The 72089-nt window shown below is 36.8% G+C and overlaps 3 protein-coding genes across 52 annotated transcripts; all 3 read right to left on the reverse strand.

The window, feature by feature from the left end:
- Positions 1–2460: 2460 nt before the first annotated feature.
- lgals4 (galectin 4) lies at positions 2461–24615 on the reverse strand. 50 transcript variants are annotated; one of them, XM_051135817.1, is made up of 49 exons: positions 24507–24615; positions 24269–24357; positions 23973–24171; positions 23764–23877; positions 21246–21431; positions 20961–21049; positions 20668–20866; positions 20466–20579; positions 20226–20342; positions 19905–19993; positions 19612–19810; positions 19410–19523; positions 19170–19286; positions 18844–18932; positions 18542–18740; positions 18340–18453; positions 18102–18218; positions 17774–17862; positions 17477–17675; positions 17275–17388; positions 17035–17151; positions 16709–16797; positions 16410–16608; positions 16208–16321; positions 15968–16084; positions 15642–15730; positions 15342–15540; positions 15140–15253; positions 14902–15018; positions 12291–12379; positions 11065–11263; positions 10859–10972; positions 10619–10735; positions 10351–10439; positions 9818–10016; positions 9612–9725; positions 9372–9488; positions 9109–9197; positions 7345–7543; positions 7139–7252; positions 6899–7015; positions 6636–6724; positions 4870–5068; positions 4664–4777; positions 4446–4562; positions 4140–4228; positions 3634–3832; positions 3306–3419; positions 2461–3207 (listed from the first exon to the last, which is right to left on the reverse strand). In XM_051135817.1, exons 1-49 carry the CDS (start codon positions 24561–24563, stop codon positions 3199–3201), a joined length of 6246 nt encoding a protein of 2081 aa, XP_050991774.1. In that variant the 5' UTR covers positions 24564–24615; the 3' UTR covers positions 2461–3198. The 50 variants fall into 50 exon arrangements, with proteins under 50 accessions (XP_050991774.1, XP_050991797.1, XP_050991795.1 ...); XM_051135840.1 differs by lacking the exons at positions 15642–15730; positions 15968–16084; positions 16208–16321 and having other exon boundaries at positions 15342–15461; positions 16530–16608; XM_051135838.1 differs by lacking the exons at positions 19905–19993; positions 20226–20342; positions 20466–20579; positions 20668–20866.
- Positions 24616–31383: 6768 nt separating this feature from the next.
- On the reverse strand, positions 31384–40860 carry chrna3 (cholinergic receptor, nicotinic, alpha 3). Its single transcript, XM_051135704.1, has 6 exons — positions 40688–40860; positions 39643–39782; positions 37628–37672; positions 35106–35215; positions 33934–35026; positions 31384–31871 (listed from the first exon to the last, which is right to left on the reverse strand). The coding sequence occupies exons 1-6, from the start codon at positions 40746–40748 to the stop codon at positions 31743–31745; spliced, it is 1578 nt and encodes a 525-aa protein (XP_050991661.1). The 5' UTR covers positions 40749–40860; the 3' UTR covers positions 31384–31742.
- A 428-nt stretch (positions 40861–41288) lies between these two features.
- Positions 41289–53576, reverse strand: chrnb4 (cholinergic receptor, nicotinic, beta 4 (neuronal)). The gene is made up of 6 exons (XM_051135703.1): positions 53323–53576; positions 48878–49023; positions 48024–48068; positions 47689–47798; positions 45340–46399; positions 41289–42912 (listed from the first exon to the last, which is right to left on the reverse strand). The coding sequence occupies exons 1-6, from the start codon at positions 53369–53371 to the stop codon at positions 42739–42741; spliced, it is 1584 nt and encodes a 527-aa protein (XP_050991660.1). The 5' UTR covers positions 53372–53576; the 3' UTR covers positions 41289–42738.
- Between the last annotated feature and the right edge of the window lie 18513 nt (positions 53577–72089).

Consider the following 72089-nt stretch of genomic DNA (forward strand, 5'->3'; position numbering starts at 1 on the left):
TCACTGGTGCCATTGGTTCTTGGTCTTGAAATTGTTTACTAATTTATGTAATGATTTATATATATATATATATATATATATACAATTTCCCCAAATTACAGATATTTTCTATAAATGCATTTACACTGCAAAATAATTTTATGAAAGTAATGTTTTTTTAAACAAATATTTTTTAAAACATACAAATAATAAATGTTCTGAAAAATGCAATGATGCTTTTAAATTCCTCTTCACTCAACTTCCAGGCCAAATAAGGTGTGATAGCCATTCTCTCTCTCTCTCTCTCTCACACACACACACACACAGACACACACACACACACATCAATTTTGATTGTAAAATTATACCAACAACATTAATTTTAGACTAATGCTACAAATCATTAATCTTTACAGTAGTGTTTGTGATAAGACTTCTACAGAAAGAGTAATGTTGGCTTGTGGGAACATTTTTAAGTCGCTTTGTAATGTACACACAAGTGCATGTGTTTGGGTCAGGGACTGGAGGACAGGAAATAGCACTGAAATTGACCGGTCTGTGGAAGGCAACCGAAACATAGACACAGCTGCACAGTGACAGTCAGTTCAATCACACTTTAACTCTAGGATAATAAAGATTTCTTACAGTATGCAAGGCTCAAACCTTGTACTTTGGCCCAACGGTGTTTGCTTTTAGATACTGTTATATTCTGCAGGATACAGAAACAGACTGATGACAGACTGAGAGCGGACATTAACGTGACATTGCTCTACAATAATAGATTTATATGTGTAGTTTATATACACCTTTCTGAATCTCTAAGATATGTTTTGTGCTAGTATGGTCATTAAGACCATCATACTGAGAAAAAAAAGTAATACCTAAATTAACTTGTCAAAAATATTAACATCACTAAACCAAACTTAATACTTTAATTTATATCAGCAAAACATGTTTTTATGTGTAAAATCAGATTGAAATAGCTCATTAAGACAACAATTGCAGAATACCAATTTTACAGTGTAGTTAATGCATTTGATATCATGAACTAAAGATGCATTAAATAATATTAACAGGTACAACTTTTATTTTGAATAATGTATAAGTAAATTGAAATTAACATTAACAAAATGAATAAATGCCAATAAATGAATTATTTTCCACAGTTTATGTTAACTAATGCTAACAAATGGAACCTTATTGTAAAGCGTTACCCTAGGTTAATGTTTGTAAATATAGTATTGTACAATCATAATACTTACTGTTATATAAATATACAATTGTTAAATGACAATTATTTATACAATATAAACATTTACAAATGTAGAGTATACTGTATGTAGAAATTAATATTAATCTAGAATAATAGTGTAAATGTGTTGTTTCAATTACTCATTTATTATTCACATACTATTTTAAATTACCTAATGCCTTAAGGGTAAGTAAATGTTGTAAAGGATAATTTGTTTTTGATGTAAGTGTCATGAGCTTCTTCAGGGGAGTATGAAAGCCAATTTTTATAGTCTTGCAGATTCTCCATGAGGTTGTAAGCTTAAGAGTTGATATGTATCTGGCAATTTACATACACTATAGCAGGGCTGATTTGCATTGCCAAAGATCTGGCGATTTGTGGGCAGGGCAAAGTAAAACAGGTAACTGTAGACGTAATTCTCATTCACAAGGGAATTTCTACACGCAGTATCCTCTGACTGAACTCTGTAAATCAAACTCTTAGTGGTGCTGGATATTCAAAATGGCTCAGGCAGACCTGCAGCTGCTAAACACAATTTTATAGTCTCCAAGTGGGAGGGCAGATATTGAACCACTTAACTTGAATCTAATTTATGAGGTAAAAAGTTTGCAAGGACTCAGGCCATTGAGGACGCAGACATCAGATTTATAATAGGACTAGCACTGGGTCTAGGATTTACTACAGTGTCGTTACATCATCTTCACAGCTACATCTCAGTCGCTGCTACTGTACTGCTTGAGTGGGCTGAATCTGATCAACCCTACCATACAGTAGTGTTTTTCCACTTACTGTAGTCAGTGTACTTTCCCTTTACCCTTTATCTATCCCCTTATCACAGCAGAGCTCTCTGTTCTTAAAGAAACTGATTACTAATGATCCACCCTTCTAGCTGTGCAACACTGATATAATAGTTCTCACAGTGCATAGGCGTTATCACATTAGAGAAAGCCCAAGAAAGAGTGAGAAAATCAGAGCTGCTTAGTGAGAGGTAACGTGGATCGTTGGAGTTTCACTTTACATTGTATTTGTATTTTCAGCCATATCTTATCTCATTTATTTTTTTATAGGAGTAGTGAGCTCATGTGCCCTAATACATTTAACCTCAGATAAATCTGAAGTTTGCTTGTGCCAAATCATACACCAAATGCTGTGAGATAATTTAACTCATTTACCACTCTACAGTACTTAACAATCCAGAGAGAGGAGGAGAGCACATACTCAAACACCAGTCAATTTAGTAATATTTATTTGCACACAATTCTACACTGATATAGTGACATATTTCTAAGACAATCATGAATCAAGCTGTTTTGTAACTTGGTAATGACAGTGGGTAATAATAACAATAAGCATATTGTACTCAGTTCATTATTGCTTTCAGACAAAAGCCTACTGATGACAAGGGAGTACAGTTCACTGGCTGTAAAACTGTAGAAATAGTTCCACCTTGTGGCCATTTATGTAAAAACATTTTTAAAGACATGTTGAATATATGTGAAATCAGTTTCTGAAATGTTAAAAAATAAACTAAAACACTTATGTTTTATTGCTGTATTCTCTGCAAATCTCAAGGTTTATTTTGAGGATGGTTTGCCAAAAAGAGTTACACAATCATTTAGCTTCTCTAAAAATCACATCACATTGCTATTAGACTTCAGATTGCTTATGTTTCAATGAAAAATCCTGTTATGAATATAATGCATTACACATCTATCAATATGGTGACAGAGCCTTTTTAAAATGTGTTTATATTGTTACCCAGAACTTGCAACATAGAGCAGTATGGTTTAAGACAGCTGGTTTTATTTGCTTTCATTGCCATAAAAGCAGTAACCTTGATTCATGGTAAAGGTTAGATTTAAAGCAATTATATACTTGGATGTGTGCATACCAGAATGAGGACATCCATGACTTTCACATTATTCTCTAAGAGTGCTTTAGCGTGGAAGTTATAGAAATGCTTCTATTCACATTCCCTGTGAAAACAAAGAAAAATTATCAACTTGGCATTCTTATATATGTATTTTCAGTGTATTGTATGCATATAAAGAACAAGCAGGCTGGTATTGCTCACCATGACAAAACCAAGGAAACTGATGGAGACATTTCCGTTAATGCTGATAGTAGTTACTTTTTCCAAAGGAATGCGGTGCTTGAACAGGCTGTACTGTTGGCCTTTTATACGTACCTAACCAAACCAAAACCATATTAGAAGTAGCAATTTACCAAATATTGGCTTTAACTTCTTATGGTCACATCACCATTTCACAGTTACACAAATATATTTTATATTCACCAGAGGTGGTAACAAATCACGTCCAAAAAATGTGACAAGAAACTGATTCTTATTTTTTTTTTTTTTTGATTAGAGCGCTGAAAGGGTCATATCTCAAAACACATACCTGATATCCTTCAGATTTGATGATAAAGAACACCTCAAAAGGGTTTCCCTTTTTAAAGGGGTTGTCAGAGACATTTTCCTCAGCTCCCCATTTTCCATTCTTCAAGCTGTTCATGACCACCTTAGAGCCCATTCGGGGGTTAAAGTGGAAAGCAATGTCATGCTTGTCAGTTGGCCCAGTCGTAAAATTTATGGAAAACCTGCATGGAAGTTGAGGTATAAAGTTAAATGATCAGAATCCAAATAATGCCTCATGCAACCTTACGATGATTTGAGATCAGAAAGATTAGTTAATTAAATGAACTAAAACAGATCACATATTATATAATATTTAGTGCAGCCTAAGTCCAGTATTAATATAATATTAATATTGTGATGCATAAGATATTGTTCTTTGACTATATACTGCTATATGTATCTTAAGTGGCATTTGCTGTTACCTAAGCCTAATTTAATGTATATCAGCAGACTGATTTCATACACATGGCCAATGGAACTGTAACTAACCGATCAGCCTTAGTAGGAACGACTCCCTGCACATACAAGGCCATGCCTTCTCTCAGTCCTTCTGGAACTGGGGCCACATAAGGAAGACTCTGTAGTAAAAACAAGAAAATTGGGATTAGTCCAAATCTTATGGCAGGTTTTGAATTCCTTAAAATGGAAAGTTGGAATACAGTTATAGTTAAATATTGTGCGGCTTTAGAATGACAATAGGGATAGTAAATGACAGAATTTTAAAGTGGACCATTTCTTTAAGTGCTAGAAAATTATTGTTCAGTCAGGAGTCACTGGAATGTATCGGTCACTCACAGGATTTTCAATGGGCTGTAGGACCTCTGACTTTATGGTGGAAAATTCCCTATGTGGGCTGCCCAGATGTGCAGTTTTTGACTTGACTGCCGTAACAAATGAGGATTTGCTCCAGTTCTAATTAGGGAACAGAGAGAGTGTATTTAGAAAGTACTTTACATGTCATTCTCAATAGATTCTGCTACAATTCTGCCACATCCTCAGAAAATGTAACGTACTTGTATGAAGCCAAAAAGGTTCATGGCAACATTTCCAATGATATTTAACGTAGTTACTTTTTTCAACGGTATACGGTGCTTGAATGTGTACTGCTCCTCACCATTCACATATACCTAAAGAAACAAAGCAACACAACCTATGTAAGGACAAGATCTTACCTTTCTTTTAGGGGTGTGTTGTGAGCTTTGTGTCTCAAAACACATACCTGATATCCTTCAGATTTGATTACAAAGAACATCTCAAAATCTTTTCCCTTTTTAAAGGGGTTGTCTGAGAAACTTTCCTCAGTTTCCCATTTTCCAGACCTGAAGCTGTTCATGACCACCTTTGAGCCCATTTGGGGTTTGAAGTAGAAAGCAATGTCATCCTTGTCAATTGGCCCAGTCTTGAAATTTATGCTAAACCTGTGTGGAAGTAGAGGCATAAGATTAAATGATCAGAATGAAATTAATGACTCATCCCACCAACCTTATGATGATTTGAGATGGGAAAGATTTGTTGATTGAATGAACTACAACAGATCACATATTATGTAATATTTAGTGCAGGCCTCTCTCTCTTGCATATTTGGTCCAGTATTAGTATAATAACAATATTGTGATGCATTAAGATCAGTGTTGGGCACGTACCTTTAAAAAAGTAATTAGTTATAGTTACTAGTTACTTCTCACAAATAGTAACTGAGTTAGTAACTGAGTTACATCATTATAAAAGTAACAAATTACCAGGCAAAGTAACTATTGCGTTACTTTAAAAAAATCTAATTTAATATAACTATAAAATAAATATAAAACATTGTACACTAATCTACACTATTTTAATGTTGTTGTGGGCAGTGTTGGGAATGTTGCTTTGAAAAGTAATTAGTTATAGTTACTAGTTACTTCTCACAAATACTGAGTTAGTAACAGAGTTACATCATTATAAAAGTAACTAATTACCAGGGAAAGTAACTATTGTGTTGCTTTTTAAAAAAAAAAAATATATATATATATTAAATAACTTGGATGACCCCAATATTAAATATGTTAAATGAATGAAATTTTAATGAAATTAATTACATTTTTAGTTTACTCACCAGACTAATATTTAATATCTGATATAATATTATAATTATAATTAGCATTCAACTTTAGCCATTAGAACTTTAGTAATTAGAATAACCATGTATGAATGCATGTTTGTCATGTTGACTGAACTTAGGGCTGGTGGTGATATTGTTTGTAATTTAGTGTTTCTATGAACGTCTTGTTACTACCACGAATTCTACTATTAAAAACAATATGAAACACACTAAGGTTTAATGAGCTGCTGGGTTCATGAATATTAATCACGTTGTCTGCGTTCGCTCGAACTGATTTGCTGTAATCAAAACAGGGACGATAATAGGTGAGCGCCAGCCAATGAGATTGCTGTTTGCACATTAGTTCCGCCTACTACCGGAGAAACCAGCAGTTCTTAAAAGCTGAAGTATTCCAAAGGAGCTCCGTTGTTTTGAGAGGAAAATACAACAAAGAATATCGTTTACACGTAGCGCGTCAATTCTGCATGGTATAAGACTCTGTCGCTCTGTATCTTTCTTTGGGTGTGTGAGACAAAGTGACGGCTAGTTGTGTGCCTTCACACTAGGGTTTACAGCTCGTCAAATACAGGTACGCTGCGCATCCATTCAGATAAACTGAAAAATCAAATTATAATAATATTATAATAAATTATAGTAACGCCGTATTTTATTGGCATTAATGGTAACGGCGTTATAACGTAGGAAACAGTAATTCATTCGATTACTCGTTACTCAAAAAATAACGCCGTTAGTAACGCGTTATTCCCATCACTGATTAAGATACATTGTTCTGTGACTATTTACTGCTCTATGTTTAATGTCGTGAAGCAGTTGCCATTACTCAAGCCTAATTCAGTGCATATCAGAAGATTGGTTTCTTACACATGGCCAACAGAATTGTAACTTACTGTTCAGCATTAGTAGGAACAACTCCTTTCATGTACAAGGCCATGCCTTCTTTCAGACCTTCTGGAATTGGGGCCACATGAGGAAGAGCCTACAGTAAAAACAAGAAAATAGGGATTAGTCCAAATCTTGTGGCAGGGTTTGAATTCCTTAAAAAGGAAATTTGAAATACAGTGATGGTCAAAGTACTCATCACAATCATAACCATCTCTTTAAGTGCTTGCATATTACTGTTCAGTCAGGAGTCACTGGAAAGGTCACTCACAGGATTTTCAATGGGCTGTAAGAGTTCTGCCTTCATGGTGGAAAGTTGCCCACTTGGGCTGCCCAGATGTATAGTTTTTGACTTAACTGCAGTAACAAATGAGGATTTGCTCCAGTTCTAATGAGGGAACAGAGAGAGTGTATTTAGAAAGCTCTTTACTCTCTATGTTGTTCTCAATAGATTCTGACACAGCATAATTTCTGCTGCAATTCTGCCACATCCTCAGAAAATGTAACTTACTTGTATGAAGCCAAAAAGGTTCATGGCAACATTTCCAATGATATTTAACGTAGTTACTTTTTTCAACGGAATACGGTGCTTGAATGTGTACTGCTCCTCACCATTCACATATACCTAAAGAAACAAAGCAGCACAACCTATGTAAGGACAAGATCTTACCTTTCTTTTAGGGGTGTGCTGTGAGCTTTGTGTCTCAAAACACATACCTGATATCCTTCAGATTTGATTACAAAGAACATCTCAAAATCTTTTCCCTTTTTAAAGGGGTTGTCTGAGAAACTTTCCTCAGTTTCCCATTTTCCAGACCTGAAGCTGTTCATGACCACCTTTGAGCCCATTTGGGGTTTGAAGTAGAAAGCAATGTCATCCTTGTCAATTGGCCCAGTCTTGAAATTTATGCTAAACCTGTGTGGAAGTAGAGGCATAAGATTAAATGATCAGAATGAAATTAATGACTCATCCCACCAACCTTATGATGATTTGAGATGGGAAAGATTTGTTAATTGAATGAACTACAACAGATCACATATTATGTAATATTTAGTGCAGGCCTCTCTCTCTTGCATATTTGGTCCAGTATTAGTATAATAACAATATTGTGATGCATTAAGATCAGTGTTGGGCACGTACCTTTAAAAAAGTAATTAGTTATAGTTACTAGTTACTTCTCACAAATAGTAACTGAGTTAGTAACTGAGTTACATCATTATAAAAGTAACAAATTACCAGGCAAAGTAACTATTGCGTTACTTTAAAAAAATCTAATTTAATATAACTATAAAATAAATATAAAACATTGTACACTAATCTACACTATTTTAATGTTGTTGTGGGCAGTGTTGGGAATGTTGCTTTGAAAAGTAATTAGTTATAGTTACTAGTTACTTCTCACAAATACTGAGTTAGTAACAGAGTTACATCATTATAAAAGTAACTAATTACCAGGGAAAGTAACTATTGTGTTGCTTTTTAAAAAAAAATAAAATAAATATATTAAATAACTTGGATGACCCCAATATTAAATATGTTAAATGAATGAAATTTTAATGAAATTAATTACATTTTTAGTTTACTCACCAGACTAATATTTAATATCTGATATAATATTATAATTATAATTAGCATTCAACTTTAGCCATTAGAACTTTAGTAATTAGAATAACCATGTATGAATGCATGTTTGTCATGTTGACTGAACTTAGGGCTGGTGGTGATATTGTTTGTAATTTAGTGTTTCTATGAACGTCTTGTTACTACCACGAATTCTGCTATTAATAACAATATTAAACACACTAAGGTTTAATGAGCTGCTGGGTTCATGAATATTAATCACGTTGTCTGCGTTCGCTCAAACTGATTTGCTGTAATCAAAACAGGGACGATAATAGGTGAGCGCCAGCCAATGAGATTGCTGTTTGCACATTAGTTCCGCCTACTACCGGAGAAACCAGCAGTTCTTAAAAGCTGAAGTATTCCAAAGGAGCTCCGTTGTTTTGAGAGGAAAATACAACAAAGAATATCGTTTACACGTAGCGCGTCAATTCTGCATGGTATAAGACTCTGTCGCTCTGTATCTTTCTTTGGGTGTGTGAGACAAAGTGACGGCTAGTTGTGTGCCTTCACACTAGGGTTTACAGCTCGTCAAATACAGGTACGCTGCGCATCCATTCAGATAAACTGAAAAATCAAATTATAATAATATTATAATAAATTATAGTAACGCCGTATTTTATTGGCATTAATGGTAACGGCGTTATAACGTAGGAAACAGTAATTCATTTGATTACTCGTTACTCAAAAAATAACGCCGTTAGTAACGCGTTATTCCCATCACTGATTAAGATACATTGTTCTGTGACTATTTACTGCTCTATGTTTAATGTCGTGAAGCAGTTGCCATTACTCAAGCCTAATTCAGTGCATATCAGAAGATTGGTTTCTTACACATGGCCAACAGAATTGTAACTTACTGTTCAGCATTAGTAGGAACAACTCCTTTCATGTACAAGGCCATGCCTTCTTTCAGACCTTCTGGAATTGGGGCCACATGAGGAAGAGCCTACAGTAAAAACAAGAAAATAGGGATTAGTCCAAATCTTGTGGCAGGGTTTGAATTCCTTAAAAAGGAAATTTGAAATACAGTGATGGTCAAAGTACTCATCACAATCATAACCATCTCTTTAAGTGCTTGCATATTACTGTTCAGTCAGGAGTCACTGGAAAGGTCACTCACAGGATTTTCAATGGGCTGTAAGAGTTCTGCCTTCATGGTGGAAAGTTGCCCACTTGGGCTGCCCAGATGTATAGTTTTTGACTTAACTGCAGTAACAAATGAGGATTTGCTCCAGTTCTAATGAGGGAACAGAGAGAGTGTATTTAGAAAGCTCTTTACTCTCTATGTTGTTCTCAATAGATTCTGACACAGCATAATTTCTGCTGCAATTCTGCCACATCCTCAGAAAATGTAACTTACTTGTATGAAGCCAAAAAGGTTCATGGCAACATTTCCAATGATATTTAACGTAGTTACTTTTTTCAACGGAATACGGTGCTTGAATGTGTACTGCTCCTCACCATTCACATATACCTAAAGAAACAAAGCAGCACAACCTATGTAAGGACAAGATCTTACCTTTCTTTTAGGGGTGTGCTGTGAGCTTTGTGTCTCAAAACACATACCTGATATCCTTCAGATTTGATTACAAAGAACATCTCAAAATCTTTTCCCTTTTTAAAGGGGTTGTCTGCGAAACTTTCCTCAGTTCCCCATTTTCCAGACCTGAAGCTGTTCATGACCACCTTTGAGCCCAGTTGGGGTTTGAAGTGGAAAGCAATGTCATCCTTGTCAATTGGCCCAGTCTTGAAATTTATGCTAAACCTGTGTGGCAGTAGAGGCATAAGATTAAATGATCAGAATGAAATTAATGACTCATCCCACCAACCTTATGATGATTTGAGATGGGAAAGATTTGTTAATTGAATGAACTACAACAGATCACATATTATGTAATATTTAGTGCAGGCCTCTCTCTCTTGCATATTTGGTCCAGTATTAGTATAATAACAATAATGTGATGCATTAAGATACATTGTTCTGTGACTATTTACTGCTCTCTGTTTAATGTCGTGAAGCAGTTGCCATTACTCAAGCCTAATTCAGTACATATCAGAGGATTGGTTTCTTACACATGGCCAACAGAATTGTAACTTACTGTTCAGCATTAGTAGGAACAGCTCCTTTCATGTACAAGGCCATGCCTTCTTTCAGACCTTCTGGAATTGGGGCCACATGAGGAAGAGCCTACAGTAAAAACAAGAAAATAGGGATTAGTCCAGATCTTGTGGCAGGGTTTAAATTCCTTAAAAAGGAAATTTGAAATACAGTGATGGTCAAAGTACTCATCACAGTCATAACCATCTCTTTAAGTGCTTGCATATTACTGCTCAGTCAGGAGTCACTGGAAAGGATCGGTCACTCACAGGATTTTCAATGGGCTGTAAGAGTTCTGCCTTCATGGTGGAAAGTTGCCCACTTGGGCTGCCCAGATGTATAGTTTTTGACTTAACTGCAGTAACAAATGAGGATTTGCTCCAGTTCTAATGAGGGAACAGAGAGAGTGTATTTAGAAAGCTCTTTACTCTCTATGTCGTTCTCAATAGATTCTGACACGGCATCATTTCTGCTGCAATTCTGAAACATCCTCAGAAAATGTAACGTACTTGTATGAAGCCAAAAAGGTTCATGGCAACATCTCCAATGATATTTAACGTAGTTACTTTTTCCAGCGGTATACGGTGCTTGAATGTGTACTGCTCCTCACCATTCACATATACCTAAAGAATCAAAGCAACACAACCTATGTAAGGACAAGATCTTACCTTTCTTTTAGGGGTGTGCTGTGAGCTTTGTGTCTCAAAACACATACCTGATATCCTTCAGATTTGATTACAAAGAACATCTCAAAATCTTTTCCCTTTTTAAAGGGGTTGTCTGAGAAACTTTCCTCAGTTTCCCATTTTCCAGACCTGAAGCTGGTCATGACCACCTTTGAGCCCATTTGGGGTTTGAAGTGGAAAGCAATGTCATCCTTGTCAATTGGCCCAGTCTTGAAATTTATGCTAAACCTGTGTGGCAGTAGAGGCATAAGATTAAATGATCAGAATGAAATTAATGACTCATCCCACCAACCTTATGATGATTTGAGATGGGAAAGATTTGTTAATTGAATGAACTACAACAGATCACATATTATGTAATATTTAGTGCAGGCCTCTGTCTCTTGCATATTTGGTCCAGTATTAGTATAATAACAATAATGTGATGCATTAATGCATGCATTCATTGATGCAATCATTGTTCTGTGACTATTTACTGCTCTATGTTTAATGTCGTGAAGCAGTTGCCATTACTCAAGCCTAATTCAGTGCATATCAGAGGATTGGTTTCTTATACATGGCCAACAGAATTGTAACTTAGAGAGTCGGATTCGATGGTTCGGGTTAGGGCTGCACGATTAATCGAACGATGTCGTGAGGCGCGTTTAGTCAATGAAGCCGGTACTTTGATTAGTAGTAAAGCTCCATCACGTGCGTTCAGCTGGAGCGGCAAGTAATACACAGAGCCGTAAAGCACTGACAAGCTATGCCAAATCGCGCGCAAAATCGAATTCGATTTTGAGCGCGATTTTGTCGTAGCTTGTCAGTGCTTTACGGCTCTGTGTATTACTTGCTCTGTGTACTGAACAAACGTGATGGAGCTTTACTACTAATCAAAGTACCGGCTTCATTGACTAAACGCGCCTCACGACATCGTTCGATTAATCGTGCAGCCCTAGTTCGGGTCTCAGGTCCGGCAGGGATTGTAGGTGGGGGGAGTGAATTACCAGCACTCTTTCCACCCTCAGTACCACGACTGAGGTGAGACCCTTGAACAAGACACCAATCCCCCAACTGCTCCCTGGGTGCTGCCTACTGCTCCGGGTGTGTGTTCACGGTGTGTGTGTGTGCGTGTTTGTTCACTACTCACTGGTGTGTGTGTGCACTTGAATGGATTAAATGCAGAGAAAAATTCAGAATATGGGTCACCATACATGTCATGTCCTTTCCTTTAATATTTGGTTGCATAAACAAAGTTAAAACAATACTAACTTACTGGTTAGGATTAGTAGGAACAACTCCATGCAAGTACAAAGCCATGCCTTCTTTTAGTCCTCCTGAAATTGGGCCCACATAAGGAATAACCTGTAGTAAGTACAAGAAAATAGGTTTTAGTCCTACATGAATCAGAATATTGTGGCAGGGGACAAACTTGTTGAAATTTGAAATACTTTGTTGTTCAATGCTGGCATTGCAAACTTGAAGTACAATTGCAGTAAAACAACTGCTTTTAGTTGCAACTGTTTACTTGTATCACCTTTCAATGAGGGTATAGTTCAACCAAATATGAAAGTTCTGTCATCTTATACTCACACTCATGTCATTCTGAACCTGTATGATTTTCTTTTGTGGAAAACAACAGAATATATACTAAATAATGTTTTGACTGTTTTTATCAATAGATTGAAAGTCAAAAGGGTCCAAAACAACATTTACATTAGGCATTGTTTGGAAAGACAAAACAAAAAAGAAAATTATGTTCCACAGATAAAAGATAGTCGTATCAAAAGAAAAAGAAACATAAATTCAAGCTCCTGTGTAGGAGTTCTTAAGCGTTCAATCAGTTTAAACAACACTGGTGACAAGGATGGCTGAGTTTAGCTCACCGCCTCTAGTACCTATTCTTCCTGTGCCTGGTGAACCTCCTATTCCATGGGCGAGTTGGTTTGATGATTTCATAGTATATCTCGAGGCAGTGGACTACAGTGACATTCCCAACCAGAGAATGATCGCCCTGCTTCGCCACTGTGTCAGGGCGGAGGGAAAGAGAATATATATCGCTCTTGGGCATGCAGAAACTTACAAGGAAGTGGTCGCTCTCCTTGCTAACCACTTCATGGGCCATCAACGAGTACTTCTCCATTTATACAAGCTAGACAAATTGCTTCAGCGTCTGGGTGAATTTGTGCAAAATTGTGTAACCAAACTGCGAGACATGGCACACTCATGAAATCATGGGATTCTTCAAGATCAGATCGTTCATGATCAGTTTATTGAAGGGATATTGTGTGACAAGACTCAAAAAAAGCTGTTGATAGAACCTGACTAATTAACACCAGAACAAGGCATGGTAATTGTTGCGCTGCAAATGAACGTAGCCACTGAATGCTCCATGCTTCTCGCTAAAATCACTTTATTAAAGTATGCCGATCAGCCCCTGCTACACATGCATTTCAGAAGCAACACACGCCTGCCTCTAATAACTGCACTGAAATCAGACACATATCGGTGGACCAAACAGCTTTTAAGATGTGCACTGTTCTTCTCTGTGAAGTGACCATTCCACTCTTGATGGATACAAATGCAGCAGCATCTCTGCTCAATGCCAGTAGATACCACAAGTTCTTTTTCCCATCTGCCACTGCAGCAACACTTCACATCCCTCTGTGGTTATGACAGCTCTAAGATCAGCCTTCACCCACAGGTCACTGGTGGATTCAGAAGTGTCGCCAATCATTCAGCCCTTGTACAGGATTCCTCTCGCCTCTCGTAATCTTACACTGAATGCAGAGAAATGCACATTCATTACCTCAACCATTGATTTCGTAGGGTTTCGTCTCACACCCAGAGGCAATGCCCCTCTTCAGTGAAATATCAAGGCTATTTACCAAATCCCATCCTCCACTTCACAGGTAGCCCTATTTCTGGGCATGACAACCTATCTTTGTTTTTGCCTCAGTACTTCCGAACCACAATGCCCCTCCACCAGTTACTAAAGAAAGACGAGACATGGAACTGGACTGCAGAATGCTCTGATGCTGTCTGAATGCTGTAATCCCAGTTTACCACACCACCTATTCTGCTCCATGCACCTTTGCAATCTGCTGCCTTCTTGGAAAAACTGCAGAGGGAATCTGAGAATGATTTCATAGTAACAATTCTCCGTGCCTATATACACTCAGGATGGCCAACACAAACCCCTAAGGAGTGCCATTTGTGACGGAATGAACTGTCATTTTGGGGTGGTGTATATGTTTCCAGGGGTCTCTGTACAGTAGTGCCATGCAGTCTGCATGCATGTATCCTATCAATGGCACATGAGGGCCATTTGGGCATTATAAAATCTAAGCAAAGATGCCAGGATCTGGTATGGTGGCCGGGCATTGATCGGGGTATTGAGGGGCTAATCAGGGACTGTGAATCATGTCTCCTCAGTAGAAAGACTGAACAACCTGGCCCCAACCCCTTGCATTGTTTTAGTCTGAACCTCACCAAGTAATTCGTACGCTACAATCTGACAAATTCCTGTTAAGCAGCGGCTTGTGCTGACATGCTAGTAGATTGTGGAAAGTGCAGATTCCTTTTGGCCCATTGAGGGCTCCATGGGCAAGAAAACCCAATGTAGGAGCAGCATAAGAGTGTCCCCTTGTCCCACAACTGGAACCAGTACAGTACAGATTTTGACAGTACGTTACAAATTGTGTGTACATGTGTGAGAAGTGTGCATGAGACAGAGAAAAATAAAAAGAAGAAGAAGCATCTGTTCAGGTTCCTGTGTAGGACTGAGTTCTTAAGCTTTCAATCAGTTTAAAAAAAAACACTACATCTTTTAAATATTTGCATTTTATTTCTCATTGAGAAATCACTGGCAAGAATTGGTCACTCACAGGATTTTGGACTGGCTGTGAGACTTCTGACTGTATGGTGGAAAGGTCCCAGCGTGAGCTGCCCAGATGTGCAGTTCTTGACTTGACTTTAGTAACAAATGATGATTTGTTCCAGTTCTAAAGAGAGAGATAGAGCAAATTTTTACAAAAGCCTTTGACTTTTCATGTCATTCTCAATAGATTTTGACAGTATCATTCATTCTGCAATATTGTTTCAGCTGAAGAAAAATTAACTTACTTGTATGAAACCAGAAAGGTTCACAGCAACATTTCCACTGATATTGAACGTTGACACTTTATCAAGTGGTATACGGTGCTTGAATGTTTCCAGCTCTTTACCATTCACATAAACCTGATGAATTGAAGCAACACAAGACACATGAATACAAGTTTCTATTTCCTTTTAGGGGTGCAGTGAGTTTCATTCTCAAAACGTGTACCTGATATCCTTCAGATCTGATGACAGTAAACATCTCAAAAGCTTCTCCTTTTTTAAAGGGGTTGTCAGAGACACTTTCCTCTGCCTCCCATCCTCCGTTCCTGAAGCTTTTCATGACCACCTTCTGGTCCATTCGAGGGTTGAAGTGGAAAGCAATGTCATCATTGCTGGACTGCCCAGTCTTGAAATTTACTTCAAACCTGTACAGAAGTTGGATTGTGTTTAAGCACCCAAACCAAAATGTTTATGTCCATTTTCCCAAAACTGTCCAAAAAAATAAATAAATGAATAAAATCCTTACCGGTCAGCATTAGTAGGAATAACTCCCTGTAAGTACAAAGCCATGCCTTCTCTCAGTCCTCCAGAAATTTCGCCCACATAAGGAAGATTCTGCAGTAAACACAAGTAAATAGGCTTCAGCATATATTAACCAGATTCTTATGGCAGGATTTGACCTCAACAAATGGGAATATGGAATTTCAACAATCTTTAAAATGGTTATCACAATCTTGAAACTGTGGTGATACAATTGCTCTTAGGTGAATCAGCTCTCATGCACAGCTTTTTCATTAGATGCTTGCAATTTGTTGTGCTTTGAAAAGTTACTGGAAAAGATTGGTCACTCACAGGGTTTTGGACTGGCTGCGAGATCTCTGATTTTAAGGTGGAAAGTTCCCCATACGAGCTGCCCAGACTGGTGATTTTTGTTGTAACTTTTGTAGGAAGTAAAGATGCACTCCAGTTCTAATGAGGGAACAGAGAAAAAAATGACTTTAGAATCTCTTATCGTCCAAATCATTCTCACTGGATTCCATGGCAGTATCATCTATGCTGCAAAATACTTTCAGCAGTAGAAAAGTAACTAACTTGTATGAAGCCAGAAAGGTTCACAGCAACATCTCCACTGATATTTAACGTTGACACTTTTTCCAGTGGTATACGGTGCTTGAATGTTTCCAGCTCTTTACCATTCACATAAACCTGATGAATTGAAGCAACACAAGACACATGAATACAAGTTTCTATTTCCTTTTAGGGGTGCAGTGAGTCTCATTCTCAAAACTTGTACCTGATATCCTTCAGATCTGATGAGAGTGAACATCTCAAAAGCTTCTCCTTTTTTAAAGGGGTTGTCAGAGACACTTTCTTCTGCCTCCCATCCTCCGTTCCTGAAGCTTTTCATGACCACCTTCTGGTCCATTCGAGGGTTGAAGTGGAAAGCAATGTCGTCATTGCTGGACTGCCCAGTCTTGAAATTTACTTCAAACCTGTACAGAAGTTGGATTGTGTTTAAGCACCCAAACCAAAATGTTTATGTCCATTTTCCCAAAACTGTCCAAAAAAAAAAAAAAAAAAAAAAATCCTTACCGGTCAGCATTAGTAGGAATAACTCCCTGTAAGTACAAGGCCATGCCTTCTCTCAGTCCTCCAGAAATTTCGCCCACATAAGGAAGATTCTGCAGTAAACACAAGTAAATAGGCTTCAGCATATATTAACCAGATTCTTATGGCAGGATTTGACCTCAACAAATGGGAATATGGAATTTCAACAATGTTTAAAATGGTTATCACAATCTTGAAACTGTGGTGATACAATTGCTCTTAGGTGAATCAGCTCTCATGCACAGCTTTTTCATTAGATGCTTGCAATTTGTTGTGCTTTGAAAAGTTACTGGAAAAGATTGGTCACTCACAGGGTTTTGGACTGGCTGCGAGATCTCTGATTTTACGGTGGAAAGTTCCCCATACGAGCTGCCCAGACTGGTGATTTTTGTTGTAACTTTTGTAGGAAATAAAGATGCACTCCAGTTCTAATGAGGGAACAGAGAAAAAAATGACTTTAGAATCTCTTATCGTCCAAATCATTCTCACTGGATTCCATGGCAGTATCATCTATGCTGCAAAATACTTTCAGCAGTAGAAAAGTAACTAACTTGTATGAAGCCAGAAAGGTTCACAGCAACATCTCCACTGATATTTAACGTTGACACTTTTTCCAGTGGTATACGGTGCTTGAATGTTTCCAGCTCTTTACCATTCACATAAACCTGATGAATTGGAGCAACACAAGACACATGAATACAAGTTTCTATTTCCTTTTAGGGGTGCAGTGAGTCTCATTCTCAAAACTTGTACCTGATATCCTTCAGATCTGATGAGAGTGAACATCTCAAAAGCTTCTCCTTTTTTAAAGGGGTTGTCAGAGACACTTTCTTCTGCCTCCCATCCTCCGTTCCTGAAGCTTTTCATGACCACCTTCTGGTCCATTCGAGGGTTGAAGTGGAAAGCAATGTCGTCATTGCTGGACTGCCCAGTCTTGAAATTTACTTCAAACCTGTACAGAAGTTGGATTGTGTTTAAGCACCCAAACCAAAATGTTTATGTCCATTTTCCCAAAACTGTCCAAAAAAAAAAAAAAAAAAAAATCCTTACCGGTCAGCATTAGTAGGAATAACTCCCTGTAAGTACAAGGCCATGCCTTCTCTCAGTCCTCCAGAAATTTCGCCCACATAAGGAAGATTCTGCAGTAAAAACACAAGTAAATAGGCTTCAGCATATATTAACCAGATTCTTATGGCAGGATTTGACCTCAACAAATGGGAATATGGAATTTCAACAATGTTTAAAACGGTTATCACAATCTTGAAACTGTGGTGATACAATTGCTCTTAGGTGAATCAGCTCTCATGCACAGCTTTTTCATTAGATGCTTGCAATTTGTTGTGCTTTGAAAAGTTACTGGAAAAGATTGGTCACTCACAGGGTTTTGGACTGGCTGCGAGATCTCTGATTTTAAGGTGGAAAGTTCCCCATACGAGCTGCCCAGACTGGTGATTTTTGTTGTAACTTTTGTAGGAAATAAAGATGCACTCCAGTTCTAATGAGGGAACAGAAAAAAATGACTTTAGAATCTCTTATCGTCCAAATCATTCTCACTGGATTCCATGGCAGTATCATCTATGCTGCAAAATACTTTCAGCAGTAGAAAAGTAACTAACTTGTATGAAGCCAGAAAGGTTCACAGCAACATCTCCACTGATATTTAACGTTGACACTTTTTCCAGTGGTATACGGTGCTTGAATGTTTCCAGCTCTTTACCATTCACATAAACCTGATGAATTGAAGCAACACAAGACACATGAATACAAGTTTCTATTTCCTTTTAGGGGTGCAGTGAGTCTCATTCTCAAAACTTGTACCTGATATCCTTCAGATCTGATGAGAGTGAACATCTCAAAAGCTTCTCCTTTTTTAAAGGGGTTGTCAGAGACACTTTCTTCTGCCTCCCATCCTCCGTTCCTGAAGCTTTTCATGACCACCTTCTGGTCCATTCGAGGGTTGAAGTGGAAAGCAATGTCGTCATTGCTGGACTGCCCAGTCTTGAAATTTACTTCAAACCTGTACAGAAGTTGGATTGTGTTTAAGCACCCAAACCAAAATGTTTATGTCCATTTTCCCAAAACTGTCCAAAAAAAAAAAAAAAAAAAAAAAAAAAAAATACCGGTCAGCATTAGTAGGAATAACTCCCTGTAAGTACAAGGCCATGCCTTCTCTCAGTCCTCCAGAAATTTCGCCCACATAAGGAAGATTCTGCAGTAAACACAAGTAAATAGGCTTCAGCATATATTAACCAGATTCTTATGGCAGGATTTGACCTCAACAAATGGGAATATGGAATTTCAACAATGTTTAAAACGGTTATCACAATCTTGAAACTGTGGTGATACAATTGCTCTTAGGTGAATCAGCTCTCATGCACAGCTTTTTCATTAGATGCTTGCAATTTGTTGTGCTTTGAAAAGTTACTGGAAAAGATTGGTCACTCACAGGGTTTTGGACTGGCTGCGAGATCTCTGATTTTAAGGTGGAAAGTTCCCCATACGAGCTGCCCAGACTGGTGATTTTTGTTGTAACTTTTGTAGGAAGTAAAGATGCACTCCAGTTCTAATGAGGGAACAGAGAAAAAAATGACTTTAGAATCTCTTATCGTCCAAATCATTCTCACTGGATTCCATGGCAGTATCATCTATGCTGCAAAATACTTTCAGCAGTAGAAAAGTAACTAACTTGTATGAAGCCAGAAAGGTTCACAGCAACATCTCCACTGATATTTAACGTTGACACTTTTTCCAGTGGTATACGGTGCTTGAATGTTTCCAGCTCTTTACCATTCACATAAACCTGATGAATTGGAGCAACACAAGACACATGAATACAAGTTTCTATTTCCTTTTAGGGGTGCAGTGAGTCTCATTCTCAAAACTTGTACCTGATATCCTTCAGATCTGATGAGAGTGAACATCTCAAAAGCTTCTCCTTTTTTAAAGGGGTTGTCAGAGACACTTTCCTCTGCCTCCCATCCTCCGTTCCTGAAGCTTTTCATGACCACCTTCTGGTCCATTCGAGGGTTGAAGTGGAAAGCAATGTCGTCATTGCTGGACTGCCCAGTCTTGAAATTTACTTCAAACCTGTACAGAAGTTGGATTGTGTTTAAGCACCCAAACCAAAATGTTTATGTCCATTTTCCCAAAACTGTCCAAAAAAAAAAAAAAAAATCCTTACCGGTCAGCATTAGTAGGAATAACTCCCTGTAAGTACAAGGCCATGCCTTCTCTCAGTCCTCCAGAAATTTCGCCCACATAAGGAAGATTCTGCAGTAAACACAAGTAAATAGGCTTCAGCATATATTAACCAGATTCTTATGGCAGGATTTGACCTCAACAAATGGGAATATGGAATTTCAACAATCTTTAAAATGGTTATCACAATCTTGAAACTGATACAATTGCTCTTAGGTGAATCAGCTCTCATGCACAGCTTTTTCATTAGATGCTTGCAATTTGTTGTGCTTTGAAAAGTTACTGGAAAAGATTGGTCACTCACAGGGTTTTGGACTGGCTGCGAGATCTCTGATTTTAAGGTGGAAAGTTCCCCATACGAGCTGCCCAGACTGGTGATTTTTGTTGTAACTTTTGTAGGAAGTAAAGATGCACTCCAGTTCTAATGAGGGAACAGAGAAAAAAATGACTTTAGAATCTCTTATCGTCCAAATCATTCTCACTGGATTCCATGGCAGTATCATCTATGCTGCAAAATACTTTCAGCAGTAGAAAAGTAACTAACTTGTATGAAGCCAGAAAGGTTCACAGCAACATCTCCACTGATATTTAACGTTGACACTTTTTCCAGTGGTATACGGTGCTTGAATGTTTCCAGCTCTTTACCATTCACATAAACCTGATGAATTGAAGCAACACAAGACACATGAATACAAGTTTCTATTTCCTTTTAGGGGTGCAGTGAGTCTCATTCTCAAAACTTGTACCTGATATCCTTCAGATCTGATGAGAGTGAACATCTCAAAAGCTTCTCCTTTTTTAAAGGGGTTGTCAGAGACACTTTCTTCTGCCTCCCATCCTCCGTTCCTGAAGCTTTTCATGACCACCTTCTGGTCCATTCGAGGGTTGAAGTGGAAAGCAATGTCGTCATTGCTGGACTGCCCAGTCTTGAAATTTACTTCAAACCTGTACAGAAGTTGGATTGTGTTTAAGCACCCAAACCAAAATGTTTATGTCCATTTTCCCAAAACTGTCCAAAAAAACAAAAAAAAATCCTTACCGGTCAGCATTAGTAGGAATAACTCCCTGTAAGTACAAGGCCATGCCTTCTCTCAGTCCTCCAGAAATTTCACCCACATAAGGAAGATTCTGCAGTAAACACAAGGAAACAGGCATTAGCCTATATTATCCTGATTCTTCTGAAAGCCTTCGAACCCTTCTGATTTTTATATTTTATTTTAAAGGGATACATCATAAATCATAAAACATTTTTTCATGCCCTGCTGTTTTTTTAGTGTTTGCACTTTGTTGTGTTCAGAATCCCTGGAAAATGTCTGTTACTCACAGTATTTTGAACTGGGTTGCTGATTGAAAGTCCTGTGTGTGGATGGATATCAGACAAATTATGTTCAAAGCTAATCATTGACCAGCTTCCATCCAGTACAGATGAATGTTCTCCAAAAGTCATAGTGCCATTCTGCGAGTGGATCATACTTGCACTCTGCCCAAAGACAGAAGACCCAGCCCAACTCTGTAAAAACAACATGATACGAGTTGAAAAACACAACTATTTGTATAATATTTAGCAGACTTTTTTTGTTTACCTTTTATTTTATTTAGTCAAGTGGTTCTGCAGTGACATTAATTTTAAAAGTATTCCAGACACTCTTCCAATTGTGATCATAGTCTTGCATATTACAAATCAAAGAGTCTCTTTTGTCCTCCTTGTCTCCCTCCTTCATCAACTCTAACAGCTGATGCCACATTCTTCATTATTACAATTTCAACCATCAGTGTACAATTCTCCACATCACAAACACTCGTTCACATCCTTCTCTCTACTCTCTGAGGCAGTAGTCTCTAAACTCATCCTTTCCAGTCATCCTACCACGTGTGCACTTGATCCTATTCCATATCATCTCCTTCAAGCCGTTTCTCCTGAGGTTGTACCTGCACTCACTTCAATACTTATATTGCTGGATCTTTCCACTGCTTTTGATACGGTTAACCACCAGTTGACCTCCTGTCAACTCTGTTGGGAAAAGGCATCTCAGGAACCGCACTTCAGTGGTTTGAGTCTTACCTCTCAGATAAGTCCTTCAAGAGATCTTGGAGGTGTGAGGGTGTCCAAGTTGCAACATCTAGCTACTGGGTGCCTTGGGGCTCAGTTCTTGGACCACTTCTTTTCTCTGTCTACATGTCATCACTAGGTTCTGCTATGACACTGATGACACTCAACTCTCCCTCTCAATCCATCCTGATGATCCAACAATAATTGTTCCCATCTCAGCATGTCTAACAGACATTTCTTGCTGGATGAAGGACCATGACCTTTAACTCAGCCTAGCCAAGACAGAACTACTTGTGTGAACACATCACTTCATCACAATGTCCCCATCCAGGTTTTGTCCTGTAGATTTGCTTTATACAACATCAGGAAGATCAGGCCCTTTCTTTTGGAACATGCTACATAACTTCTTAAGCTCTTGTTCTGTCCAGGTTGGACTATTGCAGTGCTCTCTTGGCAGGTCTTCCAGCCAGTTCTATCAAACCCATACAATTAATCCAGAATGCTGCAAGATTCATCTTTATTGAGCTGAAAGGAATGCACGTCACACCTCTGTTCATTAATTTGCACTGGCTACCAATAGCTGCTCACATAAAATTCAAGGCATTAATGTTTGCCTACAAAACCACCACTGGCTCTGCACCCCCCTTTACCTAAATTCACTATTTCAGATTTTTATATGCCCTCTAGAAGCTTGCGTTCTGCAAGTGAACGGCATATTATTGTGCCATCCCAAAGAAGCACACTTTCACAGACTTTTTAACTGTTCCCTCCTGGTGGAATGACCTGCCCAACTTAATCTGAGCAGCTGAATCTTTAGCCATCTTCGAGAAACAGTTATAAACTAGGGCTGGTAAGCGATTACATTTTTTATCTAATTAATTTAATCTAATTACATGATGTGGTAATTAATCTAATTAATCGCAAATTAATTACACATCAAATTTGGCTGAGAAATTACTCCCAAAAGATAACTTAAAGTCACTGTTGTGTAAAGCATCAAACAGACATTACAAAAAGTAGCTTCAGCAAGAAATATTTTGTTTGATAAAATTTATTAAATATACTCTTTTGGACCATGAGGGTAAATATATGATGACACAACTGTCATTTTAGGGTGGGTGAAATATAACTTTATTAATTTATTTAATTAATTGTATTATTATTACTACAGAAATATGAAATTATTTCTTTAATGAAATGAAACTCTAAATAATAAACTAAAACTGTCAGTAGGTGGTGGTAAATTTCTTAATGATTAAATCATCGAGTCATTTCTTCATTCATTTGATTGGTTCGAATGGCTGATTCATTAAGGAGTGAAGGAAATGGTTCTTTATGAATGGTCCCTTGGGTCATTCGGCTTGTTTGACTTGAAGCAGATGATCACCATCAGACCGATCAGTGTGTGACATCAAAGTACCACAAGAACTATAGAAAGCAGACGGCTCCTTATGCTTTTGAATCACTCTCACGGTACTTTGATGTCATACACCGATTGGTCTGTGCAGGGCCACTTCAAATCCAACGCGTTCACAAGTTCACCCAATTCTTTCAAAAGGTGCATTAAGAAATGAAATGCCGCTTTGTGTTGCTCGGAGACGAACAGTTCTGCTTTTCCTTTATATTTTCGTTAGCAAAACTGAGCAAAACAGACAACATTGTGTATAAAAGAACACAACATTGAACTGTTGTATAAGATCAGCATCTGTTTATATATGCGTGAAGGAGCCTAGAGCAACTGAATTAATTTAATGTAGTCTGAAAATATATGTAAAAGAGGAGGATCACTCACCTCGGTGAATGCCACATTGATCAATGAAACTTCTCCTCCAATGCTTAGAGCAATAACACGATCCAGAGGTATACGATGCTGAAATTGTCCAACTTCACATCCATTTAAATACACCTTCAGATTGAAAATTACTATATTTAGACATCTTTTTTTATCTTTCTACCTTTGCATGATGCACCCATTTAATGGGACAAAATATCAAAACACACCTGATAATTTTCAGAATTTATGGCAATGATCAGATCAAAGCCGCTTCCCTGTTTTAAAGTCAATTCCACTTTCTCCTCTTTTCCCCATGACCCATTTTGGCAGCTGTTTAGGACTATGCAGTTGCTGCTGAACTGGGGCTTGATTTGAAAGGCAATGTCATCTTCTTCAGAATCCCCACACTGCAGATTCACCAAAAAGCTGCAATGAGTAAAGGCAATGTGAAGGAGTGAACTAGTTACTTAAACACACTTGCATTTCTAATTTAAAATGTGCAGTTATGAACAGAAAGATTCACCTCTCGCATCCAGAGGGTACAGCTCCCTGAATGAAGATAGCTTTCCCAGCTTTTAGTCCTCCAGAGATATGACTCACATAAGGCACGCTCTGCATAATAAATATAGTATTCTGCATTTTTGTATGTTATAAGGTTTACAACTGACTTAAATACAACTTTAGCTCGGAAAATGCACAAGTTAATTTAGAAAGGCTAATATATGTCAGGAGTAAGCAAGAAAGACTGAGAGATCACTCACAAAGCTGGAGATGGTCTGGAAGCTTGACTGGAATGCTGACTTGAACATACAGCTCATGTTGTCAGATTGATGGGCTTATACACAGGTGGATTAAAGATTCAGGATGAGCATTGCAGGTGGTGGTCTTAGTTTTATACTTTCAGTGGGTAGGAGTGGCCTAGCCTTCAGGGGTTTTCTTTTAGCCACAAGGCATTTCAAAATAGTGTAAAGAGTTCATTCTGGCTCAGCAACCCAAAGGCAAATTTCAAGCTATGATGGATAGGATCATTTGCGTTCTCATAACAGTTCTGCCCAAAGCCACACTGTGCATCAGAGTTCAAAGTTTAGAAGCATTTTACAGTTAACCTGAGTTGACATTTTAATGTCTTTTCTGAATGATTATTGGACTTTATAACAATTATATATATATATATATATATACATATTATTTATTTTGTTCTAACTTTTTGGTAAATTGTAAAAAATAAAAACTGTCAAAATATAAAAACAATCATGATGCACATGTTCTCACCTTGGTCTTCATAGAATTCCACATCAGCCTAGTATTATACATCAACCATTCAGTGTTTCAAAATATTTACTAAATTTTGATCATGTATATCTTACTTTTTTCTGCTGTTGGCAGAAAACAGTGTATTAATTAGTATGGCTCATTAATGTTGTAACATGATTATGTGACAGCAGTAGTAGCATGACAGTCATGTAATTTATAATATGTTGTGAAATGTTAACTAAACCTGTTCCTGCTCGAGGGCAGACCTGTGACTTTGATTATCAAATACCCTGCTCGGTTGGAAGAATTCTCACATGGTAATAAAGTGAAAAACACTTAACACTTTTAAGAACATAATACTGTTTTTAGGACTATTCATGCACTTACACTTCATTTCTGAAAAGAATGATTTAAAAATAAATGCCACTTGCAGTGTTGGGGAGTAACTAGTTACATTTAACAGAATTACATAATGTAATTACAAAATAAATGTTAATTGTAATTACTTTTGAAAAATATTTGTAATTAAAAAAGGTTACATCTAAATTTTTTCACATACACAACCACATACAGATTTAGTTGACTTCTTTCATAAATTGCATTGACTGCTCTAAAATCAAAGTACTGCTCTGAACTCTGAAAACCAGTCACTATCTGGTATGACTACCATTTGCCTCACGCAGTGCAACACATCTCCTTCGCATAGAGTTGATCAGGTTGTGACCTGTGGAATGTTGGTCCACTCCTCTTCAATGGCTGTGCAAAGTTGCTGGATATTGGCAGGAACTGGAACACGCTGTCATATACGCAGATCCAGAGCATCCCAAACATGCTTAATGGGTGACATGTCCGGTGAGTATGCTGGCCATGCAAGAACTGGGATGTTTTCAGCTTCCAGGAATTGTGTACAGATCCTTGCAAAATGGGGCCGTGCATTATCATGCTGCAACATGAGGTGATGGTCATGGATGAATGGTACAATAACGGGCCTCAGGATCTCGTCACGGTATCTCTGTGCATTCAAAATGCCATCAATAAAGTGCACCTGTATTCGTTGTCTATAACATACACCTGCCCATACCATAACCCCACCGCCACCATGGGCCACTCGATCCACAACGCTGACATCAGCAAACCGCGCACCCACATGCCGCCATACACGCTGTCTGCCATCTGCCCTGTACAGTGAAAACCAGGATTCATCCGTGAAGAGAACACCTCTCTAAAGTGAATGTGAGCATTTGTCCAGTCAAGTCTGTTACGACGACGAACTGCAGATGAGACCCCGATGAGGATGACGAGCATGCAGATGAGCTTCCCTGAGATGGTTTCTGACAGTCTGTGCACAAATTCTTTAGTTATGCAAACTGACTGTTGCAGCAGCTGTCTGGGTGGCTGATCTTAGATGATCATCAGATGATCATCCAGCATCTGGAGGTGAAGATGCTGGATGTGGAGGTCCTGGGCTAGTGTGGCTATACGTGGTGTACGGTTGTGAGGCTGGTTGGATGTACTGTTAAATTCTCTGAAACGGCTTTGGAGATGGCTTATGCTAAACAGCTTGAGAAATGAACATTCCATTCATGGGCAACTGCTCTGGCGGACATTCCTGCAGTCAGCATGCCAATTGCATGCTCCCTCAAAACTTGCGACATCTGTGGCATTGTTCTGTGTGATAAAACTGCACATTTTAGAGTGGCCTTTTATTGTGGCCAGCATAAGGCACACCTGTGCAATAATCATGCTGTTTAATCAGCATCTTGATATGCCAGATGGATGGATTATCTTGGCAAAGGAGAAGTGCTCACTAACACAGATTTAGACAGATTTGTGAACAATATTTGAGAGAAATAGGCCTGGTCATGTTGCTGGTCAAGGACCAGCATAAACCAGCAAAGGACCAGCTTAAACCAGCATCAAAACATACCTAACCAGCATCCCAGCATCAAAACATACCTAACAGCATATGTTGTTTTTTTCACCAGGGACCTCCTGACGTCGGATGGATTGAAGAAACACCCAAACAAAGTCCGGGCAATAACACGCATGCAGAAACCAACAGATGTAAAAGCAGTTCAGACGCTACTAGGGATGGTTATCTTAATTACCCTTAAGTTTTGTGCACATCTTTCAGACCAGTGTGAGGCCCTGAGACAGCTGACACACAAAGACTGCGAATGGAGATGGACTGTGCAGCATGAAGAGGCATTCAGTAGAATAAAAGAAACAATCGCAAATGTTCCAGTGTTAAAGTATTACAACCCTGATGAAGAACTTACCATCCAATGTGATGCCTCAGAGGGAGGCCTTAATGCTGCACTCAAGCAAGGAGGTAAGCCAGTAGCATTCACAAGCAGAGCACTAACACGCACAGAACGGGGCTACCCACAGATAGAGAAAGAGTTATTAGCTCTACTGTACGGGACGGAAAAGTTTCACCATTATACATACGGACGGAAAGTAGCAGCACAAAGTGATCACAAACCCTTGGAAAACATCCTACGTAAGCCACTACTGAGCACACCTAAAAGACTCCAACGAATGATGCTGAGACTTCAAAAAATATGATGTGGAGGCTGTGTATGGTCCAGGGCCAGAGATGTGGCTAGCAAACACGCTAAGTAGAGCATATGTGCCTGAGAGTTAGAGACAATTAACATGGCACAACATGTACTGATCTCAGTGGACAAACTTGGATAATTCCGTTCTACAACAAAAGAGAACGAAACTTTGCAGACACTGATTAAAGCCATATTACAAGGTTGGCCAAAGAACAAGGCTGACACACCACAAAAAATACGTCATTATTACCCATTTTATTACCCAAGATGAGTTGAGCTACTAGGATGGCATTGTTTTCAGGGGTGAATGAGCTGTTGTCCCCAAGCAGCTTTGGAGGGGAATAATGCAATGTATACACTCTTCTCATTTAGGTGTGGAATGATGCCCGAGGAGGGCCAGAGAGTGTGTGTACTGGCAAGGAATGAACAAGCAGAGAGAGAAAGGATGTAACAATAGGAACAATTGTTTTATGTTTGTTGTAGAGGGGGCCTAAGAAAAGAGGAGCACACTTAAGGAAAAGGCTCATGTGAAGCTGTGTGTAGGGCTCACAAGTTTATTAAAGAAAAGTCAAGTTAGTCTCAGCTGTCTGTCTTTATTGAATAGAAAAGACGCATAAAACACAGGCTGTGCGCGTCGCACAGTGCTTCATTCTCAATGGAGGCGGGGTGAAGTTCCGAGGTTTTGCTTACAGTTTGTGGATCCAATATCGTTACAAGGTTTAGTCACAAGCTCTTTTGACTGCTTTTCATTGGTTAAACATTTGCGAAACCCTCAAACTGACATAAGGAAGACCAATAGCACTGATTTAAAATAACAACGAAACTCCTGAATGCGCTATAGGGTATGGCGACTTCCATACTCTGCCAAACGGAAACGCCGCCCCTGACCAGCTGTGTAATAAGTGGGATATTGTGCATCCAGCCAGTTGTTATCGCATAAGAAAGATGTATATTAACCCTTACTTATTATAATTTTAATTCAAGTGATGAATTTTAAAGTCTGATAGTAATCAGTGCTGAGTGCTACTGTAAGGTTAACTCTGCCTGGTTTAAATGTTTCAAAATAATTAACAGTTAAAAAATATTAGAAATTTAGAAAAGCAATCAAAAAGTAACCAAAAGTAATGTTACATTGCTCTAATAAAGTAATTGAAAAGTTCCACTACTTATTACATTTTAAATCAAGTAACTTGTAATCTGTAACCTATTACATTTCCAAAGTAACCTTCCCAACACTGGCTACTTGCACAATGTCTGTGTGGGAAACGACTATTTTTGCTCATGTTTTTCATGTACTCGTGTTGCTCAACTAACAAAAAAAAAAGAAAAAAACTAATGATTACAGATTATCAAAAACACTGTAAACTATGGTGTGGTTTGGGGCACTAACAGTTTGGTTTTTCAATATAAGAATCTTTCTTATTAAGAATCAAGCAATACTTTTAGCTAAATATGAGTTAGAACAAAATAAGAAAGAAAGAAAGAAAAGAAAGAAAGAAAGACTACAGACAGTTTTATACAAATATACAGTCCAGTAAAACTTGTCAATGCAACAAACGGTTGTTAATCAATTAATTTATTTTTGTTTTTAATGACATTGAAACACTTGTTTAACCAGCTGGAAAGATTGCATAAAATTGTTGGAAAGTATATGACCACTTTGATTTGATATGTTTCAGCGACATGCAAATTATGTTTTACGTTTTGTTCCGTTTAAAGTTTGTGTAAAACCGAGTTTTAGTTATGCTTGTGCATGTGCACAGATTAGGAAAACATTCAACATTTGTATAATGGCATAAGGTTTTTTTTTTTTTTTTTTCAATGTTTAAGCAGGTTTTACGTGACTTAGTTAAAGCCCCAATGGCTTTCCCTGTAGTGATCTTCAAAAACTAGTAGGATCTGGTGTGAAAGGGTTCAGGGATCAGTTGTTACTATTTAAAATCATCGGAACATTTGCATTTAGTGTGAAAGAGCCTTAAGGAAAATTCTAACCCTTTTCTGACTTAGAAACCCTTAAGAGCTTTTTGCTCAGTGGTTGGTGTGGTACCACTGGTAGGGTAGAGTGAGTGAAAACGCTCCACTTAAGGAGTGTGTATTTTTCAGAGAAGTTATCATAGTTTTAGTGACAACTACATAAATTATAAACCAAGTATGAGAAACATCCTGAGTATATATTTCCATGTTTATAGATTTTTAACAAAAATTAAATGTGTACCATGGGTAGGGTAAAATGCCTCCCAGTCTTACAAAGCACTTTGCTTTATACATTTACAGCAAAATCAGAGTACAGACAGTTTTAGCTTAAAATTATAAAAGAATATAATCAAATAATTATGAATTACAAAATTATAATAAAATTTTGTTGGTTGATGCTAACTGGCTAGCTAAATAGCTGCCTGATGCTAATTTGAGTAATATAAAGTCCAAATATTTTATTCAACCAAAGTAGAATACATAAAAAACAAACAAACAAACAACAACAACAACAACAACAACAAAGGATTTGATGTTCAGAACAGAATAACTACAGCAACTGTCCATTGCCGTTTTACCCCACTATAATGATGTAATTCTGAAAATATAATTATATTTTTATTGAATGATTTTTCTTACTGCTGAAAATTAGATAATTTACTATGAAATCCATTTTCTCTCTGGTACATCACTAGTGTAAGCTTCATAGTGAATACTTCTGCATCGCTCTTGTAAACGTGGTCCATAGTTACAATAAAAATATATCTTCACTTTATCTTGTGGATATTTGGGGAAAAAACAATAGGGGGCGTTTTCCCCCACTCTACCCTACAGTAGAAAATAAAGATGCAATTGAATACAACACAATATTGCTATTTTTAATATGTTTCTATTAAGTTGTGAATTTGATAATTAATTTTTGGATCTCAGTATGCTTTAAATGTCAAATGTCAGGAACAGTTGATTTGATTGTATTGCTCTATGCAAGTTCAGTGACCTAGAAACAGGTGTATGACATTAATTTACAATATGTTATAAAAACTTCACTGCCTATGATAGATGTCAGTGGAGCCCAGGGCAGATATATAGCTATGACACTCAAATTCTCACAAAACTGAACATAAATCATTTTCAATCAGCCAATTTTGCTGCCAGTAAACAGACGATCTTCATAGTTCTCAGTCTTTCTTTATTTGCAGGATTTCCTTTACTGAATTACACAGAATTGTCTAGTATCCACTAGGTGGCGCTTTTTATCTGAAAGTTAGCTGTTAAAATTCTCACACAAGGAGATTGTAACTTTGACCAAGTGTGCATTTTTGTGAAATACTGCATGTCTTACAACAGTTTATTGTTAGATTAAAAACTGAACATACGTAACAATGAACAACAGTAATATCTCTAGTGATAATACATTCAAAAATAAAGACTCAGCATTATTTACTCACTTGCATGTCAGCCTAAACATGCATGGTGATATTTTTTTTCCTGGAACACAAAAGCAGTACTTTTGAAGAATCTTCACACAGCTCTTTTTATTACAAGGACTTGCATGAACTGAAAAATTCTTTAATAAACTGAACCACTTCATTCATGAGTTACACAGCTGAGTTGAGCAGAAAATGAGCAGTGAACAACTGTAATTTTAGTCTGCTCATCATGACTTTAAAAAAAAAAAAAAGCACAGCACACAAGTTTGTACAGACTACTTTTTTTTTTTTTTTTTTTTTTTTTTTTCTGGAGCTCACTATGAACTATGTAACACAGAAAAGACCTGTGTGATCATTTTCGTAATACAAAAACAAACAAACAAAAAAAGGACCAAATGGGTTTAAAACAACTCTAAGACTTCTTTTTTTTTTTTTTTGAGTGAACTATTCCTTTAAGATAGTAGCACAAGCCTACTATACTCCATCTACATGCCAAAAATTCTGTCCAGTCATTGGCCAAATATTTTTTGACTTATATAATGTAACTAGGTTGCATGACTTTGATGGAAATAGGAATTGACAAAGGAGAACAGTAAGCCGTTGGGTGGGTACTTGAAATTCGATTCCATTTGATCTCTTAAAGGTCCCGAAGTCAACCAACCTGTAAGCTGACCTCTAAACTAAACACAATATAAACAGATAAAAATGCTAATCTAGGATTGCTGAAAATTAGATTCAGACTATTAAAATGTTCAGATATAAAGTGCATGTAAAGGCATCACATGTCCTCGCCCATCAGAAGTGGCTGCAGGAAGAGTCCAGCCGTACCCAGAATGCACACAAGGACAAACACCCACAGGAAGATCCTGTCAATCACCATGGCTACATACTTCCAGTCATCCTGGACCTTTAAAGACAAGGGTTGGAAGAGCAAAACATGAACTCTTTAAGCGCCTGGATTATATTTGATATGCAAATTTCTAAGGCCTCTAAATGAGCTAACGTTGCTGTTGCACACAATCTACTCCATGCCTTCTGTCATCTAAATGATAGTTCAGACTTTTTTAACAAGTAAAAGGTCTTTTAATTGTACAGATGACCACCTTAAGCTTGTGCTTCATGTGTTATTTTGCTGTCAAATCTTAACTGATTTTAACATTAGAAATATTTCAAGTTTAACACTTACTAGACTGAAGCAGCTTCGCTTTACTTGATTATCCAGACAACATTTATTAGAAAAATCAGTGGGTTTCAAATATAATATAATCTATATTATATATAAATGTTTCCAGAACCTTTACTTTCACTGTTCTTCAGTGGAGGAATGATCTTCCCAAGCTTTGAAACATCTTAAATCTTTTGAGGAACACTTTATCTCTCAAACATCATTGCAGTGCATTGCATTATGTTTTGATCATTTAAATATCATCTTACTAAGACATATGTGACCATGGATAGTCATAAGGGTCATTTTTTTCTAAATTGAGATTTATAAATCATATGAAAGCTGAATAAATAAGCTTTCCGTTGATGTATGGTTTATTATGATAGGACAATATTTGGTCGAAATACAACTATTTAAAAATCAGGAATCTGAGGGTGCAAAAAAATCAAAATATTGAGAAAATTGCCTTTAAAGTTCTTCAAATAATGTTCTTATCAATGTAAATGACTAATCAAAAATTAAGTTTTCATACATTTACAGTAGGAATTTTACAAAATATCTTTATGGAACATGATCTTTACTTAATTTCCTAATGATTTTTGACATAAAAGAAAAATCAATAATTTTGACCCATACAATGTATTTTTGGCTATTGCTACAAATAAACCCCAGCGACTTAAGACTGGTTCTGTGGTCCAGGGTCACATATTATTTGAGATATAGAGTGGCAAATTATATAAAAGACATTTACATATAGTCCACAAGAGAAAATAATAATTGAATTTATAAAAATGACCCTATTCAAAAGTTCACATACACTTAATTCTTAATACTGTTTGGTTACCTGAATGATCCACAGCTGTGTTTTTGTTTTGTGTTGTTTTGTTTTGTTTTGTTTTGTGATAGTTGTTCATGAGTCCCTTGTTTATCCTGAACAGTTAAACTGCCTGCTGTTCTCCAGAAAAATCCTTCATGTTTTTCAGCATTTTTGTGTATTTGAACTCTTTCCAATAATGGCTGTATGATTTTGAGATCCTGTATAATTTTTGAATTTGAAGATCAAGGTAAATTTAACTTATTTTGTCTTCTGGAAAACATTTAAGTATCTTCTGTTGCTTCGGAAGGGCAGTACTAAATGAAAGAAACATGATATTTAGACAAAATATGTTCTCATTTCCATTCAGATCAAAAGTTTAGACCCCTGGCTTATAATGCATTGTGTTTCCTTCTGGAGCATCAGCGAGCATTTGAACCTTCTGTAATAGTTGCATATGAATCACTCGGTTGTCCTCAGTGTGAAAAGATGGATCTCAAAATCATAAATGTTGTTGAAAAGGGTTAAAATACACAAAAATGCTGAAAAACAAGGGACTCATAAGCAACTATCATAGAACAAAACAACAAACAAGCAAACAAACAAAAAAACACAGCTATGGATCATTCAGGTAACAACACAGTATTAAGCATCAAATGTATGTAAACTTTTGAACTTTTTAATCATTTTCATTAATTCAACTATTATTTTCTCTTGTGGACTAAATGTAAATGTATTTTATGTGAGATATCTTACTCAGGTCAGTATTAAATAAAAAATAAAATGCTTTTTGTGTGATTCCTCATATTTTGGTAAAATAATTAATATTTTGCAGATATATATCGTCTAAAACTGTTGTATTTCATGAAATGACACTATTTTTCAAAAATCAAAAAAAGAGTTAGAATGAAAAGTCAAAAGACTTATTGCTTGGCTAACAGTAATATCAGACCAATTTATTATGAATGCATTTGATTTTAGTTCTCTTACCTCCTTGGCCTCATTTTGTAACCTCATGTTTTCAGCAATGTACTTCACGCTCTCTATGGCATCTCTGACTTGTGGAGAGAGAGCTGACATGCACAGAAAGCCTGCATCCAAAGACTCAGAGCTAGAGCATGGACTCCCTCCTCCTCCTCCATCTTCTGCTCCTTCGTTGGAGATGTTGGTGCCGTGTTGCTTCCAGCAGCACGTACATCTGCCCTCTTGACACAGAAAGCCGGGTGCTGTCTTGGATGCCTCGCTCAGGTTGTTGAGCTCAGTGGTGCACAGGAGCAGATGAGGCCGGCGTGACAGATTTGTCTGTTGGGTGGAAACCAGACCTGGAGTGTGAAGAGCGCAAGATCTCGCAGGGCCTCCTGTCTTTCTCTCAAGGTCTTTCTCAGGCCGAGTCATAAACATGACCCGAGGGAGCAAACTGAGGAAGATGTGCCGCACCCAAACGGGCATGGTGTGTGTCTTAGGTGTGCGGTAATGCACATTGAGCACGAAGACTGTGATCACAATGGACAGAGTGACAAATATCATGGTGAAAAGAAGGTATTCTCCGATCAAAGGAATGACGAGAGACGTTGACGGGATGGTTTCGGTGATGACCAGAAGGAACACTGTGAGGGAGAGGAGAACAGAAATACACAACGTCACCTTCTCACCACAGTCGGACGGGAGGTAGAACACCAGAACAGTTAGGAAGGAGATGAGCAGACAGGGAATGATCATGTTGATGGTGTAGAAGAGAGGCAGGCGGCGAATGTAGAGTGAGTATGTGATGTCCGTGTAGATCTCCTCGCAGCAGTTGTACTTGATGTCGTGCTTGTATCCGGGAGCGTCGATAATCGTCCACTCGCCGCTTTCCCAGAAATCCTTCAGATTGATGGTGGAGCCGATCAGCACCAGGTCGATTTTGGCTTTGTCGTAGGTCCAGGAGCCAAACTTCATGGTGCAGTTCTGGTAGTCGAAAGGGAAGTATGTGACATCGATCTTGCAGGAGCTCTTGAAGATGGCCGGTGGGATCCAGGTTACGTCTCCATTGTAGCGTAGAAGAGCTTTTGTTTTGTCGTCCACCTGAAAATCTCCGACTGCACTGTAGTTCAGAAACAGAGACTGATCACGAAGAACTGACGATGCCAATAACAAAATGAGGATCAAATCGGAGCACTTACTTGTTGTACAACACAATGTCTGGCTTCCAAATCTTGTTGGAGGGCACACGGATAAACTCAACACCTCCAAAATCCTTGGGATCCCATCTGAGCTTATAATCATTCCAAATCTAGGAAAAATAGAAACACACTAAATACTGTCACTCAGCCAGAGTTTTGAAAAAAAAAAAAACTCAAAATTGCAAGTTTACATCTTGCAATTCTGACTTTATAACATGCAACTGCAAGTTCATACCTGACTATTCTGAGAAAAGAAGACAGAATTGTGAGAAAGTCAGAATTGTGAGATAAACTTGCAATTTCAAGAAAAGTCTCACAATTCTGACTCTCACAATTGTGGGTTTATATCCCACACTTCAGACTTTATAACTTGCAAATGTGAGTTTATATCATGAAATTCTGAGAAAAAAAGTCAATATTTCTACTTGAGAATTTTATGTTCAGTGTGTTACTTTTTTGTCCAATTCACAGGCAATTACTGAGTAAACACTGGGTAATATTCAGAAGATATTAAGAATCTACTGTAATATTGCCTAGAATCAATTTTTATTACATTCAGTATTCCAGGCTTACAGCAAACAAACAGGTTAAACAAACGACAATCAGCTGTTCAGTAACATTAAGAGTTAGTGTGTGTTTCAAAGACATGGCTATAAGCCATGCTCTCATTTGTTATTCTCCAGGCTGTCTCAGGTTAAATCTGACAAAGCAGCAAAGTACTGTCGTCACCAAGAGGATGCACAGCAGAGGAAAAGAGTCACGCAGGACACACCGAACCTGTTTGCCCTGTTTAATTTATTTTAGGGAGGCAATACCAATGCAAGGGACATTTAAAAGAACTGACAGTGTCAATAGATGCAGTGTTTCCAGGTCAGCTGCTTAAATATTCTGTATGACTCACCACCCAGGTGAATTAATTATGTAATTAATTCAATTAGCTTGATTAAATGTCATCACTGATTTGCCATCAAAACGTTAATGAACTAAATGATTAATATAGGAAGAGAGGACAATGTTTCATTTGTTTAGGCCCTCTTTGCTCTATTAGAGTTTTTAAATATTCCCCTTCATGTAACAAATTATGAGATGCACTTCCTTTATTTACGGCAGGGGTGCTCAACCCTGTTCCTGGAGATCTACCTTCCTGCAGAGTTCAGCTCCAACCCTGATCAAACACACCTGAACCAACTAATTAGGATCTGAAGGATCACTTGATAATTACAGACAGGTGTGTTTGCTCAGGGTCGGAACTAAACTCTGCAGGAAGGTAATCTCCAGGAACATGGTTGGGCACCCCTGATTTACGGCATCTAAAGCTGTCTTGTTTCAGTAGACCAGGGGTGGCGAACTCTGGTCCTGGAGAGCCACAGCCCTGCAGAATTCAGCTCCAACCCTAATTAAAACTCACCTGCCTGTAACTTTCTAGTAACCCTTCAGACCTTGATTAGCTTGTTCAGGTGTGTTTGATTAGGGTTGAAGCAAAACTCTGCAGGGCTGCGGCTCTCCAGGACCGATGTTCACCACCCCTGCAGTAGACCATTTCCAATCTTCAGTTAACTAAACCTTTTTTTTTTCACATTTATTTTTCACCTATATGAATTTCCTTATCATCAACACATCTTCACCAACCAGTGATACTAGGTTTTAGAGTTAGCCTAATTTTTTAACTGTAGTGTGATAATTAAGATGCACATAACACAAAGCAAATTTCAAAGCTCAGGGCTGCATTTCCTAAAAGCTTAGCATACAATGCTTGTAAGAAACAAACCCAGTTTAGCTCAAGAAAAGCTCTTTCACACTCAACAGTCTTCAAACTGTACCCAACTTCTGATACCATAACTTTTTCAGTATTCAAAATGCAAGTTACAGTAACATAATTGCAAAGCTTTAAGTTTATTTTCATGCCAATCAAATAAACCTCAACCATGTCAAGGTGATTGCAATCTGTTACACCAATGGTGGCTCAGTGTGAGGTCACCATGATGAATCCAATATTTCATTAAAAATTCTCCTGTACAACACTTCTGATTCATCTGAATTCAACTCCATGTCATTACATACAGCTGTCACCTTCTAAAGCAAGCAACAAGGGTTTCGCCATTTTGATCCATTTTTACCCATTTAATGTCATCTGCTCACTCAGTTCCTTAACGACCACGGCACCCGTTTCTATTAATTAATTCATTAATGCATGTTTTGTAAATGTATCATCAATAATCTGAATCTGAATTATCAATAAAGTTGACTGACTTGCCTTAACTGTGTTTCTAATATTGTTTCATCCCATTCATAACTCTTTACCATGTTTTGTCTATTCAAAAACTTTGTTTCGGATTCATTTTTAACATTAATAACTTTCCACTACTGGGAAGGACAAAACATCTGTATTCCACTGGGAATCAAATCCATCTGCTGCATCAATCATTTTAAACAGTGACTGTAAAGATAGTGAATACAATTGTGTCCAGTTATCTAAATGAATCAATGACCTTTCGATGTGCATGAATAATACATGAGCTTACATGTCGCAGCCAAAGATTGGTCTCCATAATCTGGTTCACCTCATCCTGTGAAAAAAAGGCACAGAGTCTGTAAGAGTCCCAGACAAATCACCTGGGGGGAATAAACACGGCTCTAGATTAATATTTTAGAGCTTAAAGAAGAAACATGCTGTCGTAAGCAATCATTCTCCAGGCGTCAGTCTGAGCGGGAGCGACCGAAGCCTCCGTGTCTCACAGATGGGCCTTGCTTGGATGGAGAGCGAGGACCACCTGAGTCCCGTCGCCTGAAGGAGCTTCATGATGCACACAGGACCTCCAGCTGCCCGTAAACATGCTTAAAATGTAGAGCTCAACATCTGAAGTGTTACATTTGTGGAGCTTTTCTTAAATTCTCAAAAAGTTGAACTCTCACAATACCATACAGCAAAAAAAAACATATTTTTTAAATGTATTTAAAGAATATTGCTACCAATATATTTTCTGACCATCTTTAGAATATTTTTTGAAATACATTTTAAATATATACATATATTTTTATAAGCATTCAAAAAAAAAAAAAGAAAAAAAAAGAAATTGCCCTCCATATATTTCAAACCAAGAAAATACATACACATGACAGTTATTACAGTTAATTAAAACTAAAATTAGACCCTTAAAGTAAATAAAAAAATATAAGAATAATTAAATGAATAAATTTTATTTTAATTAATTAAATAATTAATTAATTAAAATAAAAACTATATAACCTGTTTTGTTTGAGCTAATTACCAAGGCTCATTTTCTCATTCTCATTCACTTCAACTTAACTTACTAAATAATTAAACCTAAAGCTGACACAAAAATGAATGAAACTATAAATACATATACTACTATATATATATATAGATAGATAGATAGATAGATAGATAGATAGATATAGATATATAGATATATAGATATAGATATAACAGAAACTAACTAAATTGTTCTTATTATTTCTCATTGATTAATTCAATTATTACATCTCAGTGATAATACAATAACACTGCATGTGTACATTTGAAGAAAAACTTTGTTGTCTACAAACCATTGGGCATATAAAACATGTAGGCTACTAAGATTGAAAATGTGTTTCCTGCATATTGTAAAATATTTTGAATTATATTTTATTATATGAAATTTGAAACTAAACACAATTTCAAAAATATATTTCATTGATCTTCACTGTTTACAACATATATTTAAAATTTATTTTGGCCTAAAAAATATATTTGTTTGCCTTATGGGATCAATCAAACAATTTTGATTGGTTTAAACTTCATTAATTTATAGTTTCAACTTTTATATAATAATAATAATACACAATATTTTTCCCTGTATGCCTTTATAGTGTCACCTATAACAATATGAGCCTTTTTTAATCTAACAGCCTGCCAAAATTTAAAATCAGGCCACTAAAGATGCTGGCAGAGAAATGAGAACATTTCGGAACTTAATACTTCTCCCCTGCAATATAATACTGAAATCATTATTTTATAATGTTTTTGTTGTTGTTTGCACTTCCATCCCAAAAAAAGCATTAAATTATCTCTTTAAACTTTAAAGCATAACAAACAGATATGATTGGATGCACAGAAACTGCATAAATGCATTTTTTGCATCAGACAAACCATATCATTATCATGCTAAGTTAAACGATCAAGAGAAAAGAAATGAGATGGAATAAAGCTTGATAGAGACTTTGTTTAATAAAAGTGAGATATTCGCAGTGACTGAGGTGGGGAAGAAAGAAGAAGGATGAGAAAAAGACTAAAAAAATTCACCAGATCATGCACTTACATGCTCATTCATGCTGACGGATTGATGTGTGTCTGAGCTCAGAGCTCAAGCATAGAAACTTTAAGCTCCAGCCAATGAAGCTCAAGCATAAGTGAAACACTCGCTCCCTAAAGAAACCCTTGCTAATAGATGACTGATAGAAACAGCAGGGAGAATATAATGTGTCACAAACTGGGGTAAATAACCCTGTATTTGTTCTGTTCTGGACAGGCACTTACCACTTTGACGAGCTGTGACATGGACACTTCAAACTGGACGATGACAGGGTCAGACACGTTCTCCACTGGTCTGATGTACTGGTTATAACTGGAGAAGATGACTGAGAACAGCCTGTGCTCGGCCTCAGAGCCACAAATCCCTGAATCCGAATTAGACACATTCAGTACAGCACATAATCTGTAAATAAAATTATTTTAGAAGAACACATGCACCACCAGAGGAGAATCAACTGGAGCATTTAGTATACTACAGGATCTGAAGCTGCTAAAATATGGACTACTAATTATCATCTTAGCAAATGAAGAATACAACAAAGTGATTAATCTTAAGGAGATAATCACACAAGATAATGCAAAATACAAATTGTCAAATATTGTATTGTACTGAGCATCAATTTTAAACCCATTTTCTTGACAATATTTTTTGTTTTTGTTTTGATCTGAACATATAGATAGGGCTGAATTCAAGTAAATTGGGTCATTTTTTTTTTCACAGAGACTAGGAAAAATAGTCTAAATGATTCTGAATTAAATTCTAACTATAGTCCTAGTTACAAAAAAAAAAAAAAAAAAAAAAAAAAATGCTCGACCAAAATGTGGTTAGAATGTGGTCAGATCTGATTATGAGACACGTAAATGCACTTAGACATTTTTATCTGCGAATTTAACGCTTTAATTTCTCTGTTGGGCTCTGTTAGACATTTTTAAAAATGTTGTTTATTGCAAGGTTTCACTGTGACAAGTTACCCACAGTGACAGCGTGTGCTGCTGTTGGGGCATGTTGTCACAAATGGTCAGCGAGTATTGCAAACTGGCTTTTTTTGCGACCGGCGGAGGAAAAAAAAATACGATGTAATCACTGAAAACCCAAACAACACGAAACACTAAAGACTAGAGTCAATAAACACTCTAAATTGTTCACTATGTCTGTCTGCTGTTATTCTCTCTCGAAATCAACGCTCGAGTAGTTAATAGACAGCAAACAAAATATTTCAATAAACAGCAACAAGTAGCCGAAGATCGGATCAGGGTCAGTCTTACTCACCCGACAGAAGAAAACACAGAAAGTAGCAGGTGTGGAAAATGATGAGAGATCTGGTTTTCATCGTACAATCCGGAGAACTGACAGAAGATTATTCCAACAGAGTGTAAACGGGGGACGAAGGAAGGTGAGAGCGCAGCGGCAAGAGACAGAGAGATGCGCGGATGGAGAGCAGAGAGCGCGCATGAGGAAAAAGAGGGAGAGAGTGACAGAGAGGCGAGAGCGCGCAGCAGTCAATGATTCCTTAACTAGATGATGCAAGGCGCAAAACAGTAAACGTACAAATGTACTGACAGTTCAACCAGCTACAAGTTGAACTGGATTGATTTTTAAATCTAGATTTAATTTAATAGAGACATTTTTCCAATAAACTAAATGGCAAAAAGCAAAAATACCTGAATTAACTACTTCTAAATTGACATGCCATCTTAAAACGCAACGCACATGATGCGAGACGCTTCAGAATATGGTAATATAATGTGATTGTGACTTAGTTACATGATAAAGCACAGAAACATTTAATAGTTTTCATGAAAAGCACATTTAATACTGGTTGAGAGCTTGAGTTTTATACCTCAGAGAAAGATCCAAATAATACATTTATTTGAAAGCTGTTTACGCGAGGAAATGAACATAGAGAGATCATCCTGTTGATGATATGGAGATCATCCATATGTTATGCAAAGTATAACCTAATAAACACAAAACTATGTCAGAACTTCATTACCTGTGTATTTTTCAAACCACTTTTTCTACAACTGCTAAATCTCTTTGTCTCAAAATTAGTATATGATAATAATCTCTCTATGAGAGGGACCCGAATGTTCTCTGTCCTTCCCAAGAAATAGCAGGCGATGTATGTTTCAAATATACGATGATTCAGACTGAAATCCACAAACTCCATAACTCTCACTCCCACAGTCCGATACTGTCCTGTATGGAATTTTGGGAAAATATAAAACCTCCAACACCTAGGAGTAACCTGTTCTACTATATAACAAAATTTGACACTATAGTCTGGATAGTCTGGACTACAGTATATACACTGTAGTCTGAATTAGAGGTCTCACTAAATAACCATCAAATACAGAAGAATTGCATGGATTCTGATCCGTGTGAATGAGCGCGACAAACACAGATACAGCCAGCAGGTGGCGCACCACATAAAGTGATTCACATGAATCTCAGGTCAGATCTGACTGTGCTTTCAGGTGAACACAAGACGACACACAGAAGATAAAAAAAAAAAAAAACAGAATGACAAAGCTAATAAATGCTTGAGTACCGAACACAATGGTGCTAAAGAGAAGAGTTAGAAAATTAAACAAGGGTGAGCAGGTGATTCTTCCTCTTTAACCAAATCAAGCATTTAGACAAGAACGGGCAAATTTGTACTGATTTGATTATGACTTTGTCAAAATGGACATGAATGGCTGCAAATGTGATGAAATATTACATAGTGAATCAAACCTTGTTTATCTATCAAGACCACTAAAAAATAAAACAAAGATTATCTGAGTAAGTCTTACTAGAAAATACGATTTTCTTCACAATTCCATTTAATTTGTTGTTACTGCCTGTTTCCTTGTAACTATTTGTTAAATTTTAAAAAGATAAATTAAACAATTGTATCCAGACTTAATATGCAGATACTGATAAGCCATTTGTATGTGTATTTCCTTGAAAAGTGGAAAAAAAGTGACTAACAATGTCTCAACCAATAAAGTGATATGTTGGGTGGGGTTATCTGTTGTTTCTGACCAATGACAGACAAGGGGAGTGAAACCTGTTTGAAGACAATCATAAATTCTGAAATTCCATTTGGTGTCACTTGAGCTTCAAGCACTTTGCAGTCATATTCTGGGTCAAATGACTGCTGATGTGAGGAAAATGCTCTAGAGTGACATTATTACAATACAGTAGTATGTTGTGTTGTATTGTACAATGACTGTGTCACTATTAGAGTAGTTTTTCATTCTCAGAACATCAATCAGAGCTTCATGTCTTTGAGTCAGGTTATGTAAAGCAGCAGTTTATTCAGGCTCAGTTGGGCCTCACATCCCATCCCGTCTGGATGGCTCCGTGCTGGGCTGCTGGATGGCAGCAGTCTGGTTCTGGAAGAGCGGCTGGAGGAACAGACCCAGTGTTCCCACCACACACACAATCACAAAGATCCACAGAAATAAGCGATCCACCACCATGGCCACATACTTCCAGTCCTCGATGACCTGCGGACACGCAGATGCACAGAGATCAGCTCATTAATAAATCTATTGACCTGTTAGTGTACTAATAAGGGACGAGGAAACAGATTGAGGCAGAATGAGGCAGAACACACTGCTGAGAAGCCGCTATTGACCAGTGCAGCCGCTCCATCTCTCAGACTGCTGTCCTCTGCACTTTTTGATAGTCACTACTATTCAGCGCCTCTCTCTCCTCCAGAGTGATTTAAGCACACGATCGATGCTCTTACAATGTGCTTTGGCTGAAGCGTGAGTGTAACCTCTGCTTTATCCCACCTCTGTTTGCTAATTGTGTGTCTGCCGAATAAATGTTCTTTGTTGAATTTAAATGACATTCAGCTTTTACTGTACAATTTTATTGGTTTTAAACCCATACTATCCAGGTAATATTTTACTAGATATGCACAGAAACGTGCAGGATTTAACAACATGTTAGATAAGTGTTTACTGCACCTGTAAATACACACAATCTAAAAAAATGCTGCCGATCTGGTGCACTTCTTCAGCCTAAGTTTTATATAGATTTTATTTCATTTATAAAGTATTTACTGTAAATTCTGTAAATTATATGATGTTAAAATATGTTCTCTAATCCCAGTACTGTTTGTTTATGGGTAGGTTGTGGAGTCAGTCACGGAAACTCAAGGCGGTGGTCTAAGGTTTGCAGTTCCCCCGGCGAACAGCAGCACATCAGCGGCTTAGATTTCTCTGACACATCAGCATGAGATTTAGCACTATTTTAGTGAAAAGTGATTACAGAGAATGGTTGAATACACTTAAATAAAAATGCTACAGCAAATGAAACAAATATGCAATTCATCCAGTACAGTCAAATTCATGACTTTCTTTTTTTTTTTTTAAGACTCACAAACTCAACTTCTTGGTTTAAATCTGTCTGACAAACTGAAGAGCTGACAAACTGAGTTCATTTGCAAAAACAGATAACTCTAACTTTTTAACTATTTCCAAAAATCGGAAAATAGTTTTTTTTCAATGTGCATTCCAATGAATCTCAGTCAACTCGCAGCTGTGTTATTTTGATTAAGTAAAAATAACTAATAAAAATACAGCTAACACAATAAAACACAATAAAAACATGACAACGTAATAAAAAATACATGATTTTTAAGGGCAATTTTGGCTTGTGATTTAAAAGTGAAACAATAAAAGTCATAAATGGTCTACAAGCCATCAGTCCCACTCTGGGTGATATAAATTATATCACTGATAATATGATCTTAATGCACACTACCGTTCAAAGGTTTAGAGTCAGAAATACTTTTACATTAAATAATACTTTTGTTTTAATGTTTTAATAACATTTTTTTTTTCGGCAAAGATGTATTAAACTGATCAGAATTAAAATAAAAAATGTGGATATTTAAATGTTTTTGAAAGATGTCTCTTCTGCTCACCAAAGCTGCATTTATTTGGCCAATAATACACTAAAAAGAGTAATATGGTGAAATATTATTACAATTTAAATATTATTTAAAATAAAAAAATAAAAAAATAAATGACGAACTCTATTTATTTACTAACTGCTTGTTTTCTCTCTCTAGCTTCTCTATTCTCTATTCTATTCTAATCTGTTTATCTATTAATCTAACACTGGCTAACACTTAACTGAGACTTGTCATAGCACTTATATATTGCTCTTTTGTTGATTTTTATTGCTTCCATTGTCCTCATTTGTAAGTCGCTTTGGATAAAAGCATCTGCTAAATGACTAAATGTGAGTGCAAATTTCAAATAACTGTCTTCTATCATAATATATTTTAAAATGTCATTTATTACTATGTGTCAATGTTAAAAAAAGTAGTGTTGCTTAATATTTTTGTGGAAACCTTAATTACATTTTATTTTTCATGATTATCTTATAAATGGAAAGTTCAAAAGAGCAGCATTTATTTGAAATAGAAATATTTTGTAAATTATAAATGTTGTTACTGTCATTTTTGATCAGTTTATTACATCCTTGATGCTGAATAAAATAATATTAAAAAATTATTTAATTAATCAATTTATTCATTTTTATCTAACGTGCCCAAACTTTTGAATGGTAGTATCACTGTTTCCACAAAAATATAAAGCAGCACAACCGTTTTCAACATTGATAATAATCAGAAATGTTTCTTGAGCAGTAAATCAGCATATTAGAATGATTTCTGAAGAATCATGTGACACTGAAGACTGGAGTAATAATGCTGAAAATTCAGCTTTGATCACAGAAATACATTATATTTGAATATACATTCACAGAGAAAACAGTTATTTTAAATTGTAATAATATTTCACAAGTTTACATTTTTACTATATTTTTGATCAAATAAATTCAGCATTGGTGAGCAGAAGAGACTTTAAAAGGTAGTGTATGTGAAAGTATATCTGGGAAGCAATGAAGTCACTTACACTTTGATCGTCATCATTTCCCATCATGTGATCAGCTACATAGCGAACGCCATCCACGGCCTCCTGAACCTCAGATCCCCAGACTGGAGCCGCCCTGTTCCCTCTCAGGTCCTGTGTTGAGTTGTGTCCATTGGGCAGGAATTCTGCGGGCCGCAGATCTCCTTTCCGAGAGCTGTAGTTGAACTCGATCTGAGGTCCCTTGTTGTAAAAATGTCCCGGTGACGAGAGAGCCGAAGCTGAGGATGCAGCCAGTAGCGCAGAGGCAGATGACGACATGGCAGATTTGCGAGGAGCTGCGAGGCCCAGCAGAGATCCGGGGTCCTGCAGACAGCGCTTCTGCCGCAGACGTTGACGGGCTGAGTTTCCACGTGGTCTCTGCATGAACAGCAGTGCTGGGAGTTTGACCAGGAACACCAGCTTGACCCAGTCCGGCATGCTGTGTGTGCTCGGAGAGCGATGGTGAACGTTCAATACGCATACACTCGTGATGATAGAGAACGTCACCAGCACCATGGTGAACATCAGGTACTTTCCTATCAGAGGAACGTCCAGGGATGTGGGAGGCACGATCTTGGAGATCAACAGGAGGAAGACAGTGAGCGCCAGCAGGACAGAGATGCACAGCGTCATCTTCTCGCCACAGTCCGACGGCAGGTAGAAGACCAGGATGGCCAGCGAAGTGATAAGGACGCAAGGGATGATCAGGTTGATGGTGTAGAAGAGTGGCTTGCGCTTGATAATGAAGTCATATGTCAGGTCCACGTAGGTGGGGTCCAAAGCGCTGACCGTCCTCCTGCCCGGCAGAGCCAGGATGTCCCACTCGCCACTGGGCGTGAAGTCGTCCATGCTGGCCACCTCGGACTTCAGCACCAGATCGATCTCAGTGTGATCGTACGTCCAGGAGCGGAACTTCAGAGTGCAGTTTTGCTGGTCAAAAGGAAAGTGTTTGACCTCAATCTTACAGGCGCTCTTGTAAATGGCAGGAGGAAGCCAGGCGATGCTCCCATTAAACAGGACAATGGCGTTGGTGAAGACTGTGACCTCATACGTTCCATCAGCACTATGGAACAGACAGATTATTAGTTTAGTGAGAAATGTTATAACTAGATGTGCATTTTAAGCTATATATAGACACAAATCACAAATCATACATGTAACAAATAACATAAAATAACATAATTTATTTAAAATGTTAATTTATGTTATGTGAGTTATGTAAATCAACAAAACAAGATTCACTGTTTATTTCTTTGTACTATTATATATAATCATACACGCGTGCACATAATTTATATACTATTATAGTTTTTATTTAATAGTAATACTTAGTGTAGTTAAGTATACTTAGTATAGTTTGTATTTAGTTATACTTTCATTTCGCTTTTCTTTTGATTTTTGTAAATATTTATTATTTTTTGTTTTTAATTAAATTATTATATTCTTAGTTTTTCATTTTGTTATGTGCTTTTGTTATAGGTTTTTGTTTATTTTTTAATCACCGTGGAGGATTCATTTATTTGTTTTAGGTCAGTTTTAGTTTTATTTATACATTTTAAATTTAGTGCTTTATCTAACAAACAAACAAACAAATAAATAAATTAATTAATTAATTAATTAATTGCACCCTTATTACATAGCTCATGAAAATGTAAAAAATTAATTATGCAAAATCTGAAACACCTAAACAAGATTTATTTTTAACTTAGGGTCAGTTTTTTTTTTTTTTTTTACTTTTATTGTTATTATTATTATTGTTGTTGTTGTTGTTGTTGTTTATATTTTGCATTTTACATTTTATACCCTGTTGTCATTTTTACTTTTTTTGTAATTTTATCATATGCTTTTGTCATTTTTATTATTTTATATTTTAATTATTATTATTTAGATAACTCTATGTGCTTTTGTTTTTATTATTTTTGTTTATTTTTAATTCATTTAAAAAAATTAATTAATTTAAACTAATTCATTTATTATTGTTTAATTTTCATTTTTAATTCAATTAACTTGATTTCATTTGTAGCTATTTTTCTCCAATTTGCAGTTACAGTATTTTTTAAACTGAAACTTCATGAAAATTATATAAAATTTAATATTTATATTTTATTTTATTTAAGTTGGTAAAAATGTTTTAATCATTTCATTTAATAATAATAATGCTGTAATGTAACTCTATCAAGCTGTGTATCACTGTAACACCGCTGGCTGTTTGCTTAAAGGCACAATATTGAAAGCTGGTGGCTCATTTCTTGCTGGTCTGGAGACAGTTTCCATCCAGTTTCTGGTTATTATCTCCTTCAGCCTGCAGAATCTGGGTTCCTCATATCAGAAACACTCATTGCTGTCACTCACTTGTTGTACAGCACTATATCAGGCAGCCAGATGTGTCTAGAGGGGATCCGGAGCTTGTCGATTCCCTCGTACTCTGCCGGGTCCCACGACAGTCGATAATCATTCCAGTTCTGCAGATAATATTGCAATTGTCTTATTATTTCATATATGAGCTTTCCCTCAGTCAGACTGACCACAATTACACACTTGATTAGCTGTGTGATGAATGGATGTGAGCGCAATGATTATTAGACAAGATTTACAATGGATAAATTCAAGATCAACCACAAGGACATCAGAGATGATGATGCTTTAATTGAGTGATAATTTACATTTGATGAGCCTCTGACACTGACCTGAGTGAGCCAGACGTTTGTTGTCATGATCTGTTCCCTTTCATTCTGGAAGCAAGGAAATAAAAACACATAAACACAATGATAATACTGCTAATACTGACTTCTGAAATCATTTTATATTCTTTGTTTTCAATTTAATTATTTTATTCTTAGTTTTTAGTTTTTTTATGTGCTTTTGTTATAGGTTTTTGTTTATTTTTTTAATTACCATAGAGGATTCATTTATTTCATTTTTTGTTTTAGTTTTATTTATTTTATTTACATTTTGTAATTGTAGTACTTTATCTAACAAATATAAAAAATAATAAATAAATAAATAAATAAATTTCCATTTTTCCATGCCACATTATTTAGAAAATGTAAATATAAACAAACAAACAAATAAATAAAAGATATGAATATTTCCATAATTAATCACCACACTGAATAATTTGTAATATTTTTACAGCCATGTTTTTTCAGCAATGACAGCTACAGTTATTTTCAATTATTTACAGTTATTAGCTGCCTTATCTGACATCAATTTCAGAACATTTCATTACTAATGAGCTGATGGTTGGAATAGGGTGTGTTTGATTAGAAGGCATCAGTCACATTTCATGGGATCAATAATTCTGGTGTGTTATGAGAAATGTTCTTTATTTATCAGACATCATTATTTTTAGTGGCTGGTTGTGTAATAAAATGTGAATGAACGTATCAATATGTCTGTAGAGGACTCACAACTGACTGACATGTATTTTAAAATCTCTGATGCAACTCTCTGATTAGCTAAAGTTTTAGGCAATTCAAATGTACTACAAAACCATAGATACTGACATTTTAATTGCTGTCAAAGTCTGGTTTTGACTCACCACACTGATGAGCTGCGCCAGAGAAACCTGCAGGAGAACCGTCACTCTCTCGGTCCTGTTAACCGCCGGTCTGATCAGCTTATTATAACGCTCCTTACCCAGCAGCCAGTTCATCAGACGCTCTTCTGAGTCCGCACAGACTCCACCTGTAGACCACCAGAAAACACGTCAGACCAGTAACAGCCATTCCAGCAGATGGTTTGGTTTCTGAAACATGAAGATGGTCTCAATATTCCACAGAAATACCGCATTATTATTTTAAAATCGCACTTGTTGTGCATGACTACTAGTTGAGATAATCGGTCTGTCAGCTTTAAGAAAAATGGTTAAAAATTGTGAAAATCAGTTGCTCCCAGCTAACAAAAAAAGCTAACTTAAGTAAAACGTTCAATGTTTTTAAAAACGTTTTTTTTTTTTTAGACAAACGTTAAGGGAATATGCCAGTTTGTATTTTGCAAACATTATGAGAATGTTACTTTTGAATGTTTGTTTTCCAAACATTCTGAAACAAGTAGTAACATTTAAAAACGTTAGTCAAATGTTTAACTAAAATGTTTCAGAAAAAAAACTTCCTTAAATGGTGTATAAATAATGTATATATAATGTTTTTGTGCTAACATTTTGAGAGCATTATTAAATAAAGACCAGATAACTTTGAACAAAAATTGAATGTCTGTACTTAACCTTAAAGTCAGTCAGATATATAAATTAGTCAAAGTTCTGAGAACGTTCTTTGTTAGCTTGATAAATCTAGACATTTCAAAGCAGGAAAATATAGAGGTCTGTGTCTGAGATTCACAATACAAATGTGCTGTGTATCACGATTGTAAGGTAACTGCGTTGGTAAAACATTACATTGGGAAGCAGCACTGCATTTCGAAGAGTTCTGACCTGAACTCATGTCCACCAAAATGTTCAAAAAGCCAATGAATGGCAGCTTTGAAAATAAAGGAACAGAAAAAGAAACAATAGAATTTTCACTTTTAGATAAACATGTGATTCCTGAAAGTTTAATGATGGTAAAGCAATGGTAAATGTTATCTGTCAGGTGAAGTCTCGCTCACAGTGTTGACTGTAGAAGCGCAGCAGTAGTTTAGAAGCGGCTGTAGACGAGCTGCAGAGTCAGCAGAACACAATCACAATCAGCCAGCAAACTCTCAACATCAGATGCATGCAGTGTGAAGAGCATTAAATAATCAGCCAGTCTCCATCACACAAGAAATGCCACAGAGATTCGTTTTTGTAGCTAATTATAAAGTCTGTAAAATCCCTTATATTTGATTTAGTACAGTTGTTATATGGTACATATTCCTATTTCTCTGATCATGTAGTGTAATGGTAGATCAATTGAGTATGAGGATGTTTATCTCTCATATATATATAATAAATAGATGATAAATAATAATAAATAAAGGCAAAAAGCCCTTAATTATCAGTTATTACATCTTTAGCAATTAATTTGCAGTTCAAGACTCATGTCCAAACAGCATTTTTTTTTCTGTCCTTCCTTTTTTTTTTGTAAATACGCAAGTCCAATCTTTTCATACCAATCATATAAATAATGCTGAGACACAGTGTTTTCTTTGGCACAATCTGATCTGGCTCAGGATACCACTCAAAGGAGTTTTTATTGGCCTGTAATAAAATTAATATTTATTACAAATCATTCCTACCAAGTTTCTGACCAAACGGTCAAATTCATTTTCAGTGTGCTTCACAATCTTTTTTGTGGATCATACAGCTCTGACGAGGTGCTGTAACCAATACTGTTAGTGCAGTATAAAACACATGGACTCATCACTGAGACTTGCAGCTTTAATTGTAATTAATTAATATTAATGAGCAGTGATCTGCGTTAATTAGAGACACCCAGAGCTACACTGTAAGCACTCCCTTTGTAATGCTGATTGAAGAAACACAAAGCACAAGAAATGAACAGCAGACCCACAGGATCAAACAGACAAAGCAAAACTTCAGTAAAGACACAGCTCTGATTCAAAGTGAAGGTATGAAGAACCAGCAAAAGAAAAAAACAGATACAGCAGGAAACACTAGATGCATTACCTAGTAGGACACAGTGTGTATTTATACTTCTTATTCTGCTCATGCTCCAGAAACATTTAACACATAAGAGCACTTGCTCTTTTCGGACTCCATTTCCATCCACAGTCACCTTGAACCATGACTTGAACCAAGCCACTTTCGCTTAACGTTTGTCACTTAACAGTGAGAGTGTCACTCAGATACCAAAAGCAGATGCTGCACTGTTCCATCATACTGGTGGACACTCATCAAAGCCTGTTCTCCTTAACTGGAGGCAAGGAACGCGCAGGATCCTCTCATGGAGAACCACAGTTTCTCCTCATGCAGTCTGAAGATTCAGTGCAACATCTGGTCACATGCAGGTCCATTCAAGGTCATACAAACCCAAAACCATGAGCATGCAGTATTGTGAGATTTGTTAAAGTGTTTTATGACCACAGGCTGTCCTCAGCTTTAGACAGAGCCACACAAAGACATGGCCTCAAATGGCCAGCGAACAGTGCATGAACGTGTGACGAATGAACGGCCTTCAGTCTCTCATGCATTAGTGCCTCAGTGCTGGTGATACTGACATCTTAAAGGTACAGAAGTATGTGTTTACATTTCCTTTTTTACATTTACATTTGCCTATGTTACCAGTGCTTTTGGACATTACTGACAGTCATCAGCCTAAACACATGAGGTTTAAATGAAAAGCTGTTCTTTTTCATATTTTATCTGTTTCATACTATGTACTCATACAATTAAGACTTCTGTAACAACTAGTGTTATTTGGACATTTATTTTTCCACTCCCAACGTTAACAGAATGCTAGTTAATAGTAACATTTATAGAACACTAATTCAAAATGATCTGGTCTTTAATAATGTTTTTAAAACATTAGCACAAAAACATTAGTTATAAATTGTTCATAGAACTTTTTTTTCTGAAACATTTTGGACATTTTTAAATGTTACTATTTGTTTCAGAATATTTAGAGAATATTCAAAAGTAACGTTCCCATAATGTTTGCAAAATGATTAAATGGAATGTTTACTTAATGTTAACATAACCAAGAAAAAAACTTTGAAAACATTGTAAAAACTGGATGTTTAAAATGTTCATAATAACATTTATATAATTGAATGATAATGTTGGTGAAATGTTCTTAGAACATTTTTTTGTTAGCTGGGTTGTGTATGTATGAATATTGTTTGGTTTTATATTTATGCTTTGTGAAGTGCATTAAGCACCATCTGAATGTGCTAAATCAAATAAATGTATCATTCAGGGCTGCCAACTCTCACACATTCCACATGAGGCTCACGCAATTGACACTTTTCTCACGCTCTCACACCACACATCCATTTTCTCACATGAAAATGGATGAAACATCACCCTACATTGTACAAGTGATACTAGGATATTGGCAAAACAAATCTGAAAATGCTCCAGTGTGTTTTTGTGTTTGCACTCCAAAGAACATCAAAAGTTTCTATTTACAACATGTTTTTGTAGCTTTGAGCAGTGTAACCAATCACACAGTTGATTCTTGAACACCTCTGATTGGCCAAGTCTAAACGCCAGATTTTGTTCTGCAGGCTCATGAATCCTTTCACTGCAAATAAGAGGTTCACTGATTATAAAGGAACTTTTAGTGACGTAAGTGATGGCTTTTTAGTGATTATGAAGGAAGCACTTTTTGAAATAAATACAAGCCATTCAGAATTTGAATAAAAGGTTTGTTTTTTGTGTTGTTAATGACCATATACCTTTACTAAAGTTAGGGGAGTGATATATAAATCCCTTATTCGTCATAAATGCTGATGATTCATTTTCAAATGGGAGAAAAATATAATTTGTCAAAACAGATGTTTATTAAGCAATGTAAATGCAGAGATTTATAGAAAATAGATTGATAGAAAAATATTTAAATTAAGCTGTCAGCCCTGTTACGATTGTTATGAATATTAGTAGTAACTGAACTTCGTGACAGCTGGTCACGTGATATCAACATGTCGGCCCACAAGGAGCGACCTGCTCCAAACAGAATATATATAGTCTTACATAAAACCCTATTATGACTGGTGTATTCATCTCTTTAAATATTAATTACTTTAATTATACTGTAATGATACATTAAAAGTGCCACCAATTTCGTTTCTATTTAGCAGAAACTCAAAAATCGTAGTGTACATTTAAATAATTCAGCTAAGATGTCATTCTCCAAGACGGTGAGAGAATGTAGGGTTTTTAAGCAAAAGGAAGCCTTTTGTTGAATGCGAACATTTTTTCAAAGCAATTTTACAACAGCAATAAATCAGCAAACCGCCAAAAGATAAAAGCAACAGCGTTTAACTTCTGTAACTGAAGAGCTGCATCAAATATAAAACACTAATGGTAAAATAAGTTATTTTACTTACTTCGGATGAGGGTAAATATGCAAACGAGAACGGTGAGCGCGCGTGTCATGGTCGAGCGTGTGTTTTCCTTATCTTCAGTCCCATTCCGCCTAATACATCGCGATACAGAGCAGAACCGCACAGAACTTCACAAGAGCGAACCGCGATGATGATGAGGATGATGAAGCCCTCGCACCCGCAGCAGCTAGTCTCTGTCGCGTGGAAAATCCAGGACTCGCTCCTGTACCGCCGACACTCACTCACACACACACATAAGCGCGCGCTTCTCTTCCCAGCCTCACACAGCAGACCGGGGCTAGTTGTCACAATTTTTAGGTTGAGTTGTGAAAGTCAGATTTGAGCAGGCACGGTCTTGGCAATAAAAGACAAAATTCTCTTTTGGCGTTATTCACCAGTGGAGGAAAAAATATAAATTGAACACGTGACCCTCTGTGACAACATGCCCCCAGCTGCAAGCTACGTAGTCAAATGATGTCTTTTCCACAAAATCCATACATTAAAACAATAATGTGAAAAAAGCAGAAAAAATATAAAGTGTAAAACAGTTTTGACCAACAGATGATTTAATAAATAAACAGGCTGGTGTTTGTGTGAATGGTGTCAGGGCAGGTCACTGCTCTCACTCTGACCTCCATCCATCCATCACGCCTGTCTTCCTCCGTTTGCTGTATCACTTCCCTTTCCTCTTTCTATCAATCTCCAGCTCTCCAGTAAACCGCTTTACATTCAGAGCTCAGGAACGAAACTGGACATTCTGAATTGTGGAACAGTGCACAAAATTACTCAAATAGATGTTTTAGTGGCAGTGCAACTTGTAATAAGATGCATATTATCATATTAGTGGCAAAAATACAAATTTTAATTCTAAATATCTGGGAGGACCGTTCTCTATCTGTATTCAGATTCCTAAATAAATATTATCACTGTCATTTTCTGATCCAGATCATTCACAGGGTCAGAGTTTGGGTTAAATCTCAAGGTCTGGTCTGTCATATATCTGTGTTTGTGGAGTAGAGAGATTGATCATGTCCAATCATCCAATCTCACCAATGCTGATTGATCGCTCAGCCGTTCTACTGAAAGAATGGGGGAGGATGGACTAGCTGGACAAGAGACACGATCCTCTCTGATGCTGAGTTTGATAGTAACATGTTGATAAGAGTGCAGTGTAGTTCACACAAATATCGGAATAAAATGAAAATTAGTTGTTTTTTTATCTCGCAATTCAGACTTTTTAGAGTTTATATCTAACAGTTCTGAATAGTTTTGGGAAGAGAGAAGCAGATTACATCATATCCTTGTCTATAAAAAAAATAAAAATGGAACATCAGATGCAAAGTTGTCATAGTCTGTGATTTTTTTTTTTTGTCTTGCTGTGAGTATATCTTTTTTTAGAAGTGTGTTTTGTGTTAGTAAATGAACTAATCAGATGGGATTGATGTTGTGTCACATTATAAATAAATGTGTTTTTCATTAATCTCAGATGCTCTTCAGCTGAACGAGCTGCCACTGAGAATGTGAATTAATATGTCTCTGAAGCAGATGAAGCAGTATCTGAAGCTGATTCTGATGTTTTTAAAATATCTGTGAAATGTAGAGATTAAACATTTTGTTAACGTGGAGAAGTGTGGGAAATGTTCAGTTATTGAGTGCTACTGGGCGATTGCCAGGAAAACTACAATCTGTCACTTTTCCTGCTTTCATGCAGTCTAATTTTTTTGCTCATGTCAGCCAGAGATGAAGCACAGATTTGTGAGTGGAAGTTTCTCAGCAGGACTGACTGTTCAGAACAGACCTGGGAAAGTGTGTCCAATCGCCACTGACAGAGATGCTGAAGATCACCAGTGATGAATTCACAAATATAAGAAAAGCACATGTCATGGTTTTATAACGAGTTCCCCTTTCATCACTCTCCTTAAGCTTCTTTCCCTTTGGAACATTTTTATTTAAAAAAAAATATTTGAAAATAATGAAAAAAAAGAAGAAGAAGAAGAAGCAGAAGAAGAGAAGAGGGGAAAAAGAGTTTATTGACATCATTTTTATATAAATGGCTGGAAGTTAAAGCCTTGAAAAACAAAGTCTATTTTCAGTAATTCTAAGTTCTGTTTCATAATTTAATATGTTGTAATTTGCTCAAAAATTAAGGTCTGATATTGCCATCTCTTGTTCCATTAAGAACCTTTAACATCCATGGATTCTTTCCACTGCATTACAGGTTCTTTACAGAGAAAATGGTTCTTCAGGTGAGGTCGGTTCTGGAATAGACTGGATAGCCTCTACGTTAGACCGGAGTGGGGAGATGCCCTGTTCTGACAACTTAAACCCCACAAATTCAATGACAGACATTTTTCAGCGTTCAGAGTGAGATTGTGCTTGGCTAATGCGTCGAAAACTTTGTTGAGGCCCTTGTCGTGAATGTCCGCTGTAGTGCCATGCACCACAAATGTCTGGTATCCCCGCTAAAACTGTGGTCATGACCTTTTGGAAGCATGAAGAGGCTGAGCTAAGGCCAAAGGGCATCCTAGTACCTCACAATTGTAGAATCGCCATAACCGCACAAGGCTGTAGAGGGTGTGGCCAGGGGAAGCTTGCTAAGGAACTGATTAAGCATTAAGCAGGGAAACGCTGGCGCCCGTATCCAGCAGCAATGGGACACACGTCGTTTAACATGGCAGTACATGATTTAAACGGCACCAGACCTGAAGTTACATTGTGGATGATAGCTGGTGAGGACTGATTGGTGCAGGTTTGTGGTCTACTTGGGGCTGAGTGGCAGACACTGGTGAAATGATTTTGTTTTCCACAATTATGACATGTCTGGCCATGGGCTGGGCAGATTTGAGCTCTGGTGGCATGAGAACGAGATCCACAATTAGCACAGGGTAGTTCCTGATGTAGACGTCTACTCTGTTGTTGTGAGAGTTGCATCACTGAGTCGGGAACATCCTCAGATGCCTCTGCGCCCCTGTCGGGTGGCTGCTAGACTGGTCAGGTTGTGTCCATAATAGTTAAATGGCTGTGTACAGATTCGTTTGAAGAGGCTCTGGGATCACAGTGCACAGCCCACGTGCCACGCATGTGTCACTCCAGCAAGTTCATCCTTAACACGAGCAAATGCCGAAAGCTCCCCTGAAACCTGTGCAAGCCAACCCTCTGTGATGTAAGTGCTGGGAGAGGACAGGGTTCTGCTCCGAAGCAGGTTTGAGCTCCTGTAGTGATACAATGTTCTGCAGAGGTGTGTGTACACCTCATGAGACTCATGAGTGTGGTTGGATATTTAGCAGCACTTTCCACTTGAAATGCTATAGCTATTGCCTTAGATAGAGTCAGGTCATCTGGCTGTAACAGCAGGGTTTCTCTAATTTTGTTGTTATTAGTGTGCTCAATCAGCTGATCACGGATCATCTCATTGTGCAGCTCCCCGAATTTGTACGAGTTCGCTAGCCCTCTCAAATCTGCCACATACTGATGCATGGACTCACTGGGAAGTTGGTGACATTGGGTAAATATAAACTGCTGCAACAAAACACTCTGTGGAGTTGCAAAATGTTCATTTAGGAGAATAACTCACTGGTCATAAGAGGCTTCGGTAGTGTCGCTTATTGTTCTGAGCACTCGCTGTCCCTCCACGCCCAGGCAATATTGGAGAAGCGCTTTCTTCCATGCCATGCTCACCTCCGTGAGGCCGGCTGTGATTGGATATGTTTCAAAGCAGTGAAGCCAGCAGGGTCATTGTATTGGGATATTTCCTGGGAGAGCAAGGAAGGGTGGCAGCGGAGATAGTGAAAAACCTGCCATCCTCGTCGCCAAAATGTACTGTGACTGTTTACTGTTACTCTCCACTTCTTTAACCCACCTGCTCTAGGCAGGACTAAATGATGACACAACACAATTAGACATGCATCGGGATTGACGAACAGTCTCTGTGAACAGAACGATGCATTCCTTTTTTTTGTACAGTGGACACAACACTACACAGAAACCAAACGATAAAGATGGCTCTGAAAACAACAGGACGCTCTGCAGTACCAGTTTGTGGAAAAAAAAAGTCTTTGCATTGTCTTCCTTCTGATCCTAACATTAGGGAAAGTGTGGATGAAGTTCCAGACTGCATCAGTAGGAACTTGGTCCTTTCTGTACTTAATTGTACCGCAGATTCGTTTACAATTACCCATAGCATTAGCGACGCAAAGCTTGTTCCCTTATCTCAGAGAACTGAGGTTATGTCAGTAACCGAGCAACACAATTCGACGCAGGATTTTCAAAAAGATTGGAACGAAAAGACGATGCAGTACCACCTTTATTGGATCTGTCAGTGATATCCCACCAAAAGTGTGAGTAACTGTTATAATTACATGCTCACTATTGCTTTGACTCTTCTTACAGATTGTTTGATATGTACTGAGTTATTTATGTGTTTTAAACCTAAATCACAGCGTCGTCCATCTATGAGGAATGAATAAACACTGTTAGCCAATCATAGCAGTGGGCGTTTACGTCCGAGTGTACAATCCACCACGCCTGTTCAAACAGAGCATTCTGCTGAGGGGGGTTAAGAGCAAGACAGAAAATAGTGTTTACTGTTACTTCTAAATTATGATGTTTTTTATGTATAAATCTTGATTACATTATATGTGGACCTCAGAAAACAGTAAAAAAAAAAAAAAAAACAAAGGTAGTTCATGACCCCTTTAAAGACCTTATAAAATTAGTTTATGTAACAAAACAGACAAAAATGTCTATGTGCTTGTGGGGATGGAGGGTGATGGAAGAGAAATGACTAATCAGAGAACTGCTGCTGTTGCAGAGCTGTGGCTGCATGGACGTTCAGCGTGAGATATATATCAAACGGGCAGTTCATTACCTCGAGTGCTTGGCTCCTATAGCAGAGACAGCAGCATATACTGAGATATTGATTAAACCCTGACCAGGAAAATCCTCACATACAGCATGTGATCCGATGAACATGCATCTGCAACAGGGATTGCACTGTGTCACTGTTTTTATGAAGTCAAAATAGATTAAGTGATCAATAAAGACAATATACATACTGAAGGATAAGGAGTGTGTGTGTGGGTGTGTGTGATTACAGTAATGGATGTACAGCAGTAGTGATAATGGTGTGAGGTGATGGTGACTCATTTATTTCCTGATCAAATCATGTATGTGCATTAACTGACTGACATGTATTTAAGACAGACAGACGCGGTTCAATTTATCCAGTCAAATGTTCTCTATTATCAGTAATCTAGTAAGAGTGTTAATGATTTATTCATTTATGAGCACAGATGAGCACAGGCTTCCTCTCAATCCCTCACCATCTTTAACACGAGCATCTTTAACACTGTATTCAGTTAGATTTGAGCAATGTCTAACTTTAGCTCTTTATTCCTGTCTTGTTATGTATCCTGTTCATTTTTTGTGTCATTATGTAAATAATGAAGATTTTGAAGTTAGTGAAGTCTGGTCTTGACATTATAGACATATTTTCATACATTACATTATAACCCAACCCTATCAGGAAAAAAAGTGTAAAGATTGTACCTTTAGACAATTTTGTACCTTATTTAACCCTAAAAAGTGCATAAAGAGGAAAAAAAAAATCAATTTATTTTTTACATTTATTTTACATTTCAATATTTTTTGAGAGCCATAGGAATTGAAAAGTACAACATAACTGGAATAATTAATCTGATGAAGACCCTAATTCATGCTATTGTACATCTGAGTCGAAGAACAGTCTTTAGAGACTAGAATTAAAAACATAACCTGTTCTAGAAACACACAAAACAGGCGAAACCTCTAAATGAAATGAGGTCAGTCTCTTAATAACTCTTTCTCAAAGTAAAATCGTTGAAGTGCACTTCATATTTCTTAATGTCCCAACACTCTCTCCACTATTATTGTGTTAATTTGCTCCATCTTCTCACCTGTCCGCTCATGATTAAAGCTCTCATCTGCATTTAAGATGGATGGATCCATTAGGCCTTTAACGGGTTTTAAAGATTCCTGCTGAAACACACTGATGGCCCGATCAGCGGCACTCATGAAGAGCAGAGGCTCCAAACGCTTCGTCAACCAAACCCTTAATGACGTATTCATTTACTTGGACTGCCCCTGCCTGTCAAGAAATATAATGAATTTTATAACATATTGTAATATGAAATAGTTAACTGAATAACCGAATAAAATTCAATCATGGTCTTAAGATTGCATATTCTCTTTAATTGTAATCGCATTATAATTTAAAATGTTTGATATAATTGCATACTAAAACTGTATTTTTTTATTTTTTATGTCTTATTTTTAATTAACTTATTTTAAATTTTAATAATATAATATTTTAAAATATATGTATAATTTTGTTTAACAATTTTAAAATAATTTTTACATATTACATAATTTTACACATTTTACATTTTATAAATATAAAATACATTTAGATGTGCAAATATGTATGTGCAGAAGCTGTTTGAAGAAAAATGGGTTTTAAATAACATTGATTTTTGACTGATTTTCATAATATGGACAAAAATATATTCTTCAAATATCTTCATTTGTAGTTCATAGAAGAAAGAAAATCCTGCAAATTAGGAGTATACAGGAGTAGGAAAATGATGCTAAAAATTATTTTGGAGTGAACTATTCCTTTAAGATTAAATGTGAATCTGTTTCTGTTTCTAGTTCCCTTTGTTCTAAATTAAATTAACCTTTTATAGACCAAATCACCTGGAAATGCCCCATAATAATAAAATCTTCCATTTTAAAAGATGTTCTGTAAAACTCCACAGAGTATTTTACAGCATCTGTTCTGAAGGCGAATGCAGCAGCATTTTATATTCATACTGACACCAGTATGCTGAACGTGTGCATTACACCAGGCTATTAGAAATTCTAATACCACCAGTAAAATTTTACAAGTTTGCTGCATTCATAGAGAGCATTTATCTTTGTGGAAATGGTGACAGAATCACTATATAGAGGCAGTTAGTGCTGTGAGTGCAGCTTTACAGGACGGACAAAAGGGTCAAGGACAGAACAGAAGCCTTCAAAATAACATTAAAAATCATAATTATCTGGAAGCCATAAACCATTCGCATGAGTGTTTCTGGAATTCATGTCCTTGGGTGAGTCACATTAAAAAGAAACAACAAATCAATAATCACCTGGAATTTTTGTAATGTTTGTATCAAAATATAAACCATGTTTTTAAATACTTTAAATATTAAAACTCTATCTGAAACTCAGTTGCTGTAACTGTGTTTGGTTCTTACCTCAAGTCTAATAATGGCTGATATTAGAGCACGATAAAAGCTAAATGTTATATAAAAGACTGAATTATACAAATATCAGCCCATGGGTTGTCAATGATCCTAGAAGTGGATAAAGGAGGTGCTTAAAGAAGTAAATAAAGGAAATAGACTTACAGATCAGTTTCTCCTCAGAGAGTTTGCATCAGTTGAACCCTACATGAACTTTTGGATTTGACATTATTTCATGCAAATATCATTGCCATCAGCTATAAATCTTAACCACAGTATGTTTACCCCAGAGGACACTAAAGGACCAGTTCACCCGAAAATCATCATTCTGTCATACATTTATCAGGGTTGCCAACTTTTAAGTTCAGTTTGGAGTGAATTTTTTTTTTTTTTTGTTTGTTTGTTTGTTTGTTTGTTTTGGAGTGGGGGTTGGGTTGGGGGGAGGGGGTGGCAATTTTGATTCCATATCTATTTATATGTATATACTGTACATATAAGGGGATAAAAATGCAGCTGAGTGCTTTTTTTAGCACCATTTTAAACTTGGTTTAAATTCCGTATTTGCTTGCAGTCATTGTGTGTACTTACATGAGTATCATTAAAAAATGTAAGTTATGTAAGTTATTAACTTTTTAACATTTCACATTTAAAAAAATATATGGTGTTTAATCATTCTAAATATTTATTCAAATGAAAAACTTAAAAATAAGTAAGCAGGTATGACCCGCAATATTGTAGATACATCTGTATTTAGTAAAGAGCCATACAGGTACCCAGTGAGTAAACCATGGCATTACAAATGAAAATGATTTTTTTCCGGACCACAAAATGACTCTAATTATTTATTTGCATTGGAATTTAAAACCCTTTTCTCTATTTAAGCTTAATTACTACACTAATTGTAATATAAGTAATAGAAATATAAAATAATATATATATTTTAAGTCATTAATGGACCATAATTATTAGACATAATAATTACTATTATTAGTAATTCGCAGCTCTGTTTTTCAATGGCTCTGGCGTTAACAGAAGCGCTACATTTTACGATTTACACCACATTAAGTTCGCCAAAACAGTATTTATCGTTTGAATTTAGTACTGAAACTTACAACATTTGAAAGCTGAAACTTTGTTTAAAATCACAAGCAGGATTGCCAATTTGGAATGAGATTTACATGGGCAGAGTGAGAGTGTGAGACAGAGCCTGAAAGCGTGTGTCTCACGCCAAATGCGTGAGAATTGGCAACCCTGATTTCCTCTCACTGATGTTGTTTGAAACCTGTACACTTTCTTCTGTGGGACATTAAAGAAGATATTTAAAAAAAAAAAAAAAATCAGTGTTTTACTACTCTTTAGTTATTTCAAAGCCACTAGATGGCAAGCCTGCAACCACTAGCCGAAAACATGTGACGGCTAAAGTTAACGCTTCCAGTCTGCAGTATATGGGAAAGGAGACCAGAGGCCATTTTCTTTGAATGGATCTCAATGGAAGAGAGGCTTCACTATGCTGAATAAACAGTTTTTTAGAGGAAACGGCTTATCATTTAATGAATCGACAGCTTATCTGCTAATCTTCAACATGTTTTACACTAAACAGTACTTTTGGATAGAACTACTTTTAAAGTTTACCACATAAAAAAGGCTGTTTTATAAGAGAAGTCCCTGACTTTTTGCAAAAGGTGGGATTCAGCTTACGGCACTTCTCATTCATTCCTATGGTATCCATAAACGGCAACTGAGTGTCGCACAGCTCTCACTGAAATTCAGTGACTTCAACGCTGTAATCTGATTGGTTATTAAGAGACACATGATCCAAGTTAGTCGTTACGCTTTCTCCAATAGTAAGTAATACAGACCCTCTTATCTCCCTATAGTAAGACAGTCTCTGGTTATTTCATATTCTCCCCTCATTTCCTGTTTCAACCAATCAAAGCACAGAAACCTACATCAGCTATAACTGTATGCAACACATTATATTTCTCAAACTGCATGCCATTTCTCCAACTTTTTTTTTTTTGCTACTAAGCTTTTTGGATGAGTCTTAGATGAGACTGATGGAGCTGACAAGGTACATACAACAAAAGACACTGAAAAATAATCACTCAGACTTATATAAAGGAATGGGATTGTTAAAGATTTTGTCTTGGTGCATAAAGGCATAAAATACAGCAGCGATGTTAATGTGTGCTGCAGATTTCATGCCAGTCTTGATCTTGACTTCATTTTGAACTTATCGATCTCATTAGGAGATGGTAATAAAGCCTGGCATTGAGACAGAGTCGGTCAGGTCATGTCCTTCACTCCAGTCAGACTGGCTTTGATGTTTCTTGCCACTCGGTCTGCTTTGTCTTGCCAATCTTAAGGTGAATTACCTGTTTGCTTCACTCCTGGAAGCTGTCCAGTCTAAAATGTGTCTGTCTTTATACTATCTGTCCATTAGTGCAGTACTGAGTGATGTCAGTTTTGTTAAAAAAAGCTGCTCAAACCTCAGACTAATAGTCTGTGTGATTCGTGTCCATCTCATCAGTATCTGTCGTGCAGTGAGACGCTGGATCAGGTTACTCAATGGAGCTTTGGCTTTATTAGGCTCAATTCAACACCCGTACTGGAGGACCTGAACAAAACAAGCTACAGCTGTAAAAAAATAAAATAAAACTAAATATAAAATAAAATGCATACAGTCAGGTTCATATATATTTGGACACTAACACAATTTTCATAATTTCGGCTCTGTATGCTACCAGAACAGATTTAAAAATGAAATAGTCAAGATGAAACTGAAGTGTAGACTTTAAGTTTTAATTCAAGGGGCTGAACAAAAATATAACATAAAATGCTTAGGAATTACAACCATTTTTATAGACAGTCCCCCCATTTTCAATTTACTCACCCCTTTGTCAGGATGTCCGTGTCTTCAGTTGTAAAGAAATTCTGTTTCTTGAGGAAAACATTCCAGAATTTTTCTCCATATAGTGGACTGCTATGGTGCCTGTGAGTTTGAACGTCCAAAATGCAGTTTCAGTGCAGCTTCAAAGGGCTCGAAACGATCTCAGCTGAGGAAGAAGGGACTTATCTAGTGAAACGATCGGTTATTTTCTAAAAAAAAAAAAAAAAAAAAAAAAAATTAACAATTTCTAAACTTTTTAACCTCAAACACTTGTCTTGTCTATTCTCTTCTTTGCGATGCCCATGTGAAGATGGGAGGTTTTTTTTTTTTTTTGGAAAATAACATTGTTTCGCTAGATAAGACCCTTTTTCCTCAGCTGGGATCATTTAGAGCCCTTTGAAGCACACTAAAACTGTATTTTGGAAGTTTACACTCGCGGGCACCATAGAAGTCCAATACATTCTTAAAAATAAAGGTGCTTCACGATGCCATAGAAGAACGTTTTTATTTAAATGGTTCTTCTATCTATGGCATCGCTGTGAAGAACTTTTTTTTTTAAAGAGTGTATATGGTGAAAAATTTTTGTTCAGGAAGTGAACTTCTTTAAGTCTGGAACTCATGGACATCACCAGAGACTGGGTTTCCTCCTTTGTGATGCTTTTCCAGGCCTTCACCGCAGTTGACTTCAGTTGTCGTTTGTTTGTGGGTCTTTCTGCCTTTAGTTTTTCTTCAGCAAGTGAAATACATGCTCAGTTGCGTTGAAATCGGGAGATTGACTTGGCCATTGCAGAATATTCCACTTTTTTACCTTCAAAAACTCCTGGGTTGCTATTACTGTATGTTTTGGACCATCGTCCATTTGTACTATGAAATGCCGTCCAAACAACTTACAGCTCTACTTGGCTGAATCTGGGCAGAGAGTATATCCCTATACACTTCAGAATTCTTCCGCTGCATAAACACCAGTAACCCAGTGCCACTGGAAGCTATGCATTCTAATGCCATCACACTGCTCCACCATGTTTCACAGATGATGTTGTATGCTTTGGATCACGAGCTGTTCCAAGCCTTCTTCATACTTTTTCCTTCCCGTCATTCTGGTACAGGTTGATCTTTAATTTCAGCTGTCCAAACAATGCTTTTCCAGAGGTGGTCTGGCATTTTTAGATGTTTTTGGGCGAAGTCTAGTCTGGCCTTGTTTGCACCTTGTGGTGAACCCTCTGTATTTGCATTTGTGAAGTCTTCTCTTGATTGTAGACTTTGACAGTGACACGCCTACCTCCTGGAGAGTGTTCTTCACTTGGCTGGATGTTGTGAAATTTTTTTCTTTACCATAGAAAAAATTATTCGATTATCCACCTGTTGTCCTCCGTGAACGTCCAGGCCTTTTTACGTCACTGAGCTCACCAGTGTGTTCTTTTTTTTTTCTCAGAATCTACCAAACTGTTGATTTGGCCACTCCCAGTGTTCCTGCTATCTCTCTAATGGGTTTGTTTTGTTTTTGAAGCCTAACAATTGTCTGCTTCATTTGTATAGAGAGATCCTTTGACCGCATAATGTAGGTTCACAGCAACAGCTTCCAAACGCAAATGGCACACTTAGAATCAACTCCAGACATTTCACCTGCTTAATTTGTAGAAATAACAAAATAATAGCCCACGCCTGTCCATGAAACAGCTCTTGAGTCAGTTTTTCAATTACTTATGGTCCTTTAAAAGAGGGGGGAAGTACATATTAAGAAGCTGTAATTCATTAACCTTTATTCCAATTTTTATGAGAACAGAGTGTGCAGTTTAAGCCCATATTCATTATTGAATATGTTTTGGTCAGTAGCTAAAAAAAAACTAAAATTCTGCTTGTGTCCAAATATATATGGACCTGACTGTACATGCATAAGTAAGCAAGCACGTAAGATTCAGATGATTATTTTAAATGGATATATCCTACAATCAGAATCTACAGTCATTCACCTTAATCCCTATCTAGAACTGAACATTTATTAAATGTAGAAGCCATTTTCCTTCTGTTAATACAGTAGATACTAATAGGACCTGCTTAAAGTGAGTGAGAGAAATCATTTAAAAAACCTAGACATTTTTTAGTCTTTATAAATTATCCCATATTGTTTATAATTTAATTAATTAATAATTCTACTGTATATGAATATTACTGAAAACATATATATCCCATGCAATGTTAATTAAAAGTATAGTAAAAAGAAAAAAAAAAAAAAAAAAAAAAAAAAAAACAACTGTAATATTTTGAAATATTAATGCAATTTATTCCTGTGATGAATGCTGAATGTTTTGCAAGAAACATTTCTGATTATTATCAGTGTTGCAAAAAATGTGCTGCCAAATATTTTTGAGGAAACTGTGATACATTTTATTTTTCAGGATTCACTGATGAATAGAAAGTTTAAAATAATTGTATTTATTTGAAACAGTAATCTTTGGTAACATTATAGATGCCTCTATTACCATTTCTGAGCCATTTAATCCATCCTTGATGAAAAAGTTTTTTTTTTACTTACTCCAATCGTTTGGATATATAAAGCAACTCAACTGTTTTCAGCCTTAATAATTATAAGCTGCAGCACAAGTTTTCCTGAGCTATCTGGCAGTCAGTATTCATAGACCTTGAGGGCAAAACATCCATAGAACTGCAGCACAAGTCCGTTAATTTTCCATCTATTTCTCTATTTACATCACTGAAAAGCATGAAACAGATATGTGAACAAAATGCCATTTGCAATTCATATACATCACCTGTGCCAACACTTCAATCTCTAAAAACAGTGGGACATTCTAAACATTTTAATGAAAAAAACACTTCAAGTGCCTTAATGTATTAAAACAGTGATATTAAAAGATCAGAAATTGTAAGTGTACACCTTATTGATGATGCTTATGTTATATAGGTTAGCAGATGAGCCCGGAATATGAACGCAATGTGACAAATGGTTAATAGTTCACCCAAAAATGAAAATTCTGTCACCCTCACCCTAATTAGTCACCTTAAGACCTTTGTTCATCTTCAGAACACAAATTAAAATATTTATTAGATGAAATCTGAGAGCTTTCTGACCGTGCATAAACAGCAACTTAATTAGCACATTCAAGGCCCAGAAAGGTAGTAAGGACATTGTTAAAATAGTCCATGTGACATCAGTGGTTCAACTGTAATTTTACAAAGCTACAAGAATACATGTGTGCGCAAAGAAACAAAAATAACAAATTTGTTCAATAATTTCGTCTCTTCCGTGTCACACAGACTTGTGTTCATAAGAGTACCACGATGCTGACACAGGAGCTGGCATTCTGATATAGAACATCCATCTCTCTTAGTTCATCATCTGTATATTCTGCTTCAAATAAGTAAGGGTGGGCAAAAAATTGCAAGTCATCCTCTCTTTCGAAATCTTCGGACATGCTTACGAAGAGTGTTTTATGTACAGCGTGTGTCTTCCTCTGCAGCTATCCCTTTAAGTATATTTTTTGTAATGGTTTTCTGTGAGAAAAGTGAAACTTTAAGCATTATGTTTATATTCTCGGTTCATTTGCTTGCCCGTACAAAGTGTGCATCTTCAGTAAGGTGTATACTGAAACTGAATTTGACCTTTTAATACCAGTATCTTACTACATTACTACTCAATGCAAAATTCATAAAAATAACTGGCAGTTGGTGGAGGAAAGCCTTGTTTTGTTATCCAGGTCGGTGTTCCTGTAAGGGTGTGACGTCACGTGAGTGTGTTTTGTCTGGTTGTCTTGTGATCTGTGTGTGTGGACTGAGTGCTGTCTGTTCCTCAGGTAGTGAGATTGGATCAGTCAGTCACTCTCAGACTCCTGATTACCAGCTGCTTCCTGTTTGAGTCACTGTGAAATGCTTCCTCCTCTCATCTAACTGTGGTGAATCACCATATGTTCCTCCCGCTTCTCATTACTGAGCTTCTCCTGTGCCTGTGAAAACTCACAGAGAGAAACAGCTTTCATCCCTAAGATACAAAAGTTCTTTTCATTTATTTTCTTCCTCCTAAAAGCAAAAGGCACATAGATGATATCAGCTAAAACAGAGAATAATTTATAAAACCAACAACAGTGTAAAACATTTCCACCTGTTTCAACTTCAGTTCAGCTGCTGCCTTAAATTTTTAAAGATAACTTAACTTTAATTTGTAGTCATTTAAACTTGCAAAATACATTAAACTAACTTTAAAAATCCAGCTTGGAAAAAAAAGTTGAAATTGCTTATTTTAATAAAAATAATGTGAAAAAATATATATTATTAAAAGGGTTAATGGATTCAAACTTCACTTTTACATGTTGTTTGAACATTAATGTGTGTTGGCAGTGTATGTACAAATCTACCCTATAATGATAAAAATCCATGCAGTGGTTTTTAATTAATCTGTAAAAATAATATCCCCTTTTTCAAATTGAGCCATTCTGAGATGCCTTTCTTTGTGTCGTCACACAGTTGATTGACATGAGTGTCTTACCTCAGACCCGCTGTAACAGTTCGGCCTCCATTGTTTTGATGCCGGAGCAGGGATGTAAGTTAGACAAGAATATCTCAGATTGAGCAATTGAGGTGTTGTATTTCTGGATGTAATATTGAACATAGTGGTTGTCATTTACTCCCGACATCTGAGCCACTGAAGATGCAGTGGATTACATTTGTTTGTGAATGAAATGCGCCGCCCGATCTACATATATCCGTCTATGTTCGTGCAAATCATTTGTGATCCAGTTTCACTAATAGCAGACGTGAGTATAAGGGTTTTTTTATGAATCTTTGCAGTCTTTTCTAATAATGTGCTAGTTAGCAAGCTTAGCGGCTAAACGCGGCTAAATGCGGCTAAAGTAAACAGGCTCGTCACTCCACAAAGAGAAGAGAGGTGCGGGGTGAGCAGAGCTCATTAACATTTAAAGTAACCTCGACCAGAACAGGATGATTTTTGCAGAGCTGATTTCGTCAAGGTAAAAAAGGTGTTATTTACACTACCACTAAAAAAATTTTAACCGAAGCATGTCATAGACTTTTCATTAAGACCCTAAAGAATCATATCAATCCGATGACCCCTTTAAGCCTCAGAAATCACATTAACATACAGAAGTAAGAAGTAAGTTAACATACAAAAATTTTCATTTTTTTTGTAAATAAATAGCAAAAATGGTAATTTCACACTCTTAGGTTTCATTAACTTCTATTTTCTCATCACTGACGTCAAATCTGATAGAGCAGAGGTTTGGACATGTATGTAATTAAATTAGAAGTTTCACCCTTAGATGAACTATTCCAGTAAAACTTACCAATACAGGAACAATGTATAGAAAAACATTCAGTGGATGCTGTAAATACACTACTAGTATGTAAGTGAGCCACAGAAACCTCTTTGCCGTCAAGTATCTGTTCACTGGCCCCTATTATAGAGTATAATGTGATTCAACACAGACACTTTGAAGGAGTCACAGGTCATTTGAAGGAAACAGATGCTCTCAGCATGAAGCTTATCATCAGCTCTTGTTTCTGAAAGCAGCGAGGAGATACTGAACACACGCCACTTCTTCATCAGAGTCCAGCTGTCTCTAGAGAGACTCACACTGGCACACAGTCATTCAGCAAAGACTCGACTGAGTGTGTGTGTGGAGGAGATATAGAGCCAGAACGAGAGAGAAAGAGACAAGAAAGAAAGAGTCAGAGAAAAACAATGTACATTGATGAATAATCCACAAAAACTAATGACATCCATTATTTAATGAAGTTCCAAATGTAAGTTCGGGAAGAGCCTAATCATTCAGTCCTGTCAATCATCCTTACAAGCCTATATAAGCCTTCTGCTGATTGATAGACTTTTTTTTATCAAGTAAAATGTCCACAAACATCCACCTTCAGCTGATTTTTATCAAGTAAACATAAGAATATCTTTGATATTGTTAGTAATGTTTCAAGATGAACACTTACTGGATTAAAGTTTCGCTTTCATTGATTATCCAGATATTATTTATTAGAAAAATCAGTGAGTTTCAAATATGATCATCAGGCTTTTGAGGAACTTTGGTGTCCAAAACCTTTACTTTTTACTGTTCCTCAGTGGAGGAATGATCTTCCCAAGCCTTGAAAACATCTCAAATCTTTTGATCTCTCTATTATCATTGTATTGCATTGCATAATCCATATTCTCACTATATCAGATTATATATGAGCCATAAAAGCCTGATGGATCAATTATGATAAAAAAAATATATAAAACACATTATGAAAACTATTTTATCTCCAAAGGTTCAATAACCTGTTCCGTTTCACAAAAGTAGATTTGTCTGACTATTATTTCATGTTTCAGGGTTAAAAGAGAAGAAAAACAGTAGGATTTTGATTTCATGTTATATTTTCAGCTTTGCTTGTACACAAACCCCTATAATAAACGTGCTTTCAGCTGATGTGTTTGTGTTTTATACTGAAGCGCATCAGCACCCTGCAGCTCGGATCTGATGGGCAGATAAAGAGGTTTTATATGAAGCTGGTGTCTGTTGTTGGCATTGTCTCTGTTCGTTCCTCCATTGATCTCTCTGTCCTATTTTCTCTGTCTCTCTCTGATTGGTCTCCTGTAACTCCTGACTAAGCTCCTGCAGCTTCTTGTCTCTGATCTAAGCCAGGTCTGTCCTCTTAGCTAATTGACATAAGCCAGGTCTGCGTTGCCCATCGTGGGTCTGACGGGCTGCTTGCAGGCCTCATAAACTACATTAGCTGTAGAGCTGATGGATTGCCTGAGCTGCTGCTGCCCCACAAACTGGCTGGATGTTTGGGAAAGAACACATGCTCTATATATAGAGAGAGAGAAAGTATACATTTTCAAGGCATTAGGACAGTTTAATTTAGTTAATTCCTTTTGACATAGATCACTCTCATCTGGTTCATTCATCCAGTAGCTTTACAAATTTTCAGCCAACTTACTCAAAATAATTTCTCAGATGAAATTCACATTTTGTCAGTCTGATGTATTTCCTGGTTGTCTGTTTAGAGAGGTTTTAAGACACAATCAGCCCCAACCTCTATTGTAGCAGCTCTTTAATAAATGGGGTATCAGACTTCTTCTCTTCACATCTCTAAACTTTCATTCCTTTCAAAGGTTTTAGAAAAAGTTGCACTCTCACAGTTTACTTTATAGCTGGATACTTTTAATATTGTAGACCTGTTTCAATCTGTTTTTAGAGCACTGCATAGTACAGAGTTGGCATTGCTGAAGGTTACAAATGACATTCTGCTGTCCATTGACTGTGGGTGATCTGCTATTGTCATACTTTTAGATCTAAGTACAGCATCTGATACTGTTGATCACGATATTCTTCTGAAATGACTTGAGTGTGTTGTTGGGGTTCAGGACCTTGCTTTAGAGGGGAGGCCTTTTTCTGTAAATATGGGGTCATTTACTTCACCTCCTGTGCCTATCAGTTGTGGTGTTCCTCAGGGATCCATTCTTGGCCCTCTTTTGTTTTCCCTTTACATGCTTCCTTTGGGCTCAATACTCCCGAAACATGACATTAATTATCATTGTTACGCTGATGACCTCCAACTATATCTTCAGATCAAAATAGTAAATTACTTTTCATTAGATCATCTTTTCTTATGTCTTAATAAAGTCTAGACCTGGATGACAAATATAACTCTCTGCAACTGAATGAAAATTCAGCTAAACTAGCTAAAACACAGCTGGGTTTATTAAGTAATAACCTACACAATCATGCAAAAAATCTTGGAATCCATTTTGATCATCTTCTCCAATTTGACAAGAATGTAAATGCAGTTGTAAAAAGCAGCTTTTTGGCAAAGGTAAATTGTTTTTGATACTTTTTTTTCCTTTGTCTTTTTTCTCTCTCTTTTCCTTTTCTCTTTTAAATTCAGATTTATTTTCATTGTAAAGCACTTTGGATCAACTACGGTTGTGTTAAACTTGTGCTGTATAAATAAAATTTACCTTGCCTTGCTTGGCAAATGCAGGTCTGGAAATCTTAATATGCATACAGACATTTGGCATACTGTGCAGACGGCATAGTATATACCGCAGCAGTAGTAAGAGTAGTATGCTGTTCCAAACAAATGAATTGTTGTCCTGGTTTATGCTCAGACTCACATTACAGCAGCATGAGAGAAGATCTTACAAGCCAGTCCATGTCGTCTGTGAGCAAAGCAAATAGACTTTGGCTCTGGATCTGATTATGGCCATGTTTACTAGATTAGAGACAGACCCACTGCCCCACATTGATGCTGATAAACATTATTCAGTTACAGCGTCCCAGTGCACTGCATTATTCCATTACCCAGCTGCAGTGCTCAAATACACATACACTGATAAGCCTGTGCTACAGCAGACTGATACAGACACAAGCAGCTTTACAAAGCCATTAGCGCTTCATATCCTCATAACATAAGTCTTATATATTCGGTTTCACTTCATCTATAGTTTACAGAATGATGTTTTGTGAGCCACATGAAAAAAAAAATGACAATGCATTTGCTAAAAATAAGATTTAGGATAGGGTCATCGTTATTTCCACAGTCTGATACATTACGTAGTAATGTGGAAAAGCTTGTTGTGGAGCAGCTGAACTTTTAGA

Source organism: Labeo rohita, chromosome 18 (genome assembly GCF_022985175.1).
Source record: "Labeo rohita strain BAU-BD-2019 chromosome 18, IGBB_LRoh.1.0, whole genome shotgun sequence".
In the NCBI taxonomy this organism is placed as follows: Eukaryota; Metazoa; Chordata; class Actinopteri; order Cypriniformes; family Cyprinidae; genus Labeo; species Labeo rohita.

What these genes read in the sequence shown, in the direction of transcription:
- lgals4 (XM_051135817.1), bottom strand. Translation starts at nt 24,563, where the DNA reads ATGAGCTGTATGTTCAAGTCAGCATTCCAGTCAAGCTTCCAGACCATC. An exon ending in TCAGATCTGAAGGATATCAG is followed by an intron (nt 19,524 to 19,611) that starts GTACAAGTTTTG and finishes CCAATTCATCAG; the next exon opens with GTTTATGTGAATGGTAAAGA. An exon ending in CGCAGCCAGTCCAAAACCCT is followed by an intron (nt 18,933 to 19,169) that starts GTGAGTGACCAA and finishes TGTTTACTGCAG; the next exon opens with AATCTTCCTTATGTGGGCGA.
- chrna3 (XM_051135704.1), bottom strand. Translation starts at nt 40,748, where the DNA reads ATGAAAACCAGATCTCTCATCATTTTCCACACCTGCTACTTTCTGTGT. An exon ending in TGTCACAGCTCGTCAAAGTG is followed by an intron (nt 37,673 to 39,642) that starts GTAAGTGCCTGT and finishes TTTTTTTCACAG; the next exon opens with GATGAGGTGAACCAGATTAT. An exon ending in TACAAAATGAGGCCAAGGAG is followed by an intron (nt 31,872 to 33,933) that starts GTAAGAGAACTA and finishes TTGTCTTTAAAG; the next exon opens with GTCCAGGATGACTGGAAGTA.
- chrnb4 (XM_051135703.1), bottom strand. Translation starts at nt 53,371, where the DNA reads ATGACACGCGCGCTCACCGTTCTCGTTTGCATATTTACCCTCATCCGA. An exon ending in TGGCGCAGCTCATCAGTGTG is followed by an intron (nt 48,069 to 48,877) that starts GTGAGTCAAAAC and finishes CCTTGCTTCCAG; the next exon opens with AATGAAAGGGAACAGATCAT. An exon ending in GAAATGATGACGATCAAAGT is followed by an intron (nt 42,913 to 45,339) that starts GTAAGTGACTTC and finishes GCGTGTCCGCAG; the next exon opens with GTCATCGAGGACTGGAAGTA.